The 63047-nt window shown below is 42.7% G+C and overlaps 1 protein-coding gene across 1 annotated transcript; it reads right to left on the bottom strand.

Moving 5' to 3' along the window:
- Positions 1 to 9561: 9561 nt before the first annotated feature.
- Positions 9562 to 61111, bottom strand: TRIP11 (thyroid hormone receptor interactor 11). The gene is made up of 20 exons (XM_056851692.1): positions 60970 to 61111; positions 55717 to 55793; positions 54760 to 54870; positions 53483 to 53761; positions 52546 to 52614; positions 51253 to 51418; positions 47972 to 48304; positions 46378 to 46418; positions 44930 to 45136; positions 39944 to 42955; positions 38828 to 38968; positions 38546 to 38739; positions 35644 to 35807; positions 35175 to 35278; positions 34028 to 34127; positions 23717 to 23798; positions 15433 to 15547; positions 14372 to 14497; positions 13159 to 13303; positions 9562 to 9782 (listed from the first exon to the last, which is right to left on the bottom strand). Exons 1-20 carry the CDS (start codon positions 61109 to 61111, stop codon positions 9562 to 9564), a joined length of 5829 nt encoding a protein of 1942 aa, XP_056707670.1.
- Positions 61112 to 63047: the final 1936 nt, after the last annotated feature.

Genomic DNA, 63047 nt, shown 5'->3' with positions numbered 1-63047 from the left:
CACCAGGGGCCGTCCGCAAGGAGCCAGCTTGCTTACATCTCACAGAGCTTCTCCTCCACTAAACTGTTTCTTGCCAATGGCACATTGAGGAGAGCTGGGGCCACCTGAGAGGTAAAGGGCTCGGCTTGGTGACAGTCGCTGACACAAGGATGCTACAACGGTTTGTCCTTTCTGACACAAGAACAGCCAAGAGTTTAAAATGCTTAAAGGAGAACAGCTGGCACAACCACTGGGCATCTGCATCTTGGCATGTTTTCAAGGTAGCGTGGAAATAAAGGTTGCTTTTTGCCAAGGAGGGAGATTATCCGTCTGTCTTCGCTGCTTTAGTTTGTTTCAGTGTTCCCTGGCCTTAGTTCAGAGGTGCCAAAATAGAAAGCCCTAGCCCCATAGTAAGTTATTACTTAGAGTGAGATGTAGGGGAAATGCATCATAAGTAACTGAAGAAGGTGCTATCTTTGAGGAGGACAAAAACCAAGAGTGCTTCGTATAATATTTTGTGGTGATGTTTTCAAGATGTTAATAGGATGCAACAAAATACCTTGGGCCACCCTGCTTTTCTAAAGATGTTTGGTTTCTCCTATACGAATAGGGTTGCCAGCTCCAGGATGAGAAATACTGGGAGATTTTGGGGGTGGAGCTTGAGGAGGGCAGGGGTTGGAGAGGGGAGGGACTTCAGTGCCATAGAGTCCAATAGCCAAAGCGGCCATTTTCTCCAGGTGAACTGATCTGTCACCTGGAGATCAGTTGTAGCAGCCACCACCTGGAGGTTAGCAACCCTAGGCATTGAAGCAGGTTTACTTGGCTCAAGCTATTGGGAACCATTTTCTTTTAATCTGCTTTGCTGTGCTATGTGTGGCATCCCGTATTATAGAGCCTGATGTGTAGGGGGAGCTAACAGGTGGATCAGGGCTGGCTTCAGCATACTCTGAAGTAGGGCTTTTGCCGGGGCCCAGGCCTTCTGGTGGGGCTGTCACCGACCCCACACGCACACTCCCTTTGCCACCTGCCTACTTGAGGTTTTCCACCAGCCATGCTCCCAGCTGTCCAGGCGGGGTCATTGGGGAAGGTCATGTGGGCAGTGCACAGTGGTGGTGCTCTTGGTGGCCAAGGCAGCAGCACTCCCAGCTGTGTGCACCGGCCAGTTCTGTTGGGGACAGGGTGTGCAGGTTGTATAGGCAACTGAGCGTGGGTGACAAGAGAGCTTACGAGTGGAAGAGGGATGCACAAGCATGTGGAGGGCATGCAGGTAGGGATGGTGGAAAGAGAAGCATGAGTGGAGCCTGGTGGTGGTCAGAGAAGGGGCCCCTGGCACGGTCTGCCCAGGGCATCTCGAAATCCTGGAACCGGCTGTGATGTGGATGGTCATTCTTTGTGACGGGGAATCAGACAGGATCATGCGTGCCACTTAAAAGCGCTTTTCATACCCTCCCTTATTGTTTAGTGTGCAAGTGTGAAAACCAGAGCAGCAGTTTGAAATTCAATTGCGCCAGGCTTCTGAATCGATTGACAGCCATGGAAATTCAGTTTACAAGCAGATTTGAACGTTCTTGAACATTAACATCAGCATCTATACTCCAGGTAGATCTTAAAAGTAGATCTTTGTTATTTAAGATCGACCTCGAGTATGGATATCATATATTCTAATACCGAGGTCGTAGGGTCCCCATTTGCCTGGGAATGTCGGGCAATTGCCTGCCAATTGACGAGGCTGTCCGCCAACTCTTGGCTGGCCGGCGGGTTGTTTTGCCCACGTTTTCAAATTTGAGATAAAACAGGTCTCTGAAAACGCAGGAAAACACGAGGAAACCCAGGGGGAAGACAAGGCAACCTCTGACGGTCAGAAACAGCATGCATAATCAAAACAAAGACCCAAAGTCGTCGGAGGGGTGATGACAAAGGAAACAGCCATGCATAAAAGGCCTGAGGGGCAGATTAAGGTATGTTTGGTGAGAAGGAGAGGGGTTATGGGGGCTTTCAGGAAAGGGATGGAGGAAATAGTGAGGGAGGGGAAAAGACATTGCCCCTCCAAGTCCTTGTGGGTTCCCACTTGTGGAAATACAATACTAATTCAAATCTCCAGTTCTGTATCATTCTTGGTTAGAACTTGTAGAAAAAGGAATGAGTGTATTGTGCTGGTTTTATAGATATATGGGGCTCTTATTAGATTTTTTTGGTTCACTGCATTTTATACATACGCCATAGAGAGGGACATCTCACACTGGGAATGGACTGTCCAAAGTGTTAGTACCAAACACCATTAAATGCACTTAGAAAAAGTAGAAACAATAGGAATTAATTAGGCCAATCTGAACTATAGGAAAGTTTTTTGGGGTGGTGGTGGTGGAGTAAATAAGACCAGGAGAAGATATCCATTCGAATGCAAGACAGCTGACATATGACATATGACATTTCTTCTCCTAAGCATGAACACACATTCTGAGTCTCACAGGTGTGTGTTTTAGGCAAGCTCGTATAAGCATACTCTGCCAACTGTAGAAGGGAATATGGCTGGTTTCAAAAATTCCTGCTTGTCTCTTTTAATACTCTTTTGTTGTAAATACTACCAACCAGACCACTGACAGGTCTGAAGGTCTCAAGCAATTTGGTTCTTTCCTTTTTGGGGAAATAATATTTGGCACTTGGATGTTAAAAGGGGTGGGGGATGATGGTCTGCAAATGAGTCTGCACTTAAGGCATTATTTCCGCCCTGGGAAAGCTATTCACTCTGCATTATATTACACAAATATACCACATTTATAAAGAGAGATTTCTATCCACAAAACATGGCTTGGCAATAATAACCATTGGCAAGAGAGGACATCCGTTCCCTAGAAAATTAACCATTTTTACAGTTGTTTTTGCAAGATTGGTCTGGATACCACTGAGTTAAGCAAAGGGCGTTCCAGATGTTATTAGATATCTTTGAAAGTATTCTTTAAAATATTTTTATTTCCTGGTTCTGTCACGGTAAAGTATGCATCCTCTTCCCAAGGAAATCCAATTTTTCCTTCAGTAGGGCTGGCATTACTGCAGTCCATAGAAGTCCATCAGCCATAAAAGGAATAATTGGAAGAAAAAAAAACAACACACAGTGAAAAATAGCAGTTTCTGCTTCTTATTCTCACAGCTCTAAAACTGGCTAGTTGGCAGCTCAAACACCCCTCACTGTCTCTAGTGTATCTGCTCTGATCGTTGCCAGAATAGGCTCAGAAAATAATGACAGTCCAAAAATTGAGAAACCCAGAACAAAACCCATGTCTCGTGGCTAGGGTTGCCAGCCTCCAAGTGAACTGATTTCTATCGGCTGAAGATCAGTTGTAATAGTGGGAGATCTCCAGCCACTACCTGGAAGTTCAGTACAGGAATCCAGCCATAAATGATGCCAAATATATTCTGGCTAAATCTTTACAGTATGCGGTAATATAACCACCAACACCATATATTGCCAACAACAAGTGTATTTTTTCTTATTTACAGGATGTTTCAACAGGTAAGTACACAATTAATTCCTTTAACTAGTAAGTATTGAAGCAAAGTTCACTAGAAAACGTCCTTTTAAGGTGTATTTCTTTCTTTGCAGCACAGCAGGCTATTGAAGGAGAAAAAGTTCACTAGAAAATGTCCTTTTAAGGTGTATTTCTTTCTTTGCAGCACAGCAGGCTATTGAAGGAGAAAACGATCGTTTCGGAGCACGAAGCCCAATTCTTCCTCAGTTCTTCAAAAATATATACTGCGTGCAGTTATACATCACCATTCATAATGTCAGGTTTCAGCTGAATACCATATTCAAGATTAAAGTGCAAAATTCTTCCCCAAAGGGGTCAGATATTGGATTCCTTCCACTCCAGGTAAGGACTCCTGTAAGGACATTTTCTAGTGAACTTTGCTTCAATACTTACTAGTTAAAGGAATTAATTGTGTACTTACCTGTTGAAACATCCTGTAAATAAGAAAAAATACACTTGTTGTTGGCAATATATGGTGTTGGTGGTTATATTACCACATACTGTAAAGATTTAGCCAGAATATATTTGGCATCATTTATGGCTGGATTCCTGTACTGAATTTCTCATCCTTTGGTAATTGTACAGAGGTGTCTGATTTTTCCTTCACTACCTGGAAGTTGGCAACCCTAGATGTAACCTGTGATTATGCTAGTGGGATATGTTAGTTTCCTCGGTGAAGAATTAAGCTCATATAGAGCTGACTACACAGCAGGGTGTGTCGATCAGTGGAAGTGGAGGGCTGATGAAACTGAGGGCTCCACCGGTCATGGGAGGGATAGTCTGCCTCCTGTTCAGCTGAAGATTTGGAAATAAGCTGTTTCTTAAAGGGGGGAGGGAATGGAGGCAACTGTCCTAGGCCTCACAGATGAAGAGAGTCATATGATTTCTCTGTGTTTTAGACAGTCAGATATTTCCCCCCAAGACACTAACCCTGTGAAAATGTTACTCCAGGAACACGTTCTGAAGTCAAATATAGATGCTTGTTTTGATGTGCTCCAAATGCATATCTATTTTTTCTCATCTGAAAAAACAACAACCCGACACTGACATAGGGTACTGCAAGAAGGGGCCCCCTCGAATGTACAGTCAGCCCCATGGCTTCTCAGTCTTACAAAATACCTATCTGGAAGTAGGGTTGACTTCTGTTGATTTCTGTTGATAGTAGGGTTGATTTCTGTTGCTTGGAGATCAGTTGTAATAGCAGGAGACCTCCTGCCATGGTGGCAGGAGGTCTCCTGCTATTACAACTGATCTCCAAGCAACAGAAATCAGCTTCCCTGGAGAAAATGGCCACTTTGGGCAATTGGACTCTATGGCATTGAAGTCCCTCCCCAAAGCCCGCCCTCCTCAGGCTCCGCCCCAAAAACCTCCCACTGGTTGCGAAGAGGGACCTGGCAACCTTAATCACCCCTCATGACTCTCCCTCTTGGAAAGCAAGGGACACTCAAAGCCACATAGTCTTGTGTAGAAAAAAAAATCCCAAACCACAGTGTAAGTGATGCCCACCAGTTTAATTTGTGCAAGAGCTTACCAAGAATAAATCCTTGAATCTGTCTCCTCTCCAGTCCCAGAACTGTAGCCATGAACACAATACATTTTCCTCATGACTGAGCAACTGCCTCTGAACTACTTACAGCATAGAATTATGGTTGATATGGCACAAACTATCACAAATGTCCAATTCCACACACTTCTTAAAAAAAAAAAAAGTACTCCTTCCTTTTCCCTAGTTTATGTTATATGCCAAGATCCCAGATCTTCTCTATGCTTAGTCCCCCCACCCTCTTCTGGTAGCTCCTAGTACACGTCTTTCTTCCAAGTTTCAAATTCCCAGTTTTTGCTTCTATCTATGGTTCATCCAAGGAACCTGTTTTTAATACTAGGGCTAACCCCAGAAAATCTCCTTTTTCCCTTACAAAAATCACCCCCCTGTGGTCATTAAAACATTGCTCAGTAGAATGTGCTGGTTACCTTTGATGGCGAAGTCATTGCTACGGGTAAGTACTATGTATTGCAGATGAAGTGTTAACTGCCAAAAAAGTCCACTTATCTAGAACTTAAGTTACATTAATTCACCAAAGATCTGACATTTCTGGCAGCTGTAAATAATGTGTGCAAGTCATTATTTTATTTTAAACGTCAGCAGCTGTTTGCTTTTTGTTCATCACAACACTGCCAAAGTGCATTTTTTAAAATGTTAAATTCCATAAAAAGCTCAGAAATTTATGCTAGTTATATATTAGAGCTGAGAGGTTGTGCCTAAATGGCAAACAAGATATGTAAGCCAAGACTATGTACTTGAATAAGCTGATATGGCTCAAATAGGTGACCCTTATTGAAGCATCAAGCCCACCTCACTCTATTTTTGTGGGTAATAAAAGCAGAAATAAAGTATTCAGTTACTGTCAACTTAAATGAAATAGAAGAGTTTAAAAACTCTCCATCTTCACCACACTGGATGAATGCTTCAGCCCAAATTTGAAGTCTTACAGTATTTTTTTAAAAAAAGATTATGATCTTTTATGTATGGCTGTTTCACTCACAGTCACCCCTCCGACGACTTTGGATTTTTGTGTTGATTATGCATGCCGTTTCCGACCGTCATAGGTCACCTCATCCCTCTCTGCATTTCACCTGTGTTTTTAGAGACCTGTTTCATCTCAAATTTGAAAACATGGGCAAACACAGGAGGAGAGTGAGGCGACCTCCGACGGTCAGAAATGGCATGAATAATCAACACAAATACCCGAAGTCGTTGGAGGGGTGATGGCGAGTGAAACAGCCATGCATAAAAGACCTATCACTACACCTAAGACAAGCTGCTTTATACTGAATCAAATCACAGCTCTGTAATGTCTATCCAGGCGGCTTTCTCCAGGAACTTCGGCAAAGCACACAAATGCTGGTGTTAAGAAGTCTTAGGGTATCCACTGCCAGTTGTTTATTTGTTACGGCCAATGGCCAGCATAAAATTACACACTGCCAGTTGTTGCACAATGTGGTGGTGCAGTCCGCAACACATTCTAGTACCCCCCCTCTCATTTCCAGGCTGTATTGTTGAAGTACTTTTACCTCATTTGTTTAAATGTATGTATAGGGTGGATTTCTACCTGAAGGTTCTCATGGCAATTCCATTAAAGAGGTACAAGATTGCCACTAAGTGATCCAGATGGAAATCCTATGGCACTTCTCAACTATTGTCCAGACCCTCAGTGAAACCTCCCCCCCCCCCCCCCGCCATTTGAATATACTGATTTAGCATTTTGGTAATTTTCAAGTAAACACAGGGTGATCCTACAGAAGCACCAGCAGGAGTATGTGCTGTCTTATCTTTTCCTCAGAAACCCCTTGCAACTCCAGAAAACTGAGGGGCAGGGTATGCAAATGAACAAAGAACTCTGTGACACAGTTGGGTTAGGGGGCTGCAGGGAAGAGCAGGAATCAGGCAGAATCACTCCCCCTCAATCTTGATTTTACACAAGCACAACTGTTGGTGAAGGAGGGGAGAAATCAGAATTCTATGCTTAGAAAAGGTGAATTTTTGAAACCTGAACAAATTATGCAGATTTCCATTCTTTATCACGAATAACTTTGTTCTGCTTTTTGCTGATCATGAAAAGAAGCTCCATACCCTTCTCACTATAAAACCTGTCTGGAGGGGAAAAGTCTAGAAACATGCTTATTTTTAAGTGAAAGGTTGTAGACTCAAGAGGATGACTTCTATGCCTCGTTGAATGTATTTGCTTGGCAGAACACGAAATATACAGTCTTGTCAGTGAGAACTTGTTTACAAAAGCAGAATGTACCCAACTGTGTAGTTTGCACTGTTCTTTAAAGAGCATGTCGAAGCACATTCGTTAGTATCACTGGTAACAACCAACTCCATCGCGAAATATAATGTATGCCATAGAACACTGACACCCACACAATGTATTTTAAGTTTTCTTTATAGTCTATTGGAAAAAAAATAAGATGGTGATTCAAAGAAAACATTTCAAGTGGTCCGTAATATCTCAGCATTAAAAATGTGTGATAAAATGAAGTTTTCAAATTTAGGTTTTTTTTACATATCACTCATATTTGGGTACACAACAGCATGCCTACTGAATTCCAGAAATTGGGATTTAAAAAAGTCATTAATTTGCTAAAGAACCCACAGCATAAGTTAACATTTAGTAAACTGGTATCAAATTTCCAAATGACAACCTATGCTGTCTGTTTATTTTGAATAGACTGTCCCCTTCCAATCTACAAAAACAGTAAAATGGTGAATGGAATCAGACCATGAAAAAGTGGATTAATATAGCACTTCACTGTAAAACAGACCCTCTAGAAACCTTGCCAGAGATTCATTTAAAAGTTTTCAGAGTCCTAACAATAAGTAAATAGAAACAAAATGCTCCTTGAATGCATTCATTTGGCAGCTCTTGGGCAACTACATATCCATGATTCACTCAACAGTAATTCAATTCCAACTGCAGAGTAATAACTAAGAGGAAGAAAGGGTGCAAATTCTAATATAGAACTTACACAACATTACCTTTATACAAATTACATGTACAGCAGCATAAAACTTCAGAGGTTTAGAAAAAAGGCCACTTTAAAGAGATGCGGTGTCTCAAAACAATTCATCCAAGAAGGCAGGTGCTCTTTCCAGTATACGTTTCAATACTGACACATTCAGTGTAAATTGTACAAGTCTGTGTGGCAAAATTTACAGAATTCAGCTTGCTGCTATTTACATATTTGGAATAAAGCATCTACCTTTAACTGAAGTAAGCTCTATACATATGTCCATACTTTATATCTCCAAATCGGTGTTGTACCCCTTAAATATACATCTTGAATCACTGCAGTACAACGTATTTCAATCAAACTAACAGTATAAATATACATATTGTTTTCTACAAATGGCCATTTACCAAAGTGTGGGTGCAGAGGTATTAGAAAAATGTTCACGAACTCTATAGCGCTGGCAGGTCTGAAATTTCATTGTTATGGGTAACAACTGGAAAATTCAACTGAGACATCGTACTAACGTAAAGCGCCATGGGGTTATACTTGCATATTGACAAAAGAGCTGCAACCAGCCATCTTTCATGGGACTTCAACGAAAGCGTCTTTCACAGACATTAATTAGCAACAGAGCCGGAGAGGAGCATGAGCACAGTACTGACTTCCCACTGCATCTGCCCTATTTTAAGCAGACTGGCTCTGACTAATGCAGAGTATTTTCTGGTCACCCAGAGACAATGTTGTGATCCTACCGCATCCAGTGCCCCTAGCAAACAGACCAGGTCAACCGATACCATTCATTTGTACAAATGTATATACCTAGGCCCCTGCAGCTCCGTGTCTGTGCAATTCAGGGCCAAAAGGATACTTGAAAGCATTCTAGTTCAATACTACTTACGATAATACTATATCATACAATGGGCTCAGAACATGTTCCACAAGCTCCTCCAGCAGTCATAGAAGATACATACTTATCTATCATTCTGGGCTCAAAAAAAGGGGTAGACCAAGGCAGCTGAAAGTTGACTTATATGTGGATGAAATGTGACCTGCGTGTTACCTATCCCTATTGCATGGGATTTCTAGTGTGCCAACAGCCCTTTCTGGAGAATGTGTGCAGATGAGATAAAAACACACCCTAAAGTAACTCTCCATTTATGTTCTGTGTAGTAGTTCTTCAGTCACCTTCTGTTGCAGTAAACACTCCCCCCACACACCTTTGCATGGCTGGAATGCCTTGGTTTGTTAAAACTCTGGTGTTCATTTTTTGTAATTTTGCACATGCATCACCTTTTCTCTTGTTCAGAAGTTAACTTAGCCTACTAATGCAACAAGAACTACTATTCTTGCTATATCACTCAAAAGTATTTAATTAGTCCATAATTATAATTTTAAAGGAAAAAAATGTTAAGAGAAACTGAAACCATCAACATACAACTTTTTACAAAAAGGCCTCTTTACGGTATATTATATATACATGCAAATGTTTTTTTTCCTCCTTAAAGTGCCGCTATCGCTGCCGTCATCAGCTCAGAACTATCTATTGCTTCAACAGGTCCTTCAGTACTGCGCCAGCACTCGCATCCGGTGCTACTGGCAAAGGTGTGAAAGTAGGCAAAGCATCGGAAATAGGTTTCATAAGCAGATGCCCAGATCCACCGGTTCCAAGGCTGGCTGGGGTGATGAGGGGGACCGCTGCAGAGCGAGGGGCAAGGAACTGATTTGCATCTGGTCTTCTACTGGTTCCTGAACCTGCTGGATCTGACAGAAAGTGCAGAAGTACAGTTAAACACTTCCTAACATTTTTTTTCAAAGACAGCCTTTTAAAGCATGTATTCTCCAGAACAAAATAATTCATTAATTTTGCTTCCAGTTTGACATAGGGTTGATCCAAACTTCCCATTCCAATGGTGGAAGTCAACTGCTGCTTGCACCGGAAGATGGGGGAGCAGTTTCTACTGATTCCCATGACCCATGGAATCAGCATTTCAAGGGGGAGTCAGGAAAAGATCCATGAGTGGAGATCCATATACAGTTCTTTGGATCAAACCTGGAGTCCTTAAGCTGTTTCAGTCTCTAAATAATGGCAGAACTGAAATCCAACCATTTCAAAGCATACAACAATGACTGTCCATTTAGCAATGCATAGTGAACAGTTTTTGACAGTATTAGAGAATTTAGAGACCTTTACTCAGGCAAATGATGACATGAAGAGATTTCAACTGCTCCAGTTCTTCTATGCTTATGCAGTTCTTACAATCATAACCCTATGCCATTAAATTGAACTAAAGAAAATTATGTGACTATGCAAGAAACACAAGATAATAAAAGAAGAAGAGTTAATTTTATACCCCTCTTTTCTCTACTGTAAGGAGTCTCAAAGCAGCTTACAATTGTCTTCCCTTCCACTCCCCACAACAGGCACCTTGTGAGGTAGATGGGGCTGAGAGAGTTCCAAGAGAACTGTGACTAGCCCAAGGTCACACAGCTGGCTTCATGTGGAAGAGTGGGGAATCGAACCCGGTTCTCCAGATTAGAGTCCACTGTTCTTAACCACTACACCATGCTGGCTCTAGTTTAATAAATACATTCCCTTTAATAGTTTAATAGTACATTCCCTTTGCCTTAGATCCTGCTGAAAACCTCTTCTCCGCTATCCCCATCCAACCCAAAATGCTCCTGAAAAGCTGCTTGTGGGAGGCAGGGGACCCCCAGGAACAGCATGAGGGGAGAGTTGGAAGTCTGCCATGGGTGGGGGGAGGGATTGGTGAGAACCGCACCACCCCCACACCCCTAGCATGTGAAGAAATGAGCTGTGGGATCCAACTCCTTGTCCTCTTCTGTTTAGACCAGTGCCACACCTTTAGAAAAGCACATCGCCAGAAATGGAATAGTGAGAGGGTGTAAGGGGTACACTGAAGTGTGTGTGTGTTGGAGGATCTATCATAAAACACCTGATTTTTAACAAAACAGCACTCATGGAAAATTGAATATACAACTATGTAGACAGTCGTCATGGGCCTTGTTTTAAAATGACTTGTTTCCCATCACCTTCGATACAAATGGATTCCATACAGCAGAGTTTGTACTCATGATCATTTTCCTGTTATTTGGGAAAGCTAATAAGTGATGCTTCCTGAAACTGACAACGTAACCTCCTCAAACCAAAGCAGTTTATTTTACAGTGCTCGTTATCCCTTGGAGTCAGTGTCCCCATCTAGCATAAGGCAAGGCACCAGGGTACAAATTAAAAGTGTGTAATTAGATGCAGCAAAAAAAACAAGGTACAGGTTGAGTATCCCTTATCTGGACATCCGAGATCCAAATTGATCCGAAAACTGGACCTTTTGAGCCGGCATTCAGGCATTACTCACAGGCCCTCCGCAGCGCCACCAATGGTTCAATGTACACAAAATCATTAAAAATACTGTTTGAAATTACATTCAGGCTACGTGTATAAAGTATATATAAAATATAAATGAATTTTGTATTTAGACTTGGGTCATAAGAACATAAGAGAGGCCGTGCTGGATCAGACCAAGGTTCATCAGTGGCCAAATCACAGGGGTCCCATCCCCAAGATATCTCACTATGTATATGCAAAAATTCCAAAATATTCCAAAATACGGAAAGATCCGAAATACAGACCACTTCTGGTCCCAAGCAGTCGAGATAAGGGATAGTCAACCTGTAATGGTAATATACAGAAATACATAAGGCCCTGTTCTCTTCATAATGGCAGGGTGGTTGAGGGGAGGGACAAGTAAAAAATAAAAATTAAACAGACCCCAAGTGCCACCCCCATTGCCACCAGCATCCCATGTCTTGTAGTCAGTACAAACCAGACGCTGTGCACTTCGAAGTTTCTTCTCCCCACCCTTCTCCTTCCCCAGCTTCATACACACAGTGGTGGAGGGTACCGGCAAAAACTGAACCACCAGGCTCGAGGCACAAGATGCTGCACTCAGTTTTGCCACCTAGCAAAACCTTCACACGACTGCATTTCAACTCCATTATGTGGAACCCAGGCCTTTTAAAAAAAAATCTTTACAAGCGTGTGGAAAAAGTGTAGGCCTTTTCCCCAAAGAACAATTAAAGTGAGACTCAGGAGTTAAACTATGTAATGCAGTTACAAAGAAATATTTCATTTACTGAGGGTGACCTGGGAACTATGTATTTATGTCTGTTAACCAGTTCTATAAGACTGATTCCAGATAACCTATTCTTAATATCCAAAAAGTTAAAAAGGCTAAAACAATTGAGGGATGCTGAATTTGTGTCTGGTTCTGCAGGCAACAATCCAGTTCCTGAATGGACAAAGCACCTCAGAACTTTTTGTCCAGACAAGAAAACTGGGTGACTGCCAAAAGAAATAGGGCACTTTCATTATAATACCACAAGCGACACAAGGACAAAGGCTTATAAAACATAAATTTATTGGAAATATAAACTTTCCAAAGATAAGTTTTAAGACTGGACATTCTCCAGCTTTACATTAGCACGAAAACACTAAATTTACACTTCAAGCCAAAATTTCACAGTTAAAAAGTGCTGTGATAAGCAACATTCTGCAAGGAGAGGTAAAGTTTTTCACTGAAAGAAAAAGCCTCTTTCTTTAGGCTCCACTTAACCCGTTACTATTGTACAAAATTCTCCTGCTGCCTCAAATTAATTGCCTGGGAAATGCGAATTCATGGGCTCACTGCAAATGCGGTACAGAGGTTTTTAGGCTACACTTGCAGCCACTGACTGGCTCTCATTGGATGATCACAAGGATTGTTCTGTGACATCGGACTAATGACATGCAAAAACAAGGGGTTGGATCCTATCAGCTTCTCTGCCGATGCCAGAGGGTGGATGGGACATCTTGATCAATTCCACTCTTCACTGCACCCTTATCTGGTGTGGCTTTTCAAAGGTCAAATGGGCTCATCTCCTCTCTCAGGAGCCAGTGGTGGGATCTAGCCAACATTCTACCGTAATTGTGCATGGAATATCACAATGCTGTTCATAATTGACATTGCAGGACTCCTTTTCCTTCCACTGTGCGGAAGCCTAACTTTAAAACGGCCTTGGAAATTCAGCTGGCACAAGTCCAATACAAAACTTCATGCCTTATAAAAATGAAAGATTTTACCTGTGATGCCGCTGGAAGGATTAGCACTGGGCTTGCTGATCCCTGTTGCTCCTAACGGTTTCATGTCATGCACAGAAAGTTTTGGTGGAGGAAGAGTCGGACGTGATTCTGTTTCAAGGAACTTGACAAATAATTCTGAGAAAGACTGCAAAAAAAAGTATACTAATTAAAACAATGCAAACAACAGCTTTGGACACAATAAAAGTCTTTGACTCATGATAATTCCAGATGGTGCAGAACAATTCAGCAATCAATGTTTTAATCAATTTGACACAGACACCAAGTTCTACAATCTTGTAACTAAAGAAACACCGCTTTTGACATATATGAGACTTACAAAGAGCATTTTTGGCTTTATCACACAACATAGTGTGTTTTTTTGGAGACCTAGTACTACAAACTTGGCTATGAGCTGACACTTTCTACTGTATGTGTAGAACAGAGATCTCTATTGTCAGCTTGATTTTAAGAAAACTTCAAAGAAATTCTGAAGACAGCCATTCATTAAAAAAAATATTAAATCGCTATGCTCTGCAATTCTAGAAGCAAACCCATGTGAACAGGAAGTATTAATAGGAGAGTAAAGAACAACGTTTCTTAAGTGTAAGGATGTGTCACTGGCAACCAAGATCAAATTAATTCATGCCATAGTATTCCCTATTACTATGTACGGCTGTGAAAGCTGGACAATGAAGAAAGCTGAGAGGAAGAAAGTAGATTCCTTTGAAATGTGGTGTTGGAAGAGAGTGTTACGGATACCATGGACCACCCCCAAAACAAGTAAGTCAGTTCTAGATCAAATCAAACCTAAACTGTCTCTAGAAGATGACATGACTAAACTGAGGCTATTGTACTTTGGTTACATTATGAGAAGACAAGAGTCACTGGAAAAGACAATAACGCCAGGAAAAGAGGAAGACCCATCATGAGATGGATTGACTCTATAAAGGAAGCCACGGTCCTCAGTTTGCAAGACCTGAGCAAGACTGTTAATGATAGGATGTTTTGGAGGACATTGATTCATAGGGTCACCATGAGTCAGAAGTGGCTTGATGTTACTTAACACACACACACACACACAAAAGGAACAAATAGAACAGCCATGAATATTCATATGTAAACATCCACTCAAGAGTGACCATCTGTGTTCAACACTGACAATATGCAAATCTTACATTTTCTACTCAGACAGCAAGGGACGCTAAGTACTTACACTGTTAAAAATTGATTGGTGGGTTGGTCTCAGAGGTGTGTTGGGAACACTCTTTGATCCCATACTTCCTCCTCCAAACCATCCAGTCATCCATCGTGTAACACCTTTTTGGTCTTCTAACAATAACTGGAGAACAATTTATTAAAAAAAGAAAAGAAAGAACAGGTTACAATCTATTCCTGTCTCTATGTTTCAAATAAAATTTATTTATTCATAGTCTGATTTTCTCACAGGGACTCAAGGTGGATTACACATAGTGAGTCAGTACAATCAACAAACTGGGACATTCAATAACCAATGCATTAGGATTGTAGAAGCCTGGAACCAATGCATAGCATAAATATTAACATGACACAATAAATGATATAAAAATTACATAATACGATCCTACTTACAATAAGCTATACACAGCCATATACACCACGGTCCCTAATCATTTATCTAAGTAAGTTTGAGAACCAGTTTGTACAGTGCAACTCTATAACCTGTGCAGAAAAGCTGTCTTGAATAGTTCAGTTTTGCATAGTTTGCGAAAAGCCAAGAGAGTGGGAGCTTTCCTGATCACCTTGGGCAGGCCATTCTGTAAGGCGGGTGCCACAACAGAAAGGGCAGTTGTTGATTTTGCCCATTTGCAAGTTGGCACCTGCAGAAGCCCCTGCCAATGTTTGCTTATAAAAATTAGGCAGTGTAAAGTTCAGCCAGGAAAAAAAAAGAAAGGAAAAAGAAAACCCCACCCACCCCTTCCATATGCACTGGTAAAATTATCCTCAAATAGACCATAACAAATGTCTAAGAATGTAACCCATATGATCAACAGCAATTGAGGCCGGCTTGCCCAAAATGTTATCTACCAAAAAACTGGCATGGATTTTGTATTAATAAAATAAAAGGTAACAATGCTGATAAAATGCAGCTTATTCCACCTCAGATTAACTGAGGGCCAACAGATTGCCTGTCCACTGTGTCTCAAGGCAACCAGTAAAATAAAATAAAATAAAATATGCCAGTTTAGTGATATTACAATAGAGGGAGAAAAATGTAAAATGTCAGGTCAGAATTACCTGTTCCAGTTCATCCCTCTTTATTCCCAAGATACTTCCCATTAGCCTTAAGACTTCATTACGCTTATTCTTTGGAGTATGGAAATGCCCAATGAAAAGATTTCTCATCAAGACCCTAGAGAAAAGGGACAGAAGCATTCAAACGTTCACTGCCAAGGGCAGAAAGGAAATAAAGGAAATAAAACCTCCTAACGTTAGTGAAGGTATTGTCGAAGGCTTTCACGGTCAGAGTTCATTGGTTCTTGTAGGTTATCCGGGCTGTGTAACCGTGGCCTTGGAATTTTCTTTCCTGACGTTTCGCCAGCAACTGTGGCCGGCATCTTCAGAGGGGTAACACTGAAGGACAGTGTCTCTCAGTGTCAAGGGTGTAGGAAGAGTAATATATAGTCAGAAAGGGGTTGGGTTTGAGCTGAGTATTGTCCTGCAAAAGTATTGTCCTGTAAGTATCAAGATAATGTGCTAATGAGGGTATGGTATGTTAATATGGAACCATTGTATCCTGAAGTGATCTGTTAATGTGTGTAATCCAAAGCTAATCTGTATGGCTATTGTTGAATGTTGTCTTTGTCTGGAGGTTTTTCAGGGCAGGAAGCCAAGCCTTATTCATTCTTAAACTCTCCTCTTTTCTGTTAAAGTTGTGCTGATGTTTATGAATTTCAATGGCTTCTCTGTGCAATCTGACAAAATAGTTGGTAGAATTGTCCAGTCTTTCAGTGTCTTGGAATAAGACCCTGTGTCCTGTTTGTGTCAGTCCATGTTCAGCCACTGCTGATTTCTCAGGCTGGCCAAGTCTGCAGTATCTTTCATGTTCTTTTATCCTTGTTTGTATGCTGCGTTTTGTGGTCCCGATGTAAACTTCTCCACAGCTGCAAGGTATACGATATACTCCTGCAGAGGTGAGGGGGACAAAAGACAAAAGAGACCCCCTCACCTCTGCAGGAGTATATCGTATACCTTGCAGCTGTGGAGAAGTTTACATCGGGACCACAAAACGCAGCATACAAACAAGGATAAAAGAACATGAAAGATACTGCAGACTTGGCCAGCCTGAGAAATCAGCAGTGGCTGAACATGGACTGACACAAACAGGACACAGGGTCTTATTCCAAGACACTGAAAGACTGGACAATTCTACCAACTATTTTGTCAGATTGCACAGAGAAGCCATTGAAATTCATAAACATCAGCACAACTTTAACAGAAAAGAGGAGAGTTTAAGAATGAATAAGGCTTGGCTTCCTGCCCTGAAAAACCTCCAGACAAAGACAACATTCAACAATAGCCATACAGATTAGCTTTGGATTACACACATTAACAGATCACTTCAGGATACAATGGTTCCATATTAACATACCATACCCTCATTAGCACATTATCTTGATACTTACAGGACAATACTTTTGCAGGACAATACTCAGCTCAAACCCAACCCCTTTCTGACTATATATTACTCTTCCTACACCCTTGACACTGAGAGACACTGTCCTTCAGTGTTACCCCTCTGAAGATGCCGGCCACAGTTGCTGGCGAAACGTCAGGAAAGAAAATTCCAAGACCACGGTTACACAGCCTGGATAACCTACAAGAACCAGTTAGTGAAGGTGTTTGCAATGCAGAATCTTTCCCTGACGTCCCCTTTCTACCACAGTCCTCTGTGGCCCCCCGAAAAAACCGCTGGGGATTACAGGCACTCCCCAGACAAAAAGCCACCAAGCAGTGAAACAGAGGAATTGGGCAAAGTCACCCCATACTGCTCTTGCATCATCACAAAGTTTTCATTCACACTAGAGAGAGGTTGGGTTAAATTTTGCCCTGCTCCCCAGCCTCAATGCAATACATGGTTTTTTGTCCACGAGGATCCCACAATCTCTGTGAATATCTTCTTATGGGCTGCAGGGGTTGCTGGAGGAAGGGGAAGGTGGGGAATGGAGCCTTGTTTACTCACGTGAGGGCTCCTTCTGTTCTGGGGTCGAAGGGAGCAGCGGGTTTTGCCGTCACGTGCCCAGGGAGGCAGGACTAAAGGTTTTAACTTCCTGTCTTTCTGGGCGGGAAAACCGCCTGAGCCAGTTTGCGGACTCACCGAGCTAATAAACATGTAAGTATAGAAACAAACCACACTACAAGAAGAAACATCTGGAAAATAGAAAGGTAAGTGAAAACCCAGAAAACACATGCAAACACAAGGGGTTCCCTGGCCTATTGGGAATACAGCTGGTTTGGGGGGAAAAAGCTATAGACTTCAGCTTAGACTAAGCCTGAGGCAGGGTTCGTCCTATGGGGTGAGATTTTGCAGACGTCTCTTTGGGATGAATACTCTTGGGCGGGCAAGATGCCCTTCGACCCTAGAACAGAAGGAGCCCTCACGTGAGTAAACAAGGCTCCATTCTCGTTCTGGGTCTCCAGGCATCTTGCAGCAGCAGGATCTCCAAGAGCTAGACCGTTTGGGTGGGCCTAGGATTCATCCAAGATGTGCTGCAACACCCTTTGGCCGAAGGATGCGTCAGCAGAAGACATGGTGTCTATTTTATAGTGTTTTATAAAGGTGGAGACCGTGGACCAGGTGGCCGCACGGCATATCTCCTCCACGGAGGCTTGCCTGTCGAATGCTGCCGAGGTGGCAGCACTGCGTACGGAATGAGCGGTAATTCCAGTTGGAACCGCGATCTTGCTGGCCTTATATGCCTCAGTTATGCACTGACAGCATAGCCAATAGCTGCTCTAGACATTTTTAACCCTTTTGACGGGTTAGTCAGGGAGATAAACAGTGAGTCAGATCTCCTAATGGGGGCTGTGCGTTTTAAGTACACTCTGAGGGACCTCCTAAGATCCAGGTTGTGCCACTCCTTTTCCCTGGGATGGCTGGGATTGGGGCAAAAGGAAGGGAGATTAATTTCCTGTTTGCGGTGAAAAATCGAGTTGACCTTCGGGATAAAGGTGGGGTCAGGCCTAAGTACCACCTTGTCCCTATGGAAGGTGCAAAAACCTTTTCGGGCCGAAAGGGCCCCGAGTTCGGAGACCCTCCAAGCAGAAGTGACTGTGGTTAGAAAAATAGTCTTCATCCTCAATAGGTTCAAGGGAATCCCCGAATAGGCTCGAAAGGGGGTCGCGTAAGAGCCGACAGAACTATGTTGAGCCGCCAGGTAGGAAAACGGTGCACTGGAGGAGGTCTAGTCTGGAGCACTCCTTTTAGAAATGATTGGATGTGCGGGTGTCTGGAAAGGGCCATGATATCAATAGAGGGAATGACTGTAGACAGGGCGGCTATCTGTCTGCGAAGAGTGGCTGCCTTGAGACCCTTTTTCGCACCCTCTTGCAGGAAAGTGAGAATCCTGAGTAGGCCCGGAGAGAGTGGATCCACCTGTTTCCTTCTACACCAGAGGGCAAATGTCTTCCAAGAGAAATCATAAATTCTTCTGGTGGAGGGTTTTCTGGACTCAATCATGGTTTGGACGATCTCCGAACTGTAGCCACAACTCAGGAGTCAGCCCCGCTCAATTTCCAGGCGGTCAAGCGAAGCCATTGAGGATCTGGGTGAAGGACAGGTCCCTGGAGGAGTAGGTCTGGCACAGGAGGGAGCTCCCATGGTTGTTGGACTGAGAGCTCCTTGAGGCTGGGAAACAAAGGTCTTCTCGGCCAAAAGGGAGCAACTACGATGATCATGGCTTTTTCCTTCCTGATTTTCCTGATGACTCTCGGGAGTATTGGAAGAGGTTGAAAGGCGAAGAGAAGTTCACTTGGCCATGGAGACATCAGAGCGTCCAGAGCTTCCACTGCTGGGTGAAAGTATCGGGTGAAGAAGCAAGGTAGAAGATGGTTGCTCGCTGACGCAAAGAGGTCCAACTGAGGGTCGGCCGAACCTCTCCATTATTTGTTGGAATATGGACTTGTTGATCGACCATTCTCCCTCGTCAAGGGTCTGACGGCTCAACCAATCGTCTTGCAGGTTGAGGACTCCTCTGATGTGTTCCGCTGACAGCGAGTGAATGCGAGACTCCGCCCAAGAAAAAATCAGTTCCGCCTCCTGCTGTAGCTTCGAGGACTTCAATCCCCCGTTTATGTGAGCTGTGGCACTCACATTGTCCATTCGTACAAGGACATGCTGGTGAAGGAGAAGATCCTGGAAGTGGAGTAGGGCTAGGCGTATAGCTCTGAGCTCCAGAACATTTATGTGGAGCTTCTTCTCTGCCTTTGACCATTGACCCTGGGCAATGAGACTCTGACACGTTGCTCCCCAGCCTTCTAGGCTGGCATCCGTGTGGATCGGAACTTGGTCCTCCACGCTGAAAAATAGACCCTTGCTGAGGTTCTTTCGGCTGCACCACCACTTGAGGCTGAGACGCACATCATTGTCCAAGGGGATGGGTTTGTCCCTCTTCCTGGCTATGAGGTGTTGGTGAGGTTGTAGCAGATGTTGCAGCGGCCTCATGTGAAACCTGGCCCAGGGAACACAACTCAGGCAAGATACCATTATTCCCAGAAGCTTGGCAAGAAACATCACCCCTTTTGTTCTGGACTTCATAGTGTCTAGAACGATGGACCTGATCAGTTCTACCTTGTCTGGGGGAAGGATAGCTAGGCTTTTGCTGGAGTCTAGTATTACTCCGAGGTGCCGAATTCTCTGGGTTGGGAGCAGTTGACTTTTTTCTGAATTTACTAAAAAGCCATGCTCTGTTAGAATTTGAATCACTCTGGATATATGCTCCCTCGCAGCGTCTCGGGACCCGGCACAAATCAAGATGTTGTCGAGATAAGGAAATATCTTTATCCCTTCCTGCCTCAGGAGTGCCACCAGTGTAACTAGGACCTTGGTGAAGACACGCGGAGCTGAGGTCAGGCCGAAAGAGAGGGCTCTGAACTGGAAGTGCCTTCCTTCGTAGGAGAATCTCAGGAATCTCCGATGTACGGGAGGAATGGGTATGGGCAGATACGCTTCCTTCAGGTCTAAGGAAGTCATGAAATAGCCTGTCTGTAGAGCTTCTATCATGGACCTGAGAGTTTCCATACGGAACTTCCTGTACTGGACAGACCTGTTTAGGTGTTTTAAATCTAGAATGGCCCTCCAGTCCCCATTTCGCTTTGGGACTGTAAAAAATATCGAATAGATTCTGGTACCAACTTCTGGGTTTGGAACGGGTTCTATTGCTTGGATGGAAACTAAGTGGTTTATGGCATCCAAGGTCCTGAGATGTTTTTCCTTTTTCAACGATCTTGGGAACATTACTAGTGTGTCTGTTGGAATACTGGTGAATTCTATCTGGTAGCCTGTTGAGACTACCTGAAAGACCCATGAATTGGTGTAGGAGTGTGCCCACCTCTGGTGAAAACATTGGCGTCTCCCCCCCCCCCCGCTATTGTCCTGGCGTCATTGTCTAGAATTTTTGGAGAATTTGTCTTCTTTGCTGCTGTTGAACTGCTGTTGTCCTTGTTGGGGACGAAAAAACCTACCTCCTCCTCTACGAAAGGAACCTCTATTGTTCCAATTTCCCATGAGCTGGTCAGGTCTAAAGCGTGTGAGGGAATGAAAGGATCTGAAGCTAGGAAAGGAGGAGGAGTGGGACTTGCCTTCCTTTCTATAGGACTTAGGCAGTATCTTTTTCTTATCTTTGTCTTCCACAAGGATCTTTTCGAGTCTTTCCCCAAACAATTTTCCTCCTAGAAAAGGATAGGAAAGTGTGAGAGACTTCGTTTTGAATTCGTTCTGCCAGGGACGTAACCAAAGGGCCCTTCTAACTGCCACATTGGAGGAAAAGGCCTGGGCAGTGAATGCCATGGTGTCAAGGGAAGAGTCTGCCATGAATGTAACCGCTCTTAATAGTCTGTTGAGGCCCTCGGGTATTCTGCGATTCTCCCCAGTGTAAAGCTGTGCTGTCTTCCTGGCCCAAACTATAGAGGCTCTGGCCATAATGGAGGTGGCGGCAGAGGCCTGAATGGCCAGGGCGGAGGCATCATGGACTTTTTTGGATAGTATTTCTGCTTTCCTATCCATGGGGTCCCTAATGGTTCCCATTCCACCTCAGCAGGTAAATCTGGGGAATGGACTGCCGCAACAGGGGCATCTATTAATGGTGTTTGCAGAAGTTCCATCGCCTGGGGCACCACTGAATATAATTTCTTGATGCCAGCTGGAAATTGTCTGTTAGCCAGAGGCTTATCGAATTCCGCTTTGACCTGCTTCTCAAAAAACTCCGGGAATGGGATGGCGTGGCTCTGGGACCGGGATCTTGGAAAAAATTCCTTGGTTCCTTTTTTTCTGGCCTTAGGACTGGGATCCAGGGCTGGCTCGGGATCCTCATCCAAATCCAGGGCAATTAGCGCTTTGCTCAATAAGGCCTGAAAATCCTCTGAGGGGAAGAGCCGTGGCTGTTGCTCTTCCAAAATAATTGGATTTTCCTCGTCGGAGTCAAATTCGCCATCCTCTCTGCTTTCCCTATCAGAATCTGCCCCCCCACCGAGGGCACAATCCTCCCTGAATTGGTAAGGGAGGCCCTGGAGAGGAGCCTTCATGGCTGCCTTAGTGGGCCATCTGGATATGGATGGGATAGGTTCTGCCAAGGTTTCCCCCCTGGCTTGGTCTCTAGAACTACCCTGAGGAGTTGCATTTCCTATGGCTTTAAGGAGGGGAGACAGGGAGTCACTGAAAGCCTGCAGCATTTGAGACTGTCTATCTAACACGCCACTAAAAAGATCAAAAGCCTCTCCCCGAGACAAAGGTAACTCTGGGTCAATTACATTACCCGTGAGCTGGTCAGCTGGGAGAGAATTGGAGCCGCCAGTCCCCGCAGGGCCATCCAGCTTGTGTGCTGAGCCGGCTGACGCAGCTCGGCTCCTCGCACTTTTCGCGCCCTTTTCAAGCGGCTCAACAGAGCGTGCTTTTTTAGGCGTGCTGGGGCCCTCTACGGTCGGCTCCGCAGAACCGCAAGAGCGGCCGTTGGGAGTCCTCCCGGCGAACTTGCCCTGTCGAGTCGACGAGGACTCGATCGCTATCCTCCTCAGAGAGGAGTGGGAAGAAGAAAGGGAGGGAATAGAGTCTTGGAAGACGGAGGTCGGGGTAGAAGACGTACAAGGAGAGGGGCTTAAGCAGAGGACGGGGGATTGAGAAGAAAGGGAAAGTAGATCAAAAATTCCTAACGCCCTAGAGCTTGGCGACAAGGCTACCTCCCTAGAGCAAGGCAGGACGGAAACTGGCACAGGCGGTTTTCCCGCCCAGAAAGACAGGAAGTTAAAAACTTTAGTCCTGCCTCCCTGGGCACGTGACGGCAAAACCCTCTGCTGCAAGATGCCTGGAGACCCAGAATGAGAATGATGTGCCACCTTAAGCGCCTTCCCGTTCATGCCCACAGAGGATTCAGCCTTCTTCATTATTTCCATAGTGCTTTTATTTAAAAAGAAAGGAACACAAATCATTGGGTTGTGTCCAGTGACAGTCTCACTGAGAGCTGAGCTCTTCTCTAGCAGGAGGATCTTCCTGCTGAGGAAGAAAGCTCTGACATTCGTTGAATGGAGTCACTGGAAACAACCCACAGCTTCCTCAGGAACGTTTTAACACTAAGGATTACAGCTTGGAGGACTCTGGAAATTATCCTGACGTCTACCAGTAGCAATGGACCAAGATGCATTGCCTTTCCTTAACTATTTCATGCCAAGATACTGATCTGGCACAGCAACGCCTTCCGATTCTGCTCTTCATTTATGGCACACTACATCTGCATGATGCAGGGTTATCTGTTAAGAGGGAGAGAGGTTGATGTGTGTGGATTTGTCTCACGGCACAATATGATCTCTGGACCGTTCTAGAGTCAGTGATTATGTGGCAACAGTGCCAAAGAAGGGAAACTCAGTGGTGAAAACACAGATTACACATACTGCACTGAAATTAACTACTTGATGAGCAGTTTATTATAAAAAGGAAGCATTTGAAAGAATCTTGCCAAGACGTTGGTTTGCACATTCCTACTTCTACTGGTTGATTTTGCCTAGAAATTTCTCTTGCATAAGGCCCTCTGAAATAAACAATAGTTGTGTGAGAAAGCAATGCAGTATATACTCGCAGGGTCCCCGTCTCAGGAGCAGTGTTTTGCGAGGCGAGGATTGCAAGGGGGACAGGAAAGATCTGCTCTATGAATGGAGAACCACTTTCAGTCCTCTGAATCCAACCTTAGTATTTTTTTTAAAAAAAAAAAACATTCGATGACTACTGCCACTATTTTTATTTTATTGAGTTTTGTGTCCCATACTGAAATAAAAGACGTTACCTTCCAAGTTTAAAAACAAACACAAAACTCACTTGTCCACTTTTCCTTCGGTGCTGTTTATAAGGTTCATTAGCTTGTTTTGTGCATCTTCTAACATCTCTTGTTTGAGTTCAGCTATGGAAATAGATCACATTTTACTGTAGGAATTCAAGTAGACAATGTATCAAACAGAAACAGGCACCCTCAAAGTGCACATCCCAAGACCCAGCCAAAAGCATTTGTGATGCCGAAGTGGGATCATCTGCATCTTTGCTTGCTGTATTGGGTAAGTATGAACAAAACTGAACTCCCCAGTCATGATTTTTTATGATTGTCCCAGATTCAGGACAGAATCTGAGATTTTATTTAATAAATGTATATCTTGCACTATTATAACCCACATGTGTTTGTAAAGCAGCTTCCAATGTAAGCAAGAACAATGGACACAAAATAAGAACAGGCGAGATCAAACAACCTGCAAGAGGTGCCGCCTCCTAGGAAATGAAATGCCTATGAAATGCTGTGGCCACAAACAGTGCTGGGTGCAATGAGGGACTCTGTAATGAAAATGGGGGAATTGGTGGAACCCAAGCATGCTTGTGCCGGTAGAAAACAAGCAAAGAGTCAAGGGCAATAAATAAAACAAAGGGAAACAAAGCCTACAGAAAAACCTACCACTATAATCAAATCACTATAACTCTTGACATCAACCATCCAATACAAATAACAAGAAAAAAAATTAACCAGAAGCTTGGGCAAGAAGGAACATCTAAAACTAGAGAAGTAAACAAGTGAACCGTGGTAGGAAGGAGGTTCTACCAACCAGAGTGCCAACATTGAGACGGCCTTCTCTCTGTTGGCCACCACACCTTTCTTCAGAACGTGGTGGGGCCTGAGAGAAAAAAATAGAGAAATGCCAGTTCCAAAGATCTTAGCCGCCTGGCAGGAATACACAGGAGAAGATTTGAGTGCAGAAAAGTTTCCTAGCTTTTGCTGTGACAACACGGACAAGAACAGAGCTAACATTTACCCATTTGGATTCCAAAGCACTCTCTCTAAAACTCTACCCACCGAAAAAGATCGTAAATTGGCACCAGTTTGCAATGGCCCATCAGAGTTGTTCCCGAGAATGATGAAACATGTGGAAAAGGCTTTACTGCAGCGAATACCTTTCAATTTCTGTTAAAATAACCATCCTATTACCCTGACATCGAGCACAAAGCTAGCCAAAATTCAGACAGAAGGATATAAATCCACCACACAAGGCTTGGGAAGTTATTCAGTTGAAGTTCAGTTAGATGACGCTGAGAAAACAAGGTCTCATGTGATGATTCATGAACACCTTGGACAGATTCAGACTCCTTGTCAGCTTCAGCAAAGAGAAAAAATAAGTTTAAACATATTTAACCATGCTTGATATGGACCACTTACAGGTCATAAAAGTCGCCACTGTAGACTTTCAACACCCAGCAGAGGCTCTTTCAGAATTACATTTCACGGCAAGCAGATGAAAAGATTTTTTCCCCTCTGTTTCTGGTGAACTGGATTGCTGGCAACCAATCTAATCAAAACAAGCTGTGATGATTTGTACTGTGCATTTGCAAAACCTATTCCAACAGTCTCCTAGATGGAAGTTACTTCATTTTTTAAAAAAACCTGGAAATTCTGACTTTTAAATGACCACTGGTACAAAACAGATCACCCTTTTAAATGGCACAGGCAAGATGGTACAAAGACCACAATCTATCACACGCCAAACACTCATCCAGTTCTCAAAATCCAGCCTAAATACTGTTTGTATAACATTTCTTAAAGAAGAAGAAGAGTTGGTTTTTATATGCCGACTTTCTCTGCCACTTAAGGAAGAGCCTAACCAGCTTACAATCACCTTCCCCTCCCCACAACAGACATCCTGCGAGGTAGGTGGGGCTGAGAGAGCTCTATCAGAGCTGTGACTAGCCCAAGGTCACCCAGCTGGCTTCATGTGGAGTAGGGAAACCAACTGGGTTCCTCAGATTAGTATCCGCTGCTCATGTGGAGGAGTGGGGAATCAAACCTGGTTATCCAGATCAGAGTCCAAACCACCGCTCTTAACCACTACACCACGCTGGTTTAAGCTTAATCGATGCTCTAAGGCAAATAAATTCTGATGTTAGGGCTAGGCTCTCACAAATAACTCTCTAAATACCTTTTCTATTTAAAATGGCATTCTAAACAAGTACAGACAAATTGATAATGATGAAGAAAAATATCAGGACATGGTTTAGGTTTCCTGTTCAGATTATTCTACCAAGCCTGTGGTTACCATATTATTCCACGTGATTTTTGCCTACCAACAGTATATATATTATATAACACATATTAATGCCACTCTTAACCAATTTTAAGAAAATTATACCAAAACCGTACATTCAGTCTCCCTTTATCTAAATACAACTGTACATGAAAAAGCATAATGCTTTTAAATATCAGTGTTCTTGATTACAGTTGCATTCTTTTCATAAAAGAGTCACATTCAGCTTGGTATTACACATCTGCAATTTATTACAAAGGAGAATGCTTATTTAGCTGTGAAATCAATGGGCATGGTCTTCCAAAATGAAATGAAATGAATCTTATTTTGTCACATAGTCCGCTTTTGAGAAGGATCTAAGGCTTTACTTAATGGGCATAAAAAGGGCAAGACAGAGCCAAGCACACACACAGGCTTCTGTAGGCCAGACAGTTACAATATTCTCCAGCAATTTGTTAACCATTTAAGGACATTTAATAAATGTGCATCTGGTATGTTTTCCCATTAATATCACTTCTTCTGCCAAAAAACCCTTCGGCAGTTTTGGGCCAACCAATCTGTGTCTGGGAATGTATCTGGCCCACTTTCAACAGGACATTATATGTTTTTCTTGTGTAAACAGCCTCTTTTGAATACAGTCTCTTTTAGTTGAAAAAAAAAACATGCTGGCCGAAAGGCTGTCAAGCCTGATGGATGGAGGAAGGCAGCAGAGCTCCAGTTCTTTCCCACTGCCCTACTCTCTCCCCCGCCACACACACACTATGCCCATGCAGGGGCAAAGCCTTGACCCCCTTTCTCCATCCTCTACAGTAAAAATGGCTTTCAGAGATGTATCATCACTGAGGCATTTATTCGCTACGCCAAAGACAAGGCTGAGAATCAGGCCAGCTTTTCCAAACCAGGTAATTCAGTTTCTGGAGTGGAAGACGGAGAAGGAGAAGAAGAGTTGGTTTTTATATGCTGACTTTCTCTACCACTTAAGAATCAAACCAGCTTACAGTCACCTCCCCTTCCCCTCCCCACAACAGACACCCTGTGAGGTAGGTGGGGCTGACAGAGTGTGACTAGCCCAAGGTCACCCAGCTGGCTTCATGCAGAGGAGTGGGGAATCAAACCTGGTTCTCTAGATCAGAAACCACCGCTCCAAACCACTGCTCTTAATCACTACACCACGCTGGAGTTTCTACTCCCGTGGTCTCAGGCTAAAGTAGAACTTAGCTGGAGAATTTCACCAAGAACTGAGTCAGCCCTCCTCTGCATAATCTTACTATTTCATTGGCAAAGCCTTGCCTAGCAATCCCACTTCTTATTAATGCTGAGAGAGAGAGACAGAGAATGTTGGAAACTGGCTATGGCATATATCATTAAACAGGGGCAGTATAACGTAAAGCAGTTATCACGTAGAACATTAACAGGTGAGCCCCTTTCTTGTGGCGTTTACCTTTCAATTAACTCATTAACAAGCCAGGACACCTTGAAGCCCACTGAGAAGGAGACTTGCCCCATGTTTCAACCATTTCAAACGTTGACAGCTCAAACAAATCAACCCAAATTCCTTATCAGCACACTATGAACACAGTCCCCAACTAAACACATGGAGAATGTGGTTTGTTAATAACAAAACTATGTAAATTCGAACGAGTGACATGCCTTAACTCAGACAGAGCGATTCAGAAAGTAATGAGGAACAGGATGATGTGGCACACCAATGCTAGGCTTGCAGAAGACTGAGTTTTTATGTTATTACCCCACTGCAGCAATGAAAAGCCAGACTGCAAACACAAACAGACTCAGCTGGAATTTAGATCAATGTTTATATGACCAAGTAGTAAATATTACAGAGTCTCATTGCAATGGCTGCTGATCTACTGCTGCCAAATTTCTTTGCATACCCACAGTTCCCTCACGATCCCCAAACACAGTTTTCACGTCTGGCGATCAAGCTGGCTGTAGGAGTCAAGTAAAGTTCTCTTGGCCTCCTTTGTTAAGAAAAATCCCAGGCATTTTCTTTAAAGCATTTTTAACATTGTGTACGTGGCTTTATGCTGCTTCAAAGCATGAAAAAAGAGAAACATAGAAGTACCATCTACCCCACTCTGAAAGTCAAAGAAAATAAACAGCAGGTGGAGCTAAGGGCCAAAACAGATGCAATCCACTATTCAGATCTTCCCAGGTTTTTCAAAAACAGACCATGATGCCCTCTGGGGACAAGAGAACATCATAGGTGGGGTCCAGGGGTTCTTGAAAGCACTAGCCCTGTCACAGCTTTCTTGCACAAGTTGTTTTATTGCAAGCTGCCCAATCCAAACACCTGAAGGTATGGTTAGCTTCACCCACCTCGGGGTTACAATGCATTACAAGGGAGAAGAGCCACAACGCTGTAACCTGCTTCTTTGCCTAAGAATCTCCTGGGACAACACCTCTGGCTACTCCCCGCTTTTCCTTCTGGAAGACTTGGTTTCCCCTTTCCACCTCTACACCTGTGCCTTCTCTCTCTCCAGCCAGCCTCCTCCCCTGTCCCCTTCCTTCCTTTTTATAGCCCCAGCTCCACACCAGGAGGAGGAGGAGTAGGAGTTGATTTTTATATGCCGACTTCCTCTACCACTTAAACCGGCTTACAATCACCTTCCCTTCCCCTCCCCACAACAGACACCCTGTGAGGTAGGTGGAGCTGAGAGAGAGTGATTAGCCCAAGGTCACCCAACTGGCTTCATGTCTAGGAGTGGAGAAACAAATCCAGTTCACCAGATGGGCATCTGCCGCTCATGTGGAGGAGTGGGGAATCAAACCCGGTTCTCCAGATCAGAGTCCACCACTCCAAACCACTGCTCTTAGCCACTACACCACGCTGGCTCCACCATCCTTTTCTGTGTTTCCTGCTCCTTATCTGACTCCTCCTCTCCGTAGCCATGCCCTGATTTAAACCGCCTGTGCCCAGAGAGCCAATGCTCCCTTGTCCAAGTCTGCCTGCTTACTCTCCACCTTCTGAGCCTCTCTGTGGCAGGTGCCAAAGCTGCCCTCTTGCTGAGGCACCCCTGGTCCCACCCTGCTCCACCCAGGTGAGTCTTGCTGCTGGGCCCAATCAGGTCATTGCCAGGTAGCCCACCACACACACACCTACTTTTTGAAGCATAGGGAAGGGATGCTGGATGACAGCTTAACCTTTTCCTCCCAGGTCTCAAATATTGCTCTTCCAAAACATCAATTTTTAACTGCACGTGGAGAAACGGGGGGAAAGACAGGAGGTTCAGGCTCTTGTACTCATCTTTCCCCTCTCAAATGCAGCTTTGGGGGGACATTTTAAATTGTGGAAAAGACAAGAAAGAAGAGGGCTGAATGCCTGTCACTTAGCAACCCTTCTCTGATCTACCAGAGATCTTAACTGTGAATCTTTTGGGTTCTCTCTTCTAGCAAGGACTAAAGTGCAGAAGCCAGGAAGACAGCTTGGCTTCCAGTCCCAATGGGCTTCCTTTTTTCCTGAAGACATTCCACTTGCAGATACTGGAAGCCTCAAATTAATTTAAAAACAAATATTTAGAGCACTTCTAACTGACAAGTGCCCTGAGTCCTCAGGCAAGCTAAACACTTTAAAGAATACAGTGTGGACAGACAAACAGAAAACAAAATATACACGTGAGGAACCTGGACTTGAGCAGGGCAAAATAAAATTGCCTGACCAGGTACACACATAAGAATAAGAATAGTTGTTGGCAAGGCAGATATAAGGGAAAACAATACTCTTTTTAGCCTACTGAACATCTGGCTGAAGTATCTGAAAGCCAACACTCATGTATTGGGGAATATTACAGGTTAAATCCGATGTCTCCCTTCTGCTAAGTTGGATCCAATAATTCTCATCTGCCAAGTGTTTCTCCGATAAAGAAGTGAAAAGGAATCACTGGATCCAAACCCTTGTCAAAACCTGCTAACTCCCTACAGCTAGGAGTGGAAAAGTAGGTCTTCTGCCCAATACAGGGGGGAAAACATTCCAGGACCTGCACAGGTTAGACAGTCATGTGCATAATACAACATTTACTCCAGCTTGAATTTTCCAGCTTATCCCAATACTTTCATACTGCACAACTGAGAAAACGTGACTCCTAGCTATCCAATTAGAATGGATGAAAACTGAAAAGTATCTTGAAGACCATATCACAGGAGACAACCTCCTCACTACTGGAAGCGTCTGGAGCTGCTACTGGACTCTTGTGGAGGCACCATGAGAAAGAACCAGCATCTCCACATACACAGCTGCCTCATTCCCATAATGGCAGCATTATCTACATGTTAGCCTAGCCCACAGGTCTGAAGTAATCAAGTGGGACCAAATCATATGTCAGCCAACCTCTGTCATGTACACAAGTGGTATTAATACTAGGTTGCTACTTGTTGCTCAGAAAGCTGCCTACTTTTCCTTTGAAGGTAATTCCTATCAGGTGGGGTCTGGCAGGACTCAGATGGCAATTTAGGATAATTTGGTCTCCATGATGAAGACTCCACAAGCTTTGCCAAAGTTTGGCTTTGCTCCAGAGCAGTTTCAATGGCTTCTATGACAAGGCTACATTAAAGATCGGCACATCTGTTTCACCAACAATATTCCCACAACAGGAACCTTAATTATGTTTCTCTACAATAAACGTCCCTATTAATACGCTTGGGTCACTCAGTCAAGACACTGTTAATCTCAAATTGGCTATGAAAAAGAAAAGATTCCTACAAAGCTTTCCCTTATGTATTTGTCAGTTATCGCATATTCTGCCACAACAGCAAAAACTATTACTTTTTCTTTCCTTTAAAATGTTTCTCCTGGCAAATCCTTCTGCTGTCTGGCCAAGTTTTATGTTAAATAAAATAAATTACAACAGAATTTATCAACGCTTGGAGTGTTTAATCTTTAAAAAGAAAGGGAGGGGGAAGTATCCCACCTATTCCAAAAAAGAGAACAATTTTCATTTTGATAGTTGATATGCCACTAAGATTATATTGTTACCTTTTTACAGGAAAAAAAGAATAACTGCAAAAGACAAATGTAAAGATATAAAAATACAACCAAAAGTTTTGTGATGGGAGACTGATTTTTTCCTTATGTCAACAGCCTCTCAGACTTCATAGGGGCACTGCTCCACAGGGTCCCTAACCTTCAGAGGGCACAGGCGGCTATTCAAAGAAGCAAAGGGGTCGCTGCCAGAAAGGGCAAGTTGAAAAGCCCCTATAAGTTCACAGAACTCAAGGTGCCTTAGATCCCAGGTACTGCACAAGATACATCAGCCAGTATATATAGAGGAATCTCCCTCCCCCATCTTTAATGCTAACCTTTAGATGCTGACAAGCTCTTCTGTGAAGGGCATACAACTGTGTACTTTTTTAAAAAAAAGAAGGTGGTAAACCACTTTTGGCTGATAAGAGCCAACTGAGGTGACTTAGGTTAATTCTGGGGGGAAGATGAGTGTACCTGTTTCTTTGGAGGAGGGATGAATGTCAACGTTGTTCAGGAAGCATGGCGCAAACTACTCATGAAATGGCCATTGTTCAACACCGATGACCTTTCCAAGTGTGTGTGTGTGTGTGTGTTAAGTGCCATCAAGTCATTTCCGACTCATGGCGACCCTATGAATCAATGTCCTCCAAAGTGTCCTATCCTTAACAGCCTTGCTCAGATCCTGCAAATTGAGGGCCATGGCTTCCTTTATAGAGTCAATCCATCTCTTGTTGGGTCTTCCTATTTTCCTGCTGCCTTCAACTTTTCCTAGCATGATTGTCTTTTTCAGTGACTCTTGTCACCTTTCCAACTAGAGATCCATTATTCACTTGACGTTGTTGAGCAGAGTGACTGAATGTGTGGCTGAGAATATATTTTAGGGTAGTTGTTTTTTTGGATCATGCAAACCTTGTGATCCAGTGCCAGCCTGCTTTCAAACCAAGCATGAAACTGAGACCACTTTATTAGTCCAAGTGGATAATCTCTATCTAGAGAAATACAGGGAACGTTGCCCAGTTGGATCTTACTGAAGCTGAAAGTGGCATAAATACCACTGATAATCAAATATCACAAACATATGGGATGAGACATTTTCACAGGGTACTGATACACCCTGGGAATTATCCGGTGAAGTACCACATGATTACATTTCATCCTTGTTATTCTTTATCATCTATATTAAGTTGCTGAGAAAGAGAGATTGTCAAAGGATTAGGAGTAAGGTGCTACCTACAGTTTAAGGGTATCTTGCAACATTTTTAAAGTTCAAATGCAAGAGATGTGTCTAGCATCACCAGTAAACAGAACATGGATTAAGGAACTGAACTGAGAGTCTAGATGAGACATAAATCTCTAGGCTCCAGAAGAAAAGAAGCTACCTAGAACTGATGGCTTTCTCCATTCAGTTATCTGGCACACAATCCAGGAATTCTGCTGGACTATTTTTGCTCCTGGATTCACTAGAGGCAGCTGTGGCCAAAGATACTTTATCACCTTAACATTTTGCGTATGCTGTGGCCTTTGCTGAAGAGAGAACTGGCAACCACTGTCCATGTTTTGCAACTTCTGGAATTGATCACTGCAAAGCACTCACCAGGGAGTTCTCCTTGAAGAGTGTTCAGAAACGGGCTTGCTCATATAACATGTACAGCTTTGACTCCTAAACACCACGCAAGGGGGCAGAAGAATATTTACTGCTAATGTTCTACTTATCGTTACCTGCCATTAAGCACACCAGTGAGCCAGATAAATCTTTTTGTGTAGCTTATGCCATTTTTAGGAGGTGTGGTCAAAAAAAGATTCTCAGCTGTGTGCGCCCCTGAAACATTTGCAATAAAAGTTGACGAAAGAAACAATCCCAGCTAATCAAAAAGACAAACAGAGCTCTTAAGTTGCAGAGAATTTATCAAAAACACAAAGCCAATTATTTCAGAAAACTTTATCGACCAGAAGTCCAATTGAAAAAAACCAACCCTAAATAAAATAATGATCGGTTTAAAATCTCATGCGGTGAGATCCAAACAGCCAATATAGATGCACCCTACAGCTTGGGATCCTGCAAAATGTGAAAGAAAGGTTAGCAAGGTTGTGGGTCCCACTAGCAGCTGATAGGGAGGGGGTCACGGAAGCTTCACGAACAAAATGCCACAGGGGACAAGGGCTACAAGCGAGGAGCGTGAAACTGGGCGAAATCTCCCCCACATCCATCACAGCAAATTCTTCTGGCACAACAAGCTCTTTTGGTAAGGGGGGAAGGGGAGGTGATTTTGTCCAACTTCCTCTCTGCACTGCGACCCTCCTTCCTCGTGGCATTTCATTCATGACTCTCTCGCTACCTCCAGCACCATCATTTTCAGACATCTTAGGAGGATGCTGGGACAGGTGGAAAATATCCGCAACTGAGAGCACCATCGTTCTCAGTTGCCAAGCAGTGACCTTCAGCATGGGGAATTAATGGTGTGGTAGTTTGGAACCTGACCTGGATGGCCCAGGCTAGCCTGATCTTGTCAGATTTCAGAAGCTAAGCAGGGTCGGCCCTGGTTAGTATTTGGATGGGAGACCACCAAGGAATACCAGGGTTGCTGTGCAGAGGCACTGACAAACCACCTCGGTTAGTCTCTTGCCATGAAAACCCTAAAAGGGGTCGCCATAAGTCGGCTGCGACTTGATGGCACTTTACACACACACACACACACAGTTTGGAACCTGAAAGTTTGGAACTCGGCAGTTTGGAACCCGGCTTTTAAGCCGTGCGATAAATCTCTCTGTGAACTATAGTTTTATTTCACTGTTAGCCACTGTAGTAATTTTGATAAAGATCTTGAGAGTTGTGTTTAAATGGAAAATACCATCTAGTTAAACTGTCTTTTAACAGAATGGCATAACTTTAATCATAATAAAAATGAAGCTGTCTGGGGAACTAGTGAGAACAACTATTTCCTTGGCTTCCATACACAACCTTCCAAGACGAAATGCTTTTCACAAATAGATTCAGTCACTGCTTTGCAAGAATTTCTTCCACTGGTAAGATCCTGTGTAGAGCTACATCACTCAGCCCATTTGCAAAGAATTAATGGAAACCCGTTCTGTTACCTTCTCTCTTAAGTGCCCCAATTTGCTCCTCTCTGAGATCCAGTTGCTCTGTTAGCCTTGATGCAGAATCCAGGGCTCCATTTGCTTCCTCTAAGCTTTCCTGAAAGATATGGCAAATCATTACAGCAACACTCTGCTCTATCAATAGAGCAAGAAAAGGGTCCTCTATTTCAGCTAAAAGCACCAAAACATACACAAGTCATTATGAAGCAGGCCATGCAGCCTATAAAAGCTGCAAAGGAAAATATTCCCTAGAATGACTAGGCGCATGGCACATCCTTTCCACTACATTTATTTCTAACACGTGTATGCCACCTTTCCCATGAGGACCTCAGGACCCAACAATATAAAAATATGAAAAACTGGATAAAAACACACATATATATAAACATACCCAGATATACTTCGAACTATCCCACACTTTGCCCTAGCAGGATATGACATCTTTGCCCAGGCTTAGGCTGCACAAAATCTCTCCAAAATAAGTCTGTTTTTCAATCTTGATTGATGGTCGAAGCCCCGCCCCCTTCCAGGAGGCTATTTTACAAGCATGGGGCTCGGCTGCTGCAGAGCATGTATTAGGCAGAGGGGACATGCAACCACAGTGGCCAGATCTTTTCTACCCAGGAAAGGCTGCAGTTGGCTAACCAGTCTCGGCTGGTAAAAGGCACTCCTGGCCACAGCTTCCATTTGCTTATCCAGCAGTAGCCCTGGGTCCAAGAGCACCCCTAGACTACAGACCTGTTCCTTCAAGGGGAGTGCAACCCCATCCAGAACGGGTGACATCTTAAATCCCAGGGCAGACCTTCTGCCTACCAGTAGCACTTACATCTTGTCAGGATTCAGCTTCAGTTTATTAGCCCACATCCGCTTCAAAACTGCCTCCATATTTTGGACCAAAACTCTACCACGTTTTGAATCATCTGAGGTTTTTTGGATAGTTTTCAAGGGCTGCCTCATGCACAGAGCATTACAGTAATCTAGCCATGCTTGCCCCCTTGGTTTTTGCCTTACCCTTTCAGAAGGGACTACATACTTTCCTGTTTCCCATAATCAACCCAGTCCACCCCATTTTTGACACTGGCTGTGGCTGTCAGTTCAAATCCGATTAAGAAGCAAGCTGTCTTACAGAACTATCACAGCCTACCTGCAATGAAATCACTTTCTCTTCTAGTTGCTCTGCTCTTTTCTTCCATTCTGCAGTCTGCCTTTGGTGTTTTTGTAGCTCAGCCGAATACATGGCTTTCTCTTCTAAAGATAAATTATGTACATTTAGATCGTTATTTAATAGATTAATTAAAAAGGCCCTTTTGTCTTGGGTCCTATGAATGAGTTCTGTGCCCCTGTCATGGAAAGCACTTCCTCTGGGCTAAAACTTCCATGTGTGCAAGAGCCATGGTTTTCAGCGGGCTCTTGAACAAACAGAAGTTTTAGCAGAAGCCTCTGTTGCAGAGCACACTTCCTTCTGTCCAGTGTGCATGGAACTGGTTCTTAGGACCCATATACCTTAGTTATTGACATCAGATATTGGAGAGAACTGCTCGGAAAGTTATCAAAATATGAGCACATTTTCAGATAAACAGAAAAAAAAATTCTACCTGGAGAAGTTAACTCACCCTTTTGGAACTGCCCTAGCACCATCTGCAGGTTGGCAAGGGACATGGCATACTGTTTCACCTGCTCTTGCGCCATCGTTAGTTGAAGAACAGTTTCGTCTCTGTGCCTGGTAACGAAGTTCAACTGTTCTTGCAAGGACTCCACCTGCATGTTTGCCTGATGGCTTCAAATAAAATGCATGGAGTTAATCACAAAGAATTCTCATTCCTGAAATCACTGTGTTTTTAGGGCCTAGATGTCAGGCAGTTTTCTCATCACTGTCGAAGGCTTTCATGGTCAGAGTTCATCGGTTCTTGTAGGTTATCCGGGCTGTGTGACTGTGGTCTTGGTATTTTCTTTCCTGACATTTCGCCAGCAGCTGTGGCAGGCATCTTCAGAGGAGTAACACTGAGAGACACTGTCCTTCAGTGTTACTCCTCTGAAGATGCCTGCCACAGCTGCTGGCGAAACATCAGGAAAGAAAATACCAAGACCATGGTCACACAGCCCGGATAACCTACAAGAACAGATTTCTCATAACTGTTTCAAACTACAAACATGAAAACAGCTGCTATATTCTTTCAGGAAAGACGTTTCAAACATTAAAAAAAAGAGATACAAAAACTAGTCAACTCCCTGGCAGAGAAGAAAAACCTGCTGTCAGAAAAATAAATCAATTCTATTCTGCCCACAATCTGATCATATAAACAGGTATTTTACCTATCATTGTCCTGAGACACAAATATTGGAAAAATGACCTACAGAAACACCACCTTTAAGTAGATAATTTCTTCGTTTGTTCATGTGTTTATGCGCCAATTTCCCCACCATCGAACAATTTCCACACCATCGAAGCCACACTAATACAAGATGGCAGAAAGACAGCTGTAAACCTATCTCTGTCACATGCACTCAACTGCACAATCATCATTTCAGTTCAGTTCAATGGCCCTCAAAAGACTCTTTAAACAGGAAGCTCTGCAGCGCCTCCAGAACTGTGTCAACTAGGAAAATCCTCCCAACCTTTTCTAAGAGTCTATTCTAAAAAAATACTCCTATGGCTGATAAGGAATATGCTTGAGCTGCAGCAAATCTAACGGACTTCAGGTGTGGGACAGATATGAATTCACTATTAGATATTAAGTTGGCAAATTGAACAGTGGCTTATAAGTTATCTGAGAATCCCAAGATACCTCTGTTATATCTTTTTAACTACCATATTTCCACCAAACACATAAATATGGTGTATGCTTACTGCAGCCAAGCTATGGATTGCTAGTTTTGGAAATTTCCCAAAGGACTCAATGTCAAGGATTGGATTCTGAAAATCAAGCAGCCGATCAAACTACTCAAATTGACAGAATTGGTACAACTGAGATATGGGAGGGCAAAAAGACCTTACTTTTCTGATGAGTGGCAACCCTATTGTAGGTTCTGGAGTAAAACAAAACAAAACACTGTTTCACTTTGAATTTATACAGTTGTACAACATTTTTGTAAGGGTGAGCTCTTAAGGTAATAAATAAGGATTAACTATAGTCGTTTTAAATTAGGTTTGGTACCGAAGATATCAATAAGAATCAACCGTTGGGTAGCAAGCTCATAGAAATTAAGAATGTGATGATCAGTGAATTTTATTTGTAATGTAATTATTTACTGTCAGCTTGCCTCACTGAGTCACGTAAATGTAATTTTTGTAGTAATTTAATATTTTGCCTCACTGAAATATGTAAACATGAGTTTTGTAGTATTAATTATAATAAAAATACATAGACAGTGGGTTGGATTGAGCATAAAATTTCCACTTGCTATTGTGCAGGCAGAAATGTTAAACAACCCCCTAAAAAAAACAATGGTTGCTGCTTGCAATAAATCAAACTTATTGTATCCCCATTTGAGTTTCTGTTTGCCCAGGATCTTGTGTAACCTCTTCTGAGCACTATAACATACCCTGGGAGGGGGGAGCACTAGGCATTGCTCAAGTTCTTGCACATGTGGAACTGTGCTAAGTCCATTTATGTTACCATGTGTGCATCACTGGATTCAAGCCACTAAGTAAATAACCAGTGCATATGCATGCACTGCCTTTTTAGGGCGAGTTTAGAGGCAGTCACTGAAAACCACCACAGTGAGTATCTCCCTACCCCCAACCTCGGGAGTAATGTTTTGAGATATGTGAGAGGTGGTGGCCAGTGAAATAAGGAACCTGAAAAATCAGCCCCACTGGATCAGTCAGTGGTTCATCATCCAGGAACCTGGTCTTATCTAGCAGTTTACTTAGTCCAGCAACTTCAACTGTAAGCCAAGTGATTCTGGGAAACTCATAGGGATGGCATGATAGCAATAGTCCTAACACGCGAGCAGACTTTTTACACATCCAAACTACAAAGTCAGTATAGGACTATACTGACTTTGTTGTTTGGTGTCCTATATTGACTTTATTGTTTGTATATTTATTATAGACGTGTTCCTTTTGTTTCTATATGGCTTTTTACACATCTGCATTGTTACACTGACAACCAGTTTCCTCAGTTTTCCTACATGTTAGGTATTCTCCTAATCAAACTTTATTTGGGATTCTTTTATGTATTGGCTTGTATTACATCTGTGTCCATTTGGTATGCTGAGATATAATTTAAAGACTTTCTATGTATTATTTAGTTTTAAGAGAGAAAAGGAAGAAAGAGGAAGCAGAAGGCAGAATAGAGACAAGTGTAAGGGAAAAAAATTGAAAATAGGACTTATTCTTCTCTGGAGCTCATGTGATACTGACTCATTAACAGACAATTGTAGGAATGGGAACAAGGGCAGAGGTGCTCATGTTAATCACACTGGTGGGCTGCAAACGGAGGTCTACAACATCTTCTCGTTGGCAACTGGGTTTCCAAAGCACTTCTGCAGCTAAGGAAAAGTAAGTGTCACCTGGCATTTTCCACAGCAGTAGACGAGGACAGTAGCTTTTCCTCCAAAACCAGAACTTTCTTTTTAAGCTTAGACTCTCGATCTTCGGCTGCTAAAGCCTCTCGAGTGGAAGTGTCTTCCCTTTCTAAGAGGTGATTTCGCAGTCTCTCCAGTTCTTGGTTTAGACGCTGCTCCTTGTCATGAAGATGCTGCACCTGCGTGGAATCAATGACATGGCTTTTGAGATTTACTTTGCCTTCACCTACCCACCCTCTCTTTCAGGTACCTATTTTCATCTCGTACCTCATTCTGAAGGGCGCTTGTCTCCATTTGTTTCTGCTTTAGGGCCAACATGACTTGATCTCTCTCGTGCTGGAAAGTAACAGCCTTCTCTTGCATTGACTTGGCTTCATTTAACAGCTGGTTCAGCTCCCCGGTCTTTCCCTTTCAAGCAGGGAAATATGAAAGGTATTTTTTTAAAAAAAGGAATACCTTTAAGACACTGAAAAGATCATAGTTATCCTCCGTTTCTAGCCAGATAGATGGCAAACATTTTCCCATAATGTTTATTATCTAGTACAGCCAAGGAAGGAAGTGCTGGGTTGATCAGCAAGATAAAAGGACATGACAGGGAACCCAATTCAGGGCAAATATGGGTGAGATTATAGAACAGAATGTAATGGTGCAACCAATTTAGGGCCAATTCATTTTTCCTTACACAAAAAGCATTCTGTATAGCCACATGTATTATATATATATTTGCTGTGCAAATAAACATTGGGAAGTCACAAGTACTTGAGGGTTCCCAGGCGATGAATACACATATGTGTATGTTGCACATGTTTACAGTCATTTATTGTTGCAACAAAGACTGTCAGATATGATCGGTGAAGGTACCGATCATATCTGACAGTCTTTGCTGCAACAATAAATGACTATAAACATTGGAGAAGAAGTCAGGTGAACTTAGAAAGACCACCATATGTTTAAAGCTGTGCTAAGCTACTTTGTAATTGACTGAGTATATATTAACACTATAGACTTCCTAGAGACACTGAGTTGAATCCCACAATCCATTAGCAGAAGGTACCAATGGTCACAGATCTTTCCTGTGCTACCCTCCCCACAACAGTACCTTCCAACCCCAGGAAAGTTTATTTTTGGAGGAGTGGGGCACGGGGACTGGTCCTGCCATCAGAAGATTAGCACAGATCCCTTGTGATGTCTTCATATTTACGAGTGTAGAAAATGTGTCAGATATTTGTGCAAAATATATGCCCAAGTTTATTCTGACAACAAGCGCCAACATTCCTAGAATTCTACACATGCCACAGCTCTAATATGCATCTGCAGCAGCTGTCAGGTCCTTTTCATTCTCTCGCATTTTCAAACAAACACAAAAAATTCAGCATCACATACCTGCTCTTTGTCTTTTAACAGTTTTTCAAAGGTCAGAGCCTTCTCTGCCATTGAATGAGATTCAAACTCCTTCTCCCTCAACATCATCGAGAACTGCATGTTAGTCTCTTGCAGTGCTCGAAATTCTGTTTCCTTCTCCCGACACTTTGCCACTATTTTGTCATTTTCTTCTTTCAGCTTGCAGAGGTCCATTTCTAAAGCCAGAGTTCTTTCTTTCAGATTCGTCACAGCTTGCTTCAGCACCTCGTTCTCATTCTCTTTGTTACCCAAATTCTCACTTAGAGAAAGTAACTGGTCACTCTTTGATTTTATTAGCAGATCTTTTTCCCTGAGCGACTTCTGCAAGACATCACACTTCTCCTTCAGGCGCTTGATCTCCCACTCAGAAGCCTCTTGAGCTTTTCGTTCTGACGATGCAGCCATGGAGTCGGACAACCTCTGATTATTCTCCTGCAGAGTCCGGATAGTCGCATCTTTTTCCTGTAGTGCTTTCTTCATGTGCTCCAGGTCCTCGTTTAGTGGTTTGGACTCAGCGGTAAGCTGAAAAGCAGAATTGTCGGTTATGTCTAATGGCTGTCCAGTAGTGGAAGACATTACTGGCAGAGACGGTGTTACCATATCAAGCTTCTCTAAAATGAAATCCTTGGTGCTGCTAAGCTCGCCTATGTTATGCTGGACTTGCACTAATTCGTGGCTAAGCGTTTTCAGCTTTTGCTCATTCTGCTCATAGCTCTGGATCAAGCCATTATACTCTATCTGCAGCCTAGAACTGTTCTCGCTATCGGCTGAAATTTGTGTCTGAAGCCTCTGCAGTTCCTCTTGGAAGTGAACAGACTCGTGTCGCATGTTCTGGACGGAGGTCGTCACTTGTTGCTTCCACTCTTCCATCTTCTTCACTTGCTGCTTCAGTTTATCACGCTCCTGTAAAAGCTCCTCAAATTGATTGCTGTTAACCCCTCCTAGTTCACTATTCCCACCCATGTTGGACGTCTGGAGGACGGTCAATAAAGTCTGGCATTTTTGACTCAACGCATCAATCTCAATATCTTTCTCTCGAATGATACGGGACAAGTTCTTAATAGTCTCTCGGGACATACCCTGGCTGCTACTTTCAAACTCATTGGCTAGTTTTTGGTTTTCTTCATGCAGTTTCTTCAGGGCTGCTTCCTTAGCTGCTACAATATCCATCATCTTGTGATAGTCTGTTTTCAGCTGACTGCTCTCCCTTGTCTTTTCGCTGAGAACTGCCAACATCTGCTCTCTTTCCATGGCATAGGCTTGTAACTGCTGCTGAAGGTAAAGGACATCCTGCCGATAAGATGAAGAAGAAACCCTGGCGTGGAGAGCTTGTATTTCTAAGTTCTTCTCTTGGATGATCTGCGTAAGTTTGCCAACTTCGTCCCTTGATAGCTGATCAATTTGTCTGCTAAGAGAAACGTTTTTTTCATTCAGAAGCTTGATCTCCATTTCTCTCTCCTTGATGCCTTTTACCAGCCTTTCAATTTCAACTTTGGACAAATCATGTTTCTCATGGCCATTTTCGCCATTCAGTGTCTGAACTTTGTTTTCCTGGAAGAGATCAGAAGGGTCTGGCTGAATGACATGGCTCTGGCTGCGCAGCTGGGTTTTAATTTGCTCTATTGAGCTCTGTAAGCTTTTGATTTCCTCATCCTTCGCCAAGCACACCTGCGTATGCGCAATGCTCACTTGTTCATGTTGAAATTTGGACTCCTCTATCTCTTTTTTATGCTCTTCCAAAGTTTGCTGTAGCTGGGACATTTTCTGATTCTGCTCATCTAATGTCCTTTTGTTAAGTTTCAACTCTTCTTCAAGATTGTTTTTCAGTACAGTTAACTGTGTAATTTCTGCTTCAAGTTCAGTGATGATATCTAGGGTTTTGGGCTCAGCCAAAGGGGGCGATCTACTCTGCTGGTCCTTCAGTCGCTCTATTTCTTCTTTTAAATGGTTATTTTCTTCTTTCATAGCTGAAAGGCTTCTCTCCTTCTCTTCCAAATGTTGTTTTAAAAGTTTGAGTTGTTTGGAGTCTTTAATGTTATGTTCTTGTTCCAGTTCAGAAGCCCTGGCTTTAAACTTTTCAACAAATACCTCTTTCTCTTTTATGAGCTCTGTCAATTGCTTTTGCCCTGCTAAGCTTGTTGTTAGCATCTCTTTGGTTTCCTCATGGTCAGCTTCCATCTGTTCAATGTTCCTCTTCAGTTCTGCTATCTCAAAGTCTCTTTCTTGACTGAGTTTGACTAAGCGTTCGTGTTCAAACTGCAATGCGGTGGTGTTCATGCTCCGTGCATTTGACAGCTCCTCAATAGTATGCTCATATTTATGAGCCTGTTCCAACAATCGGCTTTCAGCCTGGTTTAGTTCACTTTCTAATCGCCCTTTTTCTGTTTTCAAGGCTTCCAACATAGTATCTTTTTCCAAAGCAATCTTACTCCTCTCACTATTAGCTTCTTGTAACCGTTGTTTTAGTTCATCACATGCTCTGTGAAGCATTTCCTTTTCTATTTGAAGAGCTGAAACCGATTTCTCCAAGTCTTTACTTACTAGCTTATTTTCTGCAATTTCTTTATTCAGCTTTGAAATTTCTTGTTCTTTAGTTGATAGATCCTGATCGCTACCGTTAGATTGTTGTTGTACTTTGATTAACTCGTTTTGTACTGCAGAAAGCTCTTCTTCTCTACACTTTAAAAGTTTTTTTATTTCTCCTATTTCCTGTTTATTTTTGAAGTTAGACTCCTGGGATTTTTTCAACTGTTCTTCTAGCTCTTTTATTTTATTCTCTAATTGTTGCTTGGTCATATGTAAATCATTAAGTGCAAATGTACAATGAGTTAATTTCTCTGTCTGGGCTCCTAGCTCCTCTTTCATTTCCATCTTCTCAGCTTCCAGCTTAGATGTTTTTCTTTTTTCAGAATCTGTGTCAATTTTTAGCTGGGTAATAGTATTAGCAGCTTCTGCATTCTGTTTTGATAGCTGCTGTTTTAGTATAATCATGTGCTAAAATAAAAACAAATAGACATTTCAAAGAGTAATGAAATCCTTTCCATTCATGACAAATTCAAGTTACAATTCTAGTGAACTTTGCACAATAAAAAGTGATATAAAAATGAACAATAATTTCAGAATACCTTTTTATCTTGTAGCATTAAGCACAATGGGTCGGATTCAAGGTGAGTTTCCATTGGAAGAGGGGGGAGGATTTCTGCCATTTACTCCCTTTCATTCCTGACTGCCAATTTGCCCCGCTGCTGTTCCTGAGATTCATCCTCCCTCCCGAGCAACATTTTGGAAAGTTCAGGGGGATGCAGTGGGAGGCAAGAAAGTCCCATTCTGCAGATGGAAGTGCCTTCTGTTAGTAGGCACACATGGTGCCACACATTAACAAACAAAGCTGCCTTATACTGAATCAGACTATTCATCCATCAGGGTCAGGACTGTCTACTCTTACTGGAGGCAGCTCTCCAGGGTCCAAGGCAGAGGTCTTTCACTTTATCTAATAACTGATCCTTTTAACTGAAGATGCTAAAGGTTGAACCCTGGACTTTCTGCATGCCCTACCACCATGCTACAGCTGATCTTTGAACTCAAGCCTATATTTCTAGATCAGTAAGTTCCCTTGGGAGAGGGACGACGGCATGGCATAGCTCGATCCAGTCAAATCTCAAAAGCTAAGCAGGGTCAGCACTTGTGAAGGGAGAGCACCAAGGAAGTCTCTGCAGAGGAATTCAATGGCAAGCCGCTTCTGTTTCTCACTTGCCTTGAAAGCCCCTTGCTGGGGTCACCGTAAGTTGGCTGCAACTTGACGGCACTTTACACTCACACACAAGTTCCCATGACTCTTCAGTAGTGATACATTTTACCGTTCCCCTGTAGCTAGGACCACTGGGTAGTAGATGGACTGTGAACTACACCCTGGTGCTGGGAGCCAGCATGGTGTAGTGGTTAAGAGCGGTTGTTTGGAGCAGTGAACTCTAATCTGGAGAACTGGGTTTGATTCCCCTCTCCTCCACATGAGTGGAGGATGCTAATCTGGAGAACCAGGCTGGTTTCCCCACTTCTCCACATGAAGCCTACTGGGTGACCTTAGGCTAGTCACAGAGCTCTCAGTCCCACCTACCTCACAAGGTGTCTGTTGTGGGGAGGGGAAGGGAAGGTGATTTTAAGTCAGTTTGAGAAAGTTGGCATGTAAAAACCAACTCTTCTTCTCATTTCCTGTACTCCAAAGCTATCCCATATGCTTGCCATGGCAATTTAAAACCAGAAAAACCAAGGTAAGCTGACCTGTACTTCAGCTTCCAACAGCTTCATATCAGCTGTGTGCGTGGCTCTGTTTTCTGCTTGAAGACCCAGCAACTAAGTGCTGAGAATAGTTCTACATAGCACCAGGGTAGTGTATTCTGTAGCTGCGCTAGCAAACAGGAATTGTGTATTCTGGCCTAGTCAAAAGCAAACAGGGAGGGAAGGGGTAAGGGAGGGGTGCAGCTCACTGGAGCAAAAGGTGGGCAACTTCCCAATTTATTCTTTTCAAGGCTGTTCTTCAGGCAACTAAACCCAGCATCAAGTCAACACTTATTTTAGCTTGCAGTTCTTTGTTTTGATCTGAGCCAGTGCTTTGTTAAATTAAGTGACAATGAACAGACTGTGGTTATCAGACATTTATTATATAAATCTGACTAGAAATATTCTGTATCACCTGCAAGGAATCCTTCTAATTGAAGATTTAAAAACAACAACCCTGATTTGGCACAAAAAGAAACATTCATTCAGGCAACACTAACTTAAAAAAAAATTCAGCCTCAAGTAACAACATTCCCCCCAGTTCATCATTATTTTTCTTTAGTACATATAAGATTCATTGAACAACAAAGCCTGTGAACAGAACAGTTAACAAACAGTTGTAGATTTAACTATAACCAAAGCAGATTCTTGCACATTTGAACTCACACACTAGGGATATTATATACACGTTACCTGTGTAGCTTCTTGATTCTGCTTATCGAGTTCTTCCAGTTCTGCTAGTAGAGCTTCCTTTTCAGCAACAATTTCATTAAATTCATGTTGTTTCTTTTCCAAGTCTTGTCGTAACTGGTTTAATTCTAAGTTTTGTCCTTCAGTTGGTGTGCCCGCAGTGCTCTCATACTGTGGTTGCAAATGTGCCCCTTCTTTCTGAAATCCTTCCTTAAGTTAAACAGAAGAGGGGGAGCTTAAATTTAATAAGATAGAATTAATGTGAATAATCGTCACATAAGTATCTACTTATGCTTTAAGAGGAGGGAGGGATGCAAATTACTCACAAAGAAGTGTGCTTCCTCAGAATCAGAAATTTCCTTAAACTATCAAAAGGGCCCAATCCTCTCCCTGTATGAACCTGCCTGGTAGCAGAGATCTTCTTGGCAACTTCTCCTGGCCATGCTCTCCAGGTGGGAGAGTCTCACATCCTTAGGGCAGTCCCAAGACTTTTGAACTATAGCTTTTGCATGGCAGGAAAGACTGCCAGAAGATGTGCACAGAGCTCCATTGTTGCTCGCATTATAATAATCCTGTAAGTCAAGTTTACTCCAAAGGGCTCTTTTCTTCTGGTGAGCTGAAGTTCTGTGATGCTGGGGCTGAGTTGGGGGTCTGTGATGAATATTCGTTAGTTCTATCAGTTTTTACTGGAAGTGGTGTTTGGAAAAAGAGAAAGAAAGGAGGAATATAGTGTTGTTGTTTTTAAAAAACTTATCATAAATTTAAAAACCTACACTATAAATGCAGTGGGCATCTTATCTCTCCTTCTTATCCAATGTGTGAATTATGTAAACCCCCCAAAAAAGTTCATCTCTACACGTTTGTACACATACGCCTTCCAACTTAAGGATGGTGCCAAGGGACAATGCAACAGCCTCCGATTATTAACTGAAGCTGAGGTTCCAGGGTAGTTCCCCATACTGTGGCATTAAAGCAGAGGTGGTCTACGTGTAGCTCTTGTTAGAATCCCAATACACTGAGCTTGTTTGCAGCCTCAAACTGGCAAAGGGAATACAGGAAATGCAAAAGCCTCAGTAGACTTCTGATACAGCCCTATATGCCCAACAAGCTGCCTCCCTTAAAGTCTAGTGACAACACAGGTCAGAACCTGACATAAGCAAATGCGTTACCATTCTAGCTATCGGTCTTTGGGCTCCCTTACTCTTGTCTATTCTCTAACATACTTTTTTAAAAAACTTAGAATCACTAAGTAAACTTCAAAGCTCCATCAAGGCCCTACATTGCTCTCTGGTAAGGATAAGCCGTCCCTATTAAATGCTGTAAAAACTTTTCATAAGGGACCTAATCATGGATTCCCACAATCAACAGTTACTTGTCACAAAGAAATCAGAAGACAACATAAATCTGAGATTCTCAGGGATGGTGCAAGTGGAAGTCAGTAATCTGTTTACCTGATCTGACCGAGTAAGTCTTGTTATTTCATTTTCAGCAACTGTAAAAAGAATGGGAAAAGAAAGCCAGATATGTGGTCGGTAATGGAATAAATCTGAAACACCTGGGGCTACAATCCGAAATACTTAGGTGGAATTAACACACTTAGCTTTAAAAATCAGTTTTTTCGTTACTGTCAGTACTGAAGAGTATGCTTTTGCACTTTTCATCCCTTCTGGGGCAAAACAGAGCTATGGACCAAGAAACCAAAGTGAACTATTTTTTGCTAACATGATATGAGTAGTGCAAAGGTTGGTCTGGGTGTTTTTTTTAGACGCTGTGATTACGATCCAATGCTTTTCTAATGCGGATGTTCTCAAGAAGCACATTTTATATACTTTGAACAGTCACGTATGGTAGGGGCTCTTCAGCGTCACCCTCCCAGAAGCAGCCCCCATCCTGAAGGCAAGGGAAAACTTTGGTCAGTGCTTGGTGGGTTGCAAAAAGCTGCAACTGGAAAAGAATGTACCTGAAACCCCTAAGAGCTGCTGCCAGTCAGAGTAGATGGTACCATTCCTGGTAGCCCAATGATGTGACTTAATATAAGGCAGACTAAGGGGGGAGGCAGACCTAAGGGGATCTTGTTTGTTTAATTTCCTCTTTGATTAGATGCCATAGAATTAAATTGATTTTAACTTTGGATTTGTGGCACTACTAGTGGTTTCCCCCTTTTGATCTGGAGAAAAAGGAAAGTTTTTTCAAAACTAGTTTAAAGTGGGAACCGAAAGACAGCTACAATGTCCACAGGAATACTTTCTCTGTAGCCACTAATGGGGGCTCCACTTTCAAAATGCCACCAGACAGTTCACTGCCACATGTCACTCCTCCCCCTTTTTTATCCCTTTCAGATTTCCTCTTCGATTGTCCTTGCTAGGCCACACTGCAGTATTTCACCGTGGCTCTGTGAGGAAGGAGGGTGCTTCTGAACAACAGGGGTCCCAGCAAAATTGCTATCATGTGGGGGGGGGAAGGTGTGGCAGTGGGGCAATGAGTGGTGTGAAAATGGGTGTGAGGGGGGGATAGCATTCTCACCTGCTCCCATATTGCATGCTGCTATGGCGGGAGGCACATTTTCATGCCCACATCTGGAAGCAGCCTCCAAAGTTGTGCTAGGCAGATTAGTGGAGAATTCTGTGTACTTTAAAAGAATGTGCATCCTTACACCCCAGAAATGGGTTTAATTCACCATGCTGTATTTTAATGTTTACTGTCTTGTCTTTTATTTTGTCTTTGTTTTGACTTCGCTTAAGACCTTTGGTCAGAAGAGTGTAATAATAAACTGAACTAATATAAGGCAGAGGTCTTTCACACCACCTACTGCCTGATCCTTTTTAGCTGGAGATACTGAGGACTGAGCCTGGGACTATCTGCATGCGAAGCCAATGCTCTTACCACTGGGCAACAGCCCCTCCACCTCAAGCACACTGAAGTCGACTGCCAAACCCACACACAGAACTCTTTGGATCCCAATCCCAGAGTTTTCTTAAAATTAAAAAAGCCATTCTGTGCTCAAAATAGACCAAGTGCAACCCTCAGTTCCCAACAGCTTCATACCAAGCAGGGCTTGCTGTAGTCGGAGCATTTCTGCTTGCAGCGATTGTTCTGCTTGCTGGGAGGCTTCAAGCTTAGTTTTCAAACCAGCCTGCTCTTTTGGAACTGGAGACTGAAGTTTACTGAATTCAGATCTCAACCTCTCGCATTCTTGCATTACTTGACTTTTCTCCACTTTTACCAATTCGAGCTCTTTCAAGACAACCGTTTTTTCTTCTTCCGTTGAAGATAGTTTTTTATTTATAATTCTCACTTCATCCTCCAATTCCTTCAAGTGTGCTGCCGTGGATTCAGCTGTACTGCTCTGTAGACCACTTTCAAGAGTAATTCCAGCGCCTACACCAACCATAAAGCAGAAAAAAATGTATTTATAATAGTATCCCGTTAGAAATATGGTGTGAATTAATGAGAAATCCTAGTTCTACAGAACAGAATACAACAGGTATTTTGGTTTTAAAAGCCACTGTCATCCATTATCTTCAAGCTATTTCTTCAACTTCCATTTAGATTAGAGGCAATTCTTTTTTTAAAAAAACATTGTTTCCTGTTGGAATGAAAAACATCAGCAATGTAATTTGATATCGCATGTGTTTCAAAACCAGAATCTTCCAAGTTTAGATAAAATAAAAAATCAGTCATAGATTTACTGGACCTTTGTAAAAGTTTGTTAGAAAAACCACCACTACAGGCCAAGGTAATCTGCATGATTCAAACAACAAAATTGTCATCTTTAAAGCTATTAGATTATTAACTCTGTGATTGCCTACATTACTCTGAAGAATTAGGAGGCTTACAGTGAAATCCTTGGAGTATAATAAAGCAATTTGCCAAAGGCAGTGATTAATTTTACCAGCAGACCATTTTGATTAGGTATTTGGAAAATGGCCTGCCAACAAGTTAATGTACACTCTTCCCCCACAAACATGAAGCATTTTTAGGATGGAAGAAGCAAACACCAAGCACCCAAGATACTTAATCATCCCACCGTTTTTGCCAGCTCAGGAAAAAAAATAGTTGTCAAAAACACAAGCCACTGGTCAGGCCTTATCTTGAATAGTGTGCCCACTTCTGGAGCCTATCCAGAGAATGGTGATCTGGATGGTGAGGAGTCTGGAAATCAAGCCCTACAAGGAAAGGGCGAAAAAGCTGGCATGTTTAGCATGGAGAAGAAGACTGAGGGGAGGTATAATAAATGTCTTCAGCTATCTGAAGGACAACTGTATATCGGACAGAGCAAACGTGATCAAGATGGCAGGACTAGAACTAATGGATGGAAAGTACAAGGAAGTAGATTTCAGCTAAATATTAGGGGAAATGTCCTACCAGTAAGAGCTATTTAACAATGGAACAGACTTGCTCAGGAGGTAGTGGACTCTCCTTCACTGGAGGTGTTCGAGCTGATGGGGATGCAGCTGTTATGTATTCCTGAACTGAGATGACCTCCAAGGTCCCGTGCAGTTCTAAAACTCTCTGACTCTGTAACACTAACCCAATGTACATGTTCACTCTCAGAATAAAATGAGCTAGGGATTTGCTGTGAGCCTTTGGAACATGCTGAAAACAATCTTAACATCTTAGACTTGTAACATAGCACTTTTGCTAACATAGCACTTTAACAAGGTTATATTGTTAGCTTGCAAGTTCATGAGGTAAAATAAAGCTTTTAACCATTGTATAGAATCACACCATCCATTTGGCTAATAATATAGCTAAAAAATAAACTGGCCAGTGTTGGAAGACAGCAACTGCAACTCGTAAATAACACAATTCCCCAGCACCTTATGTTTAAGGCACCGTGCTCCTGTCCATGAATGCCTGGGACAATACAAGAGGAGTATCAGACTTGGACTGGGGAGACCTGGGTTTAAACCCTTAGTCAGACATGAAGCTCATGAGCTGGGAGGAGGGAAAGCCACAATGTCTCAGCCTAATATATCTTGCTAGATTGGAAAGAGGACAAAATAGTATAAAACCCAACATATACTACCAAGGTGCCTTAGAAGAGAAGATCCTATATGATTAACAATATTCAAACTGGTAATGTTGGTGGGGCATGTGGAATGGTATAGTATAGACTGATCTTGTCAGATCTTGGAAGCCAAGCTTGGTTGGTACTTGGAAGGGAGACGTCCAAGGAAGACTTTGCAGAGGAAGGCAATGGCAAACCACCTCTGCTTAATCACTTGCCTTGAAAACACCACCAGAGGTCACTATGAGTCGGCTACAACTTGACAGCACAGTACACATCCACACACAATGTAGGTGGGGTGATACTAATACGTTGATCTTGAATCAAGACAAAAATCTTATCAGATCACTTAAGGAAAAAAAATCAGGCACCTCTATTTACAAGCAGAAAGATAACTTGTAGGATCATGTCCCTACAGACTGCTGAAACAGGAATTTCCAGGATCTACTTCAATATTTTCTGAACCTGGTGGGTGGAAAGGGTGTGTTTGGAAGACGAACAGTACTTCATCTATGATTTAGTCATGGTGTGAATCATGCCTTAAATCGCACCTCAAGCACTTGGGAAAGGTTAGTATCGCATGGACTTTGAAAACAGAATAGCCCTATTGGTTCCAAAATAATGTTAACAAAACTCATAGCTGAGGAGCAATTTAGCAAGTCTTTTTCCAGCCAATGCTCAGTAGAACACAGCTGGAAATGGTGGAAGGGAAGGGGATTGCCTCAGTTATGGGAAGAAACGCAGTTGTCCAGCAGTAACCCCTTTGAAAACTGGAACATTTACTTAGGCTTTAATTCTAGATTAGGACTAAGCCCCACTGAATTCTGTAGGACTTATTTACAATTTAAGCATCCAAAGTATCAGACTACACATCTTCTCCCTGTGTCAGCCTGAAATTCATTATTGCTAGCCCCATAATTATTTTTTACCTTTTTCCTCAATGACTTACTCCCTCCTATACTGGATGGGTATGTAAGACCTCTTTAGATGGACATAACAACAGCAGCTCAATATGATCCAAAGTTGAACAAAGAATGAGCATATAAAGGATGTGTGAGAACAACACACATTTACCCCATGTCTCAGCAAAAGAGATCTTTATGCACTTGTAGAATAGATGTAGCATCTAAGCAGGGGGGTGTCTTCTGCAGGCTGCATTGGGGTTGTTACAAACCATGGCATTCAAAATGCCATAGGTCTGCAAACGACCTAGATTGTGTAATACTGGATATGTATATATCTGATATCCTGGAAAGACTAAAGGTCAACATTAACAGGTTAACAAAAACTCCAATGAAAAAACAATAAACAAGACCTTTCTGTAACTGATCCTCAAGCTCTTCTATTCGTTCTTCATATTCACCCAGTTCTTCTCTATGACGCCGGCTTATCTCTGCTAATTTCTGACGGTGCGCATCCTGCAATACTGAGAGCTCATGCTGATGCTCATCTATTTCTTGACTTAAGCTCTGTTTTAGGTCCTAAAATGTGAATTAAAAGAAAAGGAATTATAGCACATCTACAACACCACATAGCAAAATTGGGCTTAGAGTCTAGTAAAAATTACTTGTTTGTATTAACAATATACAATATTCTATGTAAAATATTTAAAACTGCCCTACACAATTTTCTTATACAACACCTCACAAGACTTTAGATAAGGAATATTCATAAATGGGCTTTAAAAACTGCATTCTGTTTCATATGAACAAAGCCACTTTTCTGAGACCGTGAGTCACAAGACCCTCACCACACAAAATGAGCTGATTTCACAGCTAACAGTACAAACTGCCGATGTAAATGGCCCCCAAAAGATTAAATATTAATGGTGGATAAAACCACTTTTTAGAGACTGCATTCTTTTCAGCCCTCAATTCTACTGCACTGTTTTGTACCTCGTGGAGTCAGCATTGTACTGAGTTACCTCAATTGACCCTGTGCCGCAAGGGCAAACATAAGTAAGGTCATGCTGGATAAGACCAAGGCCCCATTACACAGTGGCCAACCAGGTGCCTCTAGGAAGCCCACAAACAAGACAGCAGCAGCAGCATTGTCCTGCCTGTGTTCCACAGCACCGAATATAATAAGCACGCTTCTTTGATCCTGGAGAGAATAGGTATGCATAATGACTAGTATCATTTTTTACTAGTAGTCATGAATAGCCCTATCCCCGATGAACATGTCCACTCCCCTCTTAAATCCTTCCAAGCTGGCAGCCATCACCACATACTGGGGCAGGGAGTTCCACGCTGGCGTCCGGGAGCCACAGAGTTCCACCGGCCCCCACCATCAGCATAGTCACTCCGAGAACTAAATCCCGGAAGGGAATGCCTGCGCCGGTGTGGGGGAGGCGTTCCCAGAGGTGGAGCTGCCTTTGGGCAGCTTTCTAACCTCGTTCGCCCCAGAAACGCCCCCTTGAGATACGGAGTGGCCATGCCACCTTTTTTGGTGGCGCAGCCTCATTTTATTCAATGGGGCAGTTCCCCCCTTTTCTTTTTTATTATTTTAAACTGCTCTTTTTCCCTTCGTGGCAGCCGGGAAGCCACGGAGACTGCGCAGATGCACCACTCCCAGCCCCTGCCTAAGTGCCCAAAGAGAGTAGCCTTACCTTGATAATATTTTGGAGCTTGCAGATTTCATTCTCATCTGTATTACTTGACCCTTGTAGTTTGGAAAACTAAACAAAAGAAAATACATGGTTTTCTTCTGGAAAATGTCGCAAGATAGATATGACGTCTCTTAAAAGATTGCATACACCAGAAGAGCAAGAATCTACAGTTGGTCAGCATATAAAAATATATTTAAAAGCTAGCAAAAGAACTGGCTGAAGAATTGGATATTTCTACCATAATCAGGGGAAATCTGCAGCTCAGACCACCATCCTTCAAGTGTTCTTTGGCAAGTCCAGATCTCAGACAATAACAGACTTCACATTTATTTGTAAAGATGCAAAAGATTAACAGGAAGAAATCTGCACCTAAGCAATACTTGTTTTAAAAAACATTATTTTTGAAAAGTCTTAAAATATTCATGTTTAGGTAGAGAAAAACAACAACGGATCAGCTTTTATTTTTGTTAAAATAAAGCAGTGTTTGATGTTTTTATACAGCTTTCTTCATTTTTTACATACCAAGAACATTAAGCTGCCTGTATCTGAGAGCTTCAGTCAAGCTCGCCTGTGATAATCAGAGCCTGTAGAAGACTGGCGACAAAACTAAGATTACTCCATGGGTCTGCATAAAGATTTAGAATCAAGTGAGCAGGATACAAAAGTGGCCTTTCCTTTCTTGGATGGTTCAGAGAGCAAGCAGGACATGAACAGTGCCATCCTGAGCAGAATTATACCCTATCATAAGCCCAGAAGGGCGTATTAGACCTTAGGATGGCACTGTAACTCTACCAACAGAGTTATATAACTATTATTCCACCCATACAAGGTCAGTATCATCATCAGGTTTTACAAATGAGAAAGCGTCTCATCAATACCTCACTGTCATTAACTAACTCCGTTTCTGAATGTAAAGCAAGAAATATATTTGACTCACCTGTGCAATCTTCTTCCAGTGGTCAACTTCAGACTCAAGCTTAGAGACATCATTGGACAATCTGTTTATTTCTTGCTGGGACCAGATGACATCTCCGAAGTCCATGTCATCTCCTTGAAAACCGGAAGATGCATGTCTGGCCATAGAGACAAAAGAAGCTGACGTAGTGGATGATGGCGAGACGCCGGCTCCCAACTGTGCGGACTGAGCAGCTGACTGCACCGTCTGCAACTGCTCCTGCAGCGCATGGTGCCTAGCTTTAAGATGGCTGATTTCCACCTAAATATAACAAGGTACATGAACAATTTTAGTCAGGTGGGGAAAAAAAGATATACCATCTTTTTCTCTTAGTCTCTTGCAAACTTCTCCATTTACTTAAAGGTATTCTCATCTGATACACAAAGAGGTTAGTAGTGATGCAAGAAATAAGCTCCATGTTTAACTAAATGGTAACAAGAAGGATCATAACAAAGGGTTCCTTGAGAGGAAACTTTCCTGTTTTAAAGAAACCAGTGGTGTGATATTTTTATGAACTACAGGCACAACATAAGCTTGGTTTTTCACACAGGACCAGAAGAGATGCTTACCTAATCTGACCTGACAATTTTATTGCCGTAATGGACAAGTGGATAGCCTCATCCACTACAGCCTTAACACAGTGCGTTCCATGTGAACAGTCATGTGCAGAAAACTAAAACAGCAGGATTCTCCCCCTCAAAAAAGGGAGATGGAGGTGGTACTACTACTGAGCCTTCACGGCGCTTCAGTCACATTACAAGTATGATGTGCCCATCCCCTCAACCACATGATCTTTGACCCAGATAAACATCTACACCAAGCCGTGGTTTACTGGAGAAGTTACTCTGTGCATTAGACAAACCTCGCATCTTACTTCAACCCTCCAGTTTTAATTCTAGCAACTTTAGTAAAGCCATCTCAGAAGCTGATGAACAAGCAAACCAGTAAGTATTCCTATTTCAAGTACCTCAGTGAATGAAACATTAACTGTCTTGCATTTCAACCGACGTGAAACATGGCTTCTCCAGAAACAGAATACACCCAAGGCTATAATTTTTATACAGATACTTAGTAACTTTGAGACAAAATATGACCTGCAAACAGACTGGATGCCCCACAACTCAAAAGAAGACATACCAGCAATAATGCATTTAAATATAAGAACCATTTTCTAAATAAACCCTTTATGTATGTGTCCAAACTTAGGTGTTACCTTTCCCAACATAATTACAAATCTGTACCTAACATTCTCTGTATACCTCTTTCTGTTGCAATTGGTTCCGGTATTCTATAGACAGTTGTTTTATTTGAAGCTCTGCTGCTTCGTGTTTTTCTTCCAGATCATTACAAATTTTCTTCAATCTCTCATTCTAGGGGAAAAAAAGTTGCATCTTCAAATAAACATTCCAAATCCAACATAACCAAACAGGATACTAAAGCTCTGGCAAGTAATCTGAACTATGAAAGGGACATTTTAAACATGGTTTTATTTTTCCAGACTAAATCCTGTCAAACATCCAGAAGACAAAAGTAATGACTACTGGGGGATTATACAACTTTAAGGTTGACAATGAAGAAACTGAAATTGTTCAAGATCATCTATTCCTTGGCTCCATCATTATCAAAAGGGAGGCTGCAACCAAGAAATCAGAAGGAGATTGAGACTGGGAAGGGCAGCCATGAAGGAGATAGAAAAGATTCTTAAGTGTAAGGATGTGTCGCTAGTGCCCAAGATCAATTTAATTCATGCCATAGTATTCCATATTACTATGCATGAGTGTGAATGTTAAACAATGTTAGAAATCTAAGAAAGAAAGCTGACAGGAAGACATTTGATTCACTTGAAATATGGTGTTAGAGGAGAGTATTATGGATACATGGACCGCCAGAAAGACAAATAAGTAAGTTCTAGATCAAATCAAGCCTGAATATTCCCTAGAAACTAAAATGACTTAACTGAGGCTATTTACCTTGGTCACATTATGAGAAGACAACGATCACTGGAAAAGACAATAATGCTAAGAAAAGTCGAAGGCAGCAGGAAAAGAGGAAGACCCAACATGACTCATTAAAGGAAGCCATGGCCCTCAGTCTGCAAGAGTTGAGCAAGGCTGTTAACGATAGGACATTTTGGAGGACATTGATTCATAGGGTTGCCATGAGCTGGAGGCAACTTGATGGCACTTAACACACACTCATATGTTGTAATTTCCTACCTCTGACCTCAGTGCTGTATAAGTGTTTTCTATATCCTTCAGGTTAGAGCTGGATACACCGAAGTCTGTTGCAGTATCTGAAATCAGTGAGAAAAAAAATGCAAATGAGACAAAAATAAGTCGTCGTCGTCACATACTTATCTGAATTAGTTCTGTGACACTCAATTGAGGATGTTGTTAAATGTGGGAGATCAAAAACTGAGATCTCCCACATTTTATATATGTTTAGAGCAGCCATGAGAGGAGGAATAGGGTCATAGAAACAGTACTGAGGAAGCTGAACTTTGCTTTCTGAGTGTTTTTAGATAAATGTAATCTTTCAGGTTTCTTACATGATGTCAGTTTTACACATAAGGCAGTGTGCATGGACTTTGCAACCTGAAAAACAAACACCTGATCTTCGTCCTTAAATATATTAGATCTCCTCAGTCATACCAGAAAAATATTTAGAGTGAAAAGCAACTGTAAAGTAACAAACACAAAACAGATTATTGAAATACCATTTCTCTCTCATATCCCTCAAAATAATCTAGATACCACAATGTTTCAGTAAACTAGGTGTTAAACAATGCTGCAGGTTACAAAGACAACCTCTTCTCCCAACACTGAAGCAACAAACTGCTAAAGATCTGTAACATCACAATACCAAGAGAACAGCTGCACTTGCCAATCATGCTTAAATCATTATAGATAATGCAGAAATCTCAGCAGCCCATTAAACAGCTCTAACTTGTCCATGTATGGCCATTAACTCTTCTTGATAAACTGGAATCTAGACACTTTAAGACTTCCATAGCAATTTTATGCATGTTTACCTGGAAGTAAGTATCACAGAATTCAACAGGGCTTACATCCAAGCAAATGCAACCCACTTCAGCTAACTGATGAAGAGCTTCAGTTAAACAATATACCCAACTAACTCATAGCCCAACCCAAGTGCTTAAGAATATAGAAAGAGACTCCTGGATCAGACCAGTGGTCCACCTAGTCCAGCATCCTGTTTCACACAGCGACCAACTGTTTGGCCTAGAGGCACAACCAACAGACCTTAGAGGCCAAGGCCTTCCTCCATGTTCCCTCTAGTGTTGGCTATTAAACTCACAAAGTATAAGTCCCACACCTGTAATGGTGGCAAAACTGACTACTGTGCAGCCTTCACAAAGTATATGAGAGAGAAACCACTATGTAGGAAAAGTGACCAATGTGGATCAGCCTGGCACATAATCCTTATAACAGCACAAGATCACAAACTACTGTTACACACCATCACCATAGGAATATATGTATAATAAGTACTGCTGGAGATGCTGGGCTTGTATCCCACCATCATTTCCCACCAATGGCAGTACATATGTGTTTGTGTGGGGGGGAATTTTTACCAATTCTTCCCCTTCCACTGAAATACCCAATTTTACCCCCTATCCTGTGCTTGCAAGGGTCCTCCGACATCCAGAAGCACCTCAGTGGACTGCAGAAGGAAAGGGAGCAAGGAAAGTCCCGTTCTGCAAACTATGAGCAGCTACTCATGACTTATTGGAGACAAGTCACCAAGACTATAAATAATTCCGAAGGGCAGCCATATTATTCTGTTACAGCAAAAATAAACAAGTTTTTATTCCAACATAAGCTTTCATGAACTAGAGTTCGTTTCATCATACGCATCTGGGCCCCTGGATCTGATGTGTGCTCAAATCCACAGAACCTTACACTAAAGTAAAAACATGATAGTTTTTAACATGCCACAGTTTGTCATAAAACTTTATGACCAACAGTATACCTGCGTGATGTTCCAGAGGAAAACATTTATTCCTATTATGTTGACTACCAATGTTAAGAATACTTTTAAAATAAGGTTTATTTCCATAGAGGACAGTGGCTCTCTTGACACACTGGTCATGGGCAAACGAAAGGACCACAAACGGTAGTTATAGCCATTATGCATAAATACTTCAATTATGGTTTATTTAAAAAACAGGAAAAAACATATATTTAAGGGATGTGTCCTGTGAGTTACAATGCCAACAATTAGATACTTTACTCCTTTGCTAAAGAGCCGCTGTGGTGTCCAGTGTATCCTAAACATGTATTTTTTTGCTGAATAAGTCTCAACTTCAAATCCATGGAGAGAGCAGGTATAAACTTTAAGGCCATATCCCATTGCTTTGACAAAATAAGGCAATCTAGCTCCTTATTCCATTCATTCCCAAGACTCTGCATATCATATTAATTAATCAACATCAAATATTTATAGACAAATATTGTAGGTTTTGTTTTCTACATCAATTCAATTAGAGTTTCCAGCAGCAAAGGGGATTCTGAAACATTTCAATTATGGTTGAAGACTGGCTGCAAATTCATGCTTTAGCCACAGTTAGGTACTAAGTCTAAAACATGTCATTATGAACCCTAATTGTTTCCCTACTACTATAAACAACTAGCTACAATAGGATAACAAATTAACCTGCCCAGAACAGCTTCCCTGTTCATTTCAACAGACTAAGCTGATCCATTTGAATATTCCATTACATGTGTGGATTGGATTTCTCCTTTGGATGAATGAAATGTGTATGTGCAACAGACCGATATGCGTATTTGAGTGCACATGAATATCTAGAGGAATGTTTTTGGATACTAAATATGGCACCGACATGAAGACAGGTATGAAACACAACTTATGTCTGGTTGTTTTTAGACCAGTACTTTTTTTGTACTGTCCTCCTTGGGCATATGGTATTTACGGAATATCATAAAAATAGTACCAGTTACACTAAATCTCAGTCTCTTGAAATCACTTAATCATGGATGACCTCTCCATAGAATGTCTTCCAAGATTTAGCAAATTTTACCATTCCAATTGGAACAAAGCCAGTTACAGATCAATGAATCAACAGAGCAAACCACTACATCATGCAATACTATAAATTGCCACAAGCTTGTCATTAAAAAGTGCACATGTTGGCAACTAATCATTCTATCATATGTATAATATAATTGCTTCTTCTATTACTTCATACAGTGATATAGAAAGAATAGCTTAAAAAACAAAACTCCAAAATGCATATAGCCTTTCCTGTAATGCACATCTTAACATTGCCCTCCCTTGACACAACAGTTTTGCCTATCATTATAAATGTTCATTCTTCAGTTAGTTAAAAAGCTTTACAATAATCATTTTCTGAATGTTTCAACAGAAACTTCACTTATCCTATTTATATGCCTTCATGACAGCATTGAAAGTACTTACCATACATTATTTTTTACAGACTGCCTATCATCATATATGAAGACATTATACAATCTTTTCATAATGTTCTCTATATTATACACATATCTGTATTATATACATGAGAAAAGATAAGAGTACTCAGAAGACCTGCAGGTGCTTCACACATAAGACTATTCCTTGCTGGTTACAATATGTACACTATCATACATGAGATACCGGTACACACTCGTGTTTATTTTTCTAAGTATGCAAGCATTGGGAAGTTATGGCCAACTGACGCCTCTCCATGGATCCTGAGACCCTAAGACTAAGGATCGCGGGACTTTCCTGCATTCCCCTCCACCCAGCAGTCTTTTCTGACCACAGAAAAGTTTCACTGTCCAGAACAGCAAATGTCAGCACAGGAGTGGAACTGTTCTGGTAAGTCCCTGAAGATCTCGTCCCCAAACTCTCTCTGCCTCAGCTTCTCCAGGTTGGCAACCCTAGCCTCAAAGGAATTGCTGCTTTTGGAACTATTCAAGAATAAGTCCATACTTTTAGCAGCATCCCTTCTCTGATTTTGATCAATAGTTCACCTCTCTTCTGTCACAACTGTGCTACTCCCTTCCTCACATCAACTGTGTGACAAGCGTAATGTAAGATAACTCTCTAACACAACTAACGTTTATTATTATTATTAATAAAAATGCTTTGAAGATATATAGTGCTTTTGAATTACTGGAGCACTTCAAAGAAGGTTCAATTTAAGTGTGGTGCTGGTGAGGTAAACAGCTTTCTCATGTCACTTTGCACTGCAGTTATATGTTATTTTGCAGACAAAAGCCCTGTAGCCTATACAACATGTGATGCACTAACCAAGCATGCACTACACAGGTTGCACACAATTTAAACAAGATTCTGGGCCTCTGCAAAATCACACAGAAGCTGTTTGTCTCACCAGCATCACATTTAATCAGGCCTAAGAATTTCAACAACCCTGTAAAGCAGGTAACCATTATACCCATATTTCAGGAGAAGACAGCAGCAGAGGCTGAATGCAAGTGACTTACCTAAAGCTTCCCAGTAAGGTTATATCACAGGTGAGACTCACACAACATGCTGGCTGATCTATATCTCTGCCCAATGCCAGAATCAAACAGGAATCTTGTCCCACCTTAAAGACTAGCAACATTTATTCCAGCATAAGCTTTTGGGAGTCAGAGCTCACTTCATCAGATGTCCCATGGCAGCTGTCACCTGAACTCTAAATATAAATGGACACCCTTTGCATCTGATAAAATAAGCTGACTTACAAAAAGCTTATGGTGCGCTATATATGGTCATTTTTTTAAGGTTCCTGGTTAATTTTTGCTACAATGAACACAACTACTTCTCTGGAACTACAGAAGAAAATGCTAGCTTCAAAAAATATTTTCCTCCCCTAATTTTGGGAAGCTTCTGACAGGAAACCCCTCCACACAGGATAACTCAGCATCTGTTCACCTCCCTCACGATGCACTACCACACACTTTCTGGACAATCCCTTTGCATCAATTTTGCAGAGACCCTAATTCATAAGTACATATGAAAGGCCCTGCTGGATCAGACCAAGGCCCGTCAAGTCCAGCAGTCTGTTCACACACTGGCCAACCAGGTGCCTCTAGGAAGCCCCCAAGAGTGCTGCAGCACCGTCCTGCCTGTGTTCCACGGCACCTAGTATAATAGGCATACTCCTCTGATCCTGGAGAGAATAGGTATGCATCATGACTAGTATCCATTTTTACTAGTAGCCATGGATACCCTTCTCCTCCATGAACATGTCCACTCCCCTCTTAAAGCCCTCCAAGTTGGCAGACATCACCACATCCCGGGGCAGGGAGTTCCCCAATTTAATTATGCGTTGTGTGAAGAAATACTTCCTTTTATGTGTTTTGAATCCCAGTGACACCCACCTCCCCTGCGCTGGAAACTCTGAACAGGGACCCCCTTCCCTTGCCTGTGGCCCCCTCCTTCCCTCCACCCCACCCCGCACCCCGCTTTCGACTTACCTCCCACCTCCTCCGTGCCTTCCAGCAACATATCCTTGGTGAAGCTCGAAATCTGCCCGGTGAGAGTGGACAGGCTGCCCCCCACCTGCCCCACCAGGGACTGGCCCAGGCCCGCGCCCAGGCCCCCCAACCACGACGCCATCGCCGCCGGCAGCTGGCCCGAGCCAGGGAGGAGACCAAGGGGGGCAGCAGCAACCACCGCGGCAGCCCCCGCCTCTCCCCCCACCGGGGCCGCGAGAGCTCGCTGGCCGCAGCCGCCTCAAGGAGGGAAATCGGGCCGGCCCCGAGGGGGTCTTGTCGGGGGGGGGGGCGGCGGCTCGCTCAATCAGCCGCGGCGGCTCCCGCTGCCACCTCGACGGCCGCCATGACACTTCCCGGGTCACCATAGAGCGCGAGCGGCTAGAGCGCCCCCGGGTGCTCGGGGACGTGTGCAAGAGAGCAAGGGGAGACGGGATGCGGGAGGCCCGAGCGGCGCGGCTCGCCCGGTTTGGCCCGACGAGGCTGGCGAGGAGCTGGGCCTGGGGCCTTAGCCGGTTCGCTGGGCGGCAAGACGCCCCGAATAGGCGGCTTGTGGGGGTTAAGTGCCGTCAAGTCGCTTCCGCCTCATGGCGACCCTCCAAAATGTCCTCCCTTTGACAGCCTGGCTCAGATCTTGCAAATTGAAGGCCGTGGCTTCCTTTATTGAGTCAGCCCATCTCTTGTTGGGCCTTCCTCTTTCCCCGCTGCCCTCCACTTTTCCTAGCATGGCTGTCTTTTCCAGTGACTCTTGCCTTCTCATAATGTGACCAAAATACGCTAGCCTCCGTTTAGTCATTTTAGCTTCTAGGCTTGATCTATAACCCACTGATTTGTTTTCTTGGCAGTCCACGGCATCCCTGCCAAAAAAACAAACCAGTGGGTTCTAGATCAAATCAGGCCTGAACTGACCCTAGAAGCTAAAATGACTAAACGGAGGCTGTCGTATTTTGGTCACGTCGTGAGACGACAAGAGTCACTGGGAAAGACAGTCATGCTAGGAAAAGTTGAGGGCAGCAGGAAAAGAGGAAGACCCAACAAGAGATGGACTGACTCAATAAATTAAGCCACAGCCTTCAATTTGCAAGATCTGAGCAAGGCTGTCAAAGATAGGACATTTTGGAGGACTTTCATTCATAGGGTCGCCATGAGTTGGAAGCGACTTGACGGCACTTAACACACACACACCACGGCATCCGCAACACTCTCCTCCAACACCACATTTCAAAGGAATCTATTTTCTTCCCATCAGCTTTCTTCACTGTCCAGCTTTCACACCCACACATGTGAATAGGTATGCGGCTTACTCGTGGAGAAACCATTTCCCCGGGGGCCAGCGTCCCGTCTCTCAAGAGTGGCCAACCGGTTCTTCTGGAGGGCTAGCAACAGGGCACAGAGGCCAAGGCATTTCCCAGTGTTGACTCCTGACACTGGGATTTAGAGATTTGACTGCCTCTTGAACGTGGAAGTTCCCTTTAGTCACCATGGCTGCTACTTGATAGGGCCATCCTCCATGAATCTGTAATCCCCCTTTAAAGCTATGCCCGTGACCATTGCTACATCCTCTGGCAACGAATTCCACATTTGAAACACATGCAGTGTAAAGAAATATCTGCTTTTGTCCGTCCTGAATCTACTGTTCCATCAGCTTCATTGGATACCCCCAAGTTCTATTATTTTGGGAGAAAAGGTTCTCTTTGCCAACATTCTCCACACCATGCATAATTTTATAAACTTCTACCATGTCCCCTCCTATTTCTAAACTGAACCGTTCTAGATTCCTCATAGTGAAAGCTCTGCAGTGTCCTTTTTGAGATATGGTAAGTGACCAGAACGTCACACATTATTCCAAGTGAGGCCGCACCATAGATCTACACAGGGGCATTACAATATTGGCTGTTTTATTTTTAATCCCTTTCCTAATAATCCTCAACATAAAGTTTGCCTTTTTCATTGCTGCAGCATACTAAGTTGATGCTTCTATTGACCTATCAACTATGACCCCAAGATCTCTTTCCCTCTCAGTGTAATCAAGTTCAGACTCCATTAGCATATACTTGAAG

This window comes from Euleptes europaea, chromosome 6, assembly GCF_029931775.1.
Source record: "Euleptes europaea isolate rEulEur1 chromosome 6, rEulEur1.hap1, whole genome shotgun sequence".
NCBI lineage: Eukaryota > Metazoa > Chordata > Lepidosauria > Squamata > Sphaerodactylidae > Euleptes > Euleptes europaea.
This window is presented reverse-complemented; position numbering and strand designations above follow the sequence as displayed.

Excerpts from the sequence above, each read along its gene's own strand:
- TRIP11 (XM_056851692.1), bottom strand. The coding sequence starts at position 61,111 with ATGGCGTCGTGGTTGGGGGGCCTGGGCGCGGGCCTGGGCCAGTCCCTG. Across the intron at positions 51,419-52,545 it reads AGCTCCAAAATATTATCAAG|GACCTAAAACAGAGCTTAAG; the intron begins GTAAGGCTACTC and ends TTCACATTTTAG. Across the intron at positions 48,305-51,252 it reads TGAGGATCAGTTACAGAAAG|GCGCTGGAATTACTCTTGAA; the intron begins GTCTTGTTTATT and ends TGGTTGGTGTAG.